Genomic DNA, 72,089 nt, shown 5'->3' on the forward strand with positions numbered 1-72,089 from the left:
TGCGTATGTCTCACTCTGCATTGTTGGTGCTTTCAAAGAGTTGCTTGAATCTGGGAGCTGAGCTGCTTTCAGGAAATAGCAGCTCAGTGGACTTGCCAGTTGAACTAGTTTGATGGCTCACCCCAGCTGCTACATACCTCAAACAAAAACAACTTGTTCAGTTCAACCAGCACAACAGCTGAATCAGTTTCATTCCGGGGTTGGGTACATTGGTGGCAAATCCAGCAGTTATCGCCCGTTCCCTGCTTCTCTTTGGGAGGTGATAGTCGCTCCTCTTCAACCCCTGGTTTTAATCAACCGAGTGGCTCACTAGGTCACCTCAGAGGGCAGTTAAAAGTCAACCATGTCATTTTGGGCTTGGAGTCGCATATGGGCCCAGACCAGGTAACGGCAACAGATTTCCTTCTGGAAGGCATATTAGTGAATCAGTTTGGGTTTTCTAAATGATCCAACAGCTTCATGGTGGCATTTGAACTCATATGTATCTAGATTATTGGACCAGCCCTTTGGTTTACTACTCCCGCAGGATCACAGTATTTTAACAGCAGAGGCCATTTGGCCCATTGTGTCTGCACTGGCTCTCCAGATGGCCTAGTGCCATTGCCCTGCCTTTTCCCTGTACCCTTGCACATTGTTTCTATTCAAATCATCATCTAATGACCTCTTGAGTGCTTCAATTGAACCTGCCTCCACCAAACTCCCAGACAGTGCATTCCAGACCCAAACCACTCGTTGTGTGTAAAAGATTTTTCTCGCATCATATTTGCTTCTTTTGCAAATCACTTTAAATCTGTGCCCTCTCATTCTTGATCCTTTTATGAGCAGGAAGTTTCTCCCTATTTACTCTGTCCAGTCCCCTCATGATTTTGAACATCTCTATTAAATCTCCTCTTAGCCACCTTCTCTCCAAGGAGAACAGTCCCAACCTCTCCAATCTATCCTCATAGCTGAAGTTTCTCATCCATGGAACCATTATTGTAAACCTCTTCTGCACTCTCTCCAATGTGTTCCTATAATGTGGCGCCCAGAACTGTACACAATACTCCAGCTGAGGTCTAACAAGCGTCTTATATAAATTCAGCATAACCTCCCTGCTCTTGTACTCTATGCCGCTAAAAACAAAGCCCAGGATACTAGATGCTTTATTAACTGCTCTCTCCACCTGTCCTGCCATCTTAATGATCTAAGCACATATACACCCAGGTCCCTCTGCTCCTGCACCCCCTTCAAAATTTCACCCCTTATTTTATATTGTCTGTCCATGTTCTTCCTACCAAGATGCATCACCTCACACTTCTCTGCATTGAACTTCATCTGCTACCTATCTGCCCACTCCACCAACTTGTCCATGTCCTCTTGAATTTCCACACTGTCCTCCTCACAGTTCACAACACTCCCAAGCTTCATAACATCCACAAACTTTGAAATTGTCCCCTGCACGCCAAGATCTAGATCATTAATACTTATCAGGAAAAGCAAAGGTCCCAATACCGATCCCCAGGGAACTCCACTACAAACCTTCCTCCAGCCCGAAAAATATCCATTGACCTTTACTCTCTGCTTCCTACTTTTCAGCCAATTTTGTATCCACATTGCTACTGTCCCTTTTATTCCATGAGCAATAACTTTCCTCACAAGTCTGTTGTGTCAAATGCCTTTTGAGATTCCACGCACACCACATCAACAGCAATACCCTCATCGACCTTTTCTGTTACCTCTTCAAAAAACTCCAGTAAGTTAGCTAAACACGAGTTCCCCTTCAGAAATCCATGCTGGCTCTTTCTTATCAACCCATATTTTTCCACGTGACTATGAATTCTATCCAAAATAATTGTTTCCAGAATCCTGCCCACAACTGGTTTGTAATTGCTGGGCTTATCCTTACAAGCTTTTTTGAACAAGGGCGTAATGTTTGCAATTCTCTAGTCCTCTGGCACCTCCCCTGAGTCTAGGGAAGACTGAAAGAAGACTGAAAGTCCCATAACAACCACCAAGCTACCTTCATTAACAAGTCAAATATAGTGACTGCGTTGGGTGAAATAGCAAACATTAGCCACAAAAAGGAACAAAACAGTGTAGTCTTCCAAAGAGGGCGCTTATTACAAATCCATTGTCACTCTTTGGAATGGGGAGCAATGCAATCAGAGCTAAGATTCATACAGCTTCTTTAATGTAGTCAATACCGCAGGTGCTTTTTATATAGAAGAAACACTGAGCAGTAACGAGAGAGCTGGGGAAAAAAGACAGGCTTTGAAGGCCAAGAGCGAAATAAGAAGGTCTGAAGTGCCTTTGGTTAGAGAGCTGAAGATGAAACATTCTCTTTCTGCAAATGATGATATAAAGTCGCAAGGACTGAGAGACTGGCTGGAGACTAGAGGATGATGCAGTTTGCATGTTAGGACTAAGGATTTTGCAAGACATTTTTTTCCCCTCAACAACCTCTTGTTAAACTGGAATCTGTGGAGAGAGTTCTGGAGATCACAAAGGCTTAAAGCAACACACTGGAAAAGACCTACTAAAGGACAGATGAAATAAATTTATAGAGTGTTTTTCAGCTTCACAGCCACTGAATGACTATTCAAGTACAGTCAAGCAGTCACAGTTGTTATGCAGGCAAATAAAGATTCCAATTAATAATGGGCAATAAATGCCAGCCTGGCCAGGGATGCTCACATCCTATGAATGAATAAATAAAAAGCATTCTGTCATTTGTTATAAACAGCTTTTAATGCAAAAAGGTGTAATTTTCCTTCTCGAAAGCTTAACTCAACTACATTAAAGACTTGCATTTATATAACGTCTTTCACAACTTCAAGGTATTCCAAAGCACTTTGCAACCAATGAAGTAATTCTGAAGTGTAGTCACCCTTACAATGTAGGAAAAAGCAGTAGCCAATTTGTGCACAGCAAACTCCCACAAACAGCGATGTGATGATGATTTCGATGTAATTAAAGTGACAATGGTTGAGGGATGTTAGTCAGGACATCAGGGGGAAATTCCCATTAATCATTGAGATAGTGCCATGGGATATTTTTTACCTCCACCTGAGAGCAGATGGAGCTTTGGTTGAATGTGTCATCTGAAAGATGGCACCTCTGACAGCACAGTGCTGCACTGAGAGCATCAACCTTGATTATGTACCCAAGTCTCTGCAGTGGGTACCACAGCCTTCAACCTCCAAGACAAGAGCAGAGTCATGGCTGACACCGAATTTCTCCTTTTCCTCAACATATTAGTCTCCTCTTCAGCAGAATCTGTAAAGAAGCCTTGGTCTAGTGAGAGATGTCAGGTGTTACTACACGTTAGGAAGGGCTTCCTACAGCTAATTGATATTCAAAGTAGACTGTAAAACTGCAGTTGGAAGGTATGGTTGCTTTACTTCAGATTCTAGTGTACCTGACTCTATGGTGTTTGGTACCAAGAACAGGTACCGAAAGCACATTATCTTCACTTTGTTTTGTACAAAAGTCTAACATTTATTTTGAACACGTACAAATAAAATTTTGTGCATCCCCCCCCTAAATGAAACAATTGGTAATTAGTAAGGTCCTTTGAAGTATGTGTTTACTCAGTTTTATTCTGGTTATATTTGTGCTAAAAACATAGGAAGAAAATCATTGGGAAAGACAGGTTTCAAAATCCAGGAAAATTCAAAGAAAAATAGTAAATCTGCTTTTATTATGAACATTGCTAAAACCAAAGGAAACAACTAAGGGTTTTTTTTTAAACAAGGTACAGACAGGCTAAGTCAACCCACAATTATTTACATAGCTCACAGACAACATATTTATGGGTCTCACTACCAGACTCTCAAATAGTTTGGGCATCTGCAAAGAAAGAGGTTCTGCATAGTCAGTATGAGGAGCTTGGCACCAAATGAAGAAGCAGAATCTCAAAAGATTATCTCTGGATTATTACCTGAGCCACATGCAAATTGGCATAGGACAAATCAGATTAGAGAGATGAATGTGCAGCTCAAAGACTGGTGTAGGGGAAATGGGTTTCCAGTTCGTGAGGCACTGGCGCCAGTACTGGTGAAAGTAGCATCTGTACTGTTGGGATGGTCTACACCTGAACCGTGCTGGGACCGGTGTTCTTGCGAGCTGTGAAACTAGAGAAGTAGAGAGGGTTTTAAACTAAGTAGTGGGGGCAAGGGTACAAACTTAGGAAGATGAAGTAAATCAAACAGTGGAGACCAGGCAAAAGAGAAAGGTATTATTACGGGAAATGAAAATCAGACTGTGACAGGAAGGGATAGAGATTACAAATCTAGCAGTAAATCAACAGATGAGACTAGAGATTATAAAAATAATAAAAGAGCACTACTAAAGACTCTGTATCTGAATGCATGAAGCATTCGAAACAAAACAGATGAATTGATAACCATTACAGAGACATGGCTGCAGGAGGGCTTGGACTGGCACCTGAATATTAAAGGGTATAGGACATTTAGGAAGGACAGGAAGCGAGGAAAAGGTGGAGGGGTGGTGCTGTTAGTTAATGATGGCATTAGCACAATAGAGAGGGATGATCGAAGTGCAGGAAACCAGGATATAGAAACGGCTTGGGTAGAGAGGAGAAATAGTAAAGGCAAGAAGTCACTTGTGGTAGTCAAGTACAGGCCCTCTAATAGTAACCATGTGGTAGGGTTGAGCATAAAGGAAGAAATAATTGGAACTTGTCAGGAAGGCACAGCAATAATCATGGGAGATTTTAATCTACATATATAGACTGGAAAAGTCAGATGGGCAAAAGTAGCCTCGATGAGGAGTTCATGGAGTGTTTCCAGGATAGCTTCTTAGAACAGCATGTTCTGAAGTCAACCAGAGAGCAGGCTATACTAATCTTGGTATTGTGTAATGAGATGGGATTAATTCATGATCTCTTAGTGAAAGCGCCCCTAGGTAGCAGTGACCATAATGATTGAATTTTATATTCAGTTTGAAAGAGAGAGGATCGTGTCTGAGACTATGCTTTTAAACTGAAATAAGGGCAATTATGAGGGTATGAAAGCAAAGTTGGCTAATGCGAATTGGCAAATTAGGTTAAGGGATAGGTCAATACAGATGCAGTGGCAAACATTTAAGGGGATATTTCAGAATGCACAGAATAGGTACATTCCAAGGAGTAGGAAAAAGCCCAAGGGACGGACGCACCATCTGTGGTTAACTAGAAGGATTAAAGCTAGTATCAAACTTAAAAAAAAGGATATAATTGTGCAAAGATAGGTGGAAGGCCAGGAGATCGGACAGAATATACAGAACAGCAAAGGTTGACTAAAAGATTAATAAGGAGGGAAAAATTAGAGTACAAGAGAAAGTTAGCCAGAAATATGAAAATAGACGGTAAGAGTTTCTATAAATATTTTAAAAAGAAACGAGTTAACAAAGTGAGCGCTGGTCCTATAGAAAGTGAGTCTGGGGAATGGATAATGGAAAACAAGGAAATGACAGATGAATTGAACAGGTTTTTGCATCAGTTTTCACTATAGAGGATAAAGTAACATCCCAGAAGCAGCTATAAATGAGGAAATGGAAGGGAGGGAGGAACTCAGAAAAATTACAATCACTAGAGAAGTGGTACTGAGTAAATTGTTGGAGTTGTGGGCTGACAAGTGCCCAGGTCCTGATGGACTTCATTCAAGTATCTTAAAAGAAGTGGTTAGTGACATAGTTGACGCGTTGTTTTCCATTATCCATTCCCCATTGGTTTTAATTTTCCAAAAATTCCCTAGATTCAGGGAAGGACCCATTAGATTGGAAGATAGCAAATGTAACTCCACTATATAAAAAGAGAGAGACAGAAAGCAGGAAACTACAGGCCAGTTAGCTTAACATCTGTCATAGATAAAATATTAGAAGCTATTATTAAAGAAGCTATAGCAGTGCACTTGGATAAATTCAAGGTAATCAGGCAGAATCAACATGGTTTTGTGAAAGTGAAATCATGTTTAATCATCTTATTGGAGTTCTTTGAGGAAGTAACATGTGCTGTAGATAAAGGGGAACTGGTAGATGTACTGTACTCAGATTTCCAGAAGGCATTTGATAAAGTGCCACATCAAAGGTTATTTCAGCCATGATCTTATTAAAAAGTAGAGCAGGCTCGAGGGGCCGAATGGCCTACTCCTGCTCCCTGCTCATGGGGAGAATTTTCTCTCTGTTGTGCGGGCTTGGCAGGAGCGGGCATGTAGCGCCACCATCTTACATGGGTGGGCTAATTAATGCCCGCCCAGCGTGACACGCACCCGGAAGCGCTTAGCACTGCTTGTGCAGGCTGAGGGGTGGGGGGGAGGGGGGAGAGTCAGGGCCTGTGCACTTTTGCGCATGTGTGCGAAAGAGCGCAGAAATCTCCATGGCATGGAGCTGCATCAGGAAGATTAATTTCATTATGAAAAATGGAAAAGAATAAAATAAATTACTCAGACGTGTCCCCTCATGTGACAGTGTCACATGAGCTGGCACAGGTTTATGTATTTCAATAAAACATTGTTAAATTTAATTTATAAAGCCTTCATGAAACCTCATCCCGCCCGTGGATAAGGTTTCATGAGAAATGCAAAGGCCGCCTGGAGTCTTCGCCTGCCCATCCGCCAACCTGTCAATTGTTTCAATTGGTTTTTAAATGGCCTTAACAGGCCTTTGACAGTTCAGCAGGCGCGCAGTTGACTCTGGTGCGTACCCACCAAACTGAAGATCGGAATAACGCGCTGTGACGTTGGGACGCACGCCTGATGTGTAATTTTACGTGGCAAGGAGCGGGGCCCACCTCCACACGCCGATCAGAAGATTCAGGCTTATATGTTCGTATAGCTTTAAAATGAATTAAACGTAAAATTGGAGAATCGTCTCCAGGTACAACAATGATGGAATAAAAATTGTTGGGATATTGTGATCTTGCTCTTAGGTGTGGTACCTTTGATTGATGACCTCAACAATTTGCTTTAATATAACTTCTCGAATGGAGTAAAATGTCCCAAGGTGCTTCATTAAAGTATATGGGACTGAGCCTCAAATGGAGATATTTGGACAGGGTACCAAAAGGGTAGATTTTAAGGAGTGTCTTAAAGGAGAAAAGTAGAGAGGCAGAGAGATTTAGGGAAGGAAATCCAAAGGTCAGGGCCCAGGCAGCTGAAGGCACAGCCAAATGGGTGGAGAGATGAAAATGGGGAATGTACAAGGGGGAGGGAGGAGTGCAGAGATCTCAGAAGGTTGTAGGGCTTGGGGAAGTGGTGGGGGGGGGAGCCGGTGTGGATTAGAGAAAAATTATGCTGAGATTTGAAAACGAGGATGAGAATTTTAAAACTGAGGCATTGTCGGACCATGAGCCAACTTAGGTCAGTGGGCACAGGAGGCGATGGATTTCCTCAGTCAGTTTGGGATTATCGATGTGGCAACTGTCAGGGCTCTACCATCCTTGTTCCAAACACAGGAACAAGACTAACATGGCTGTAAATAAAGCCTCCTCACAGCAGGATCTGAAGGTGATCTCTGTCCTTCCAATTAAGGTCTTCACTTTTTTTAAGTTGCAACCAAAAACGAGTGCAATGATGTCAGCATGGTATATATATATAGCAGGTGCCAAACAAGTGCCGAAAAGTATTTCATCTCCAGGGCTTGTTTATTTTTGGTAACCAAATAACAAGGTATTTTAGTGGTGGTGGTTGTGGGCAGGGATGGGGTGGAATATTCAGCACACAAAAAAACAAATCCAGGAATTAACTGATGGAAATCTGCAAAATCTTACTTTAACAATCACTACTAATTTAGGCAAGAAAGGTTAATCATTTTTAAACTGGACATCAAGTCAAATGAACGGTTCTGACTATATCAGTTCCAACTACCTTGCACAGTCACAGAGATAAAAAATTAAGATTATAGGCTAAAGAATATGAGGTGAGGAGAGATGAGAGACACCCTTTTCTTGACATAGGGAGTTACCGTGGCCTGATAGGCTGTGGAAGCAGGTTCATTGGTAATTTTCAAAAGGAAGTTGAATAAATGCTTTAAAAAGGAGAATTTTAAGGGCCAGGGAGAAAGAGAGTAGGTGGGGAGGGGGTGGGGGAGTTAGACTAATTGGAAAGTTCTTTCAAACAGCCAACACAGGCACATTGGGCTGAATGGCTCCCTTCTGTGGTAGTAGCATTTCATATCATCTTCCATCCACCCGCTATTTCATGCTGCCTCCAAGAATTGAAGTCACTGAACAGAATGACTAGCAAATCAGTGGTTTATAAGATGACAAAACACTTACAGAATAAATTCTGAAACCACTTTGATTTTCAGAAAATATTTAAAAATTTCTTGTCCCATGTTAAATTAAACTTTAAAGAATCTCACACCTTCACTTTTATAGTGAAGTCAAAAGCTAGATTAAGTAAATTAAGCTCAGGCCTTGAAGGCTTTCCTCAGCCAAAGCATAAACTCATGTCCAAGAACATACCTCCACTGGAAGAAAGGAATGTTTTATTAGTGTTTACGTAATCACAAAGTTAATGGAACTAAAAGACAACTTCCCCTTCCTGATGCAGTAAACCTTAACCCTTTCTTTTAAGAGACTAATTAAACAGTTAAGTTAATCTATTGTCAAAAAAACCCCACATAAATACAAATGAACGCAAAAAAAAAATAGGAGTAAATGGAGGACACAATGGAATAAGTGGCTCTTGTACAATATATATTAGACCTCTGAGGTGGTGGGAATCTTAGCTGTCGCATCAGTCTCTTGCATTAGATATAAAAAATACAATCCAATCAACTGTTTTCACTGTCTACACTTCAAGGCTTCAACCAACCTGAAAGAGAAAAAGCAATGCCAATTCAATTTATTGGAAATGTTAGATCTGCACACATTTCCTGCAATCATTTCTCACTTATAAATTCCCATGTCCACACTTATAATGAAAACTGCATATGTGAATTTGCCAACTCTGGTAACTCTGGCTGGGGAGGGGTGTGGCTGTGGGGGAACACTGGTGACAGATTTTCCATCATAAATATAGACATTGGAATGTTATGATACAAATCTAAAAAAAAGGACAGAACATGGAAGACTTTAAATGAGGACCAAATCTTACCTGCACGTTCTGCCCACATTATACATCTCCACCCTCTGACCCTATTTCACCTGAGGACTAGACCAGAAGAGATGACTCCTCGAGTCTGCCTCAGCATTCTCTAAGATCATGGGTGAACTTCTCCCTCAACTCCACTGTCCCGCCCTGTGCCTAGATTCCCATAGCATCCAAAAATCCACTGATCTCAGCCTTAAATATGCTCAATGACTGAGCATCCACAGGTCTCTGGGCTAGAGAAATCCAAAGATTCACAACCTGTTGCTAACTCTACAATGTCTTCAGACCTGAGTCAACACCAGGACAGAATCAATAATGAAAAAATTCAATTGTGTGTTCATACAATGCACCAAACCTCTGTAAGCCATTAGCTGGTGGAGGAGACAGACAACTATATAACTACATTAAAATCATATTCAGTATTAAAAAACATATTCTGTACACAGGCTTTTCTAGCAAAGCCAGCATTTATTGTCCATTCCTAATGGCCCTTGAGGTGTGGTATTGGGGCACCTTCCTGAACCATTGCAGTCCATGTGGTGGAGGTGCTCCACAGTGCTGTTTTGAAGGGATTTTGACTCAACTGAACTGAAGGCAGCATTCTAAAAGTGTCTAACCTGATATTTATACATTGTTCATTAAAACATAATAGGATTATGCCATTTGGCCCATCGAAGCTGCTTCACCATTTGATAAGATCATGGCTGAGCTACTGATGGCCTTAACTCCGCCTTCCTTCTCCCCCCTGTAACCCTTGACGCACTTAATAGATCAAAAGCCTGTCTGTCTCAGCCGTGAATATATTCAATGACTCGGCCTCTGCTGCTCTCTGTGGAGGAGAATTCCCAAACCTAAACAGCCCTCAGAGTGAAGAAATTCCTCACCTCTGTCATAAATGGGAGACCCCTTTTCCTTAAACCGTGCCCCCTAGTTCTAGATTCCATCATAGGGGGATCCTCTCAGCATCCACCCTGTTAAGTCACCTAAAGATCATATATATTTCAATAAGATCATCTCTCATTCCTCTAAACTCCAATGAGTACAGGCCCAGCCTCCTCAACCTTTCCTTATAAGGTAGCCCCTTCATCCCAGGAATCAGCTGAGTGAATCTTCTCTGAACTGCTTCCAATGCAAGTATAAACTTCTTTAATGAATGAGCCCAAAACAGTACATAGTGCTCCAGGTGTGGTTTCACCAACATTGTAGCAAGGCTTTCCTGCTTTCATATTCCATCCCCACAGCGGTAAAGGCCAACATTCAATTTACCATCCTAATTACTTGCTATGTCTGCATCCTAATTTTTTGTGATTCATGTAGAAGGACATTCAGATCCCTCTGTACCTCAGCATTCTGCAGTCTCTCTCAATTTAAATAATATTCTGTTTTTCTATTCTTCCTGCCAAAGTGGATAAGCTCCCATTTTTTCCCCACATTAAACTCGATCTGCCAAATTTTTATCCACTCACAAAACCTATCCATATCCCTTTGAAGACTCTGTATCTTCCTCATAACTTGTTTTCCTACCCATCTTTGAGTCGTCAGCAAGTTGGCTACAGTACAGTCTGCCCCTTCAGCCAAGTCATTAATACATATCGTAAATAGTTGAGGGACCAGTCTTTCTTTCTCAATGGAACACATTTGTTGAGAGTTGTGAAATATCTCCTTAAATGTCTGCCACTGCTTCTCTAACATCTTACCTTTTAACCTATTTTCCCAGTCCACTTCAGCCAACTCGGTCTTCATACCCTTGTAATTGCCTTTAAGTTTAAGACTCTAGTTTCAGACAGAATTTCACATTCAGATGAGAAATGTGTATCGTGTTATGATCACTCTCACTAAGAGGGTCCTTTATAATAAGGTCATGAATTAATCCTGTCCCATTGCACATTAGGTCTAAAGTAGCCTGTTTCCTAGTTCATTCCAGAACATATTTTTCTAAGAACCTGTCTTGAATACCCTGTATGAACTCATCCTTCAGGCTACTTTTGCCAATCTGATTCATCCAATCTATATGAAGACTAAAATCTCCCATGATTATTGCAGGACCTTTCTTAAAAGCCATTATTTCTTGATTTATACTCTGTCCTACAGTGTAGCTACTGTCAGGGGGCCTATAAAATACTCTCACCAGTGACTTCTTCCCTTTGTTATTTCTGAATCAGATCAGCCAAAATCTTATTGAATGGTGGAGCAAGTTCAAGGACCTGAGTGGCCTACTCCTGCTCCTAAGTCGTATGTTTCTTGTCTCCACCCAAACTGATTCTACATCTGATCATCTGAACATGGATCATTTCTTACTGCTGTACTGATCTCATCCTTTATTAACGCCCTTTTACTTGCTTCCTGTCCTTCCCAAATGCCCTTGAATATTCAGATGCCAGCCATGGTCGCTTTGCAACCATGTCTCTGTAATGGCTATGATATCATAGTTATTTATTTCTATTTGTGTTATCAATTCATCCATCTTTTAATGAATGCTGCATGCATTTAGATAGAGTTTAACTGAACAGGAAGATGAAGCCAAAAGCAAAAAACTGCAGATGCTGGAAATCCAAAACAAAAATAAAAATATCTGGAAAAACTCAGCAGGTCTGGCAGCATCTGCGGAGAGGAACACAGTTAACATTTCGAGTCCGCATGACTCTCCAACAGAACAAAGTAAAAATAGAAAAGAGGTGAAATATAAGGTGGTTTAAGGGGGGGGGTGGGACAAGTAGAGCTGGATAAAGGGCCATGATAGGTGGAGATAACCAAAAGATGTCATAGACAAAAGGACAAAGAGGTGTTGAAGGTGGTGATATTATCTAAGGAATGTGCTAATTAAGGGTAGAAGGCAGGACACCCAAGGTACAGATAGCCCTAGTGGGGGTGGGGTGGGGTGAAGGGAAGGGATCAAAATAGGCTAAAAGGTAGAGATAAAACAATGGATGGAAATATGTCTAAAAATAATGGAAATAGGTGAGAAAAGAAAAATCTATACCTCCCTGTTGCTTGCCATTTCAACACTCCAACCTGCTCTCATGCCCACATGTCCATCCTTGGCTTGCTGCATTGTTCCAGTGAAGCTCAACGCAAACTGGAGGAACAGCACCTCATCTTCTGACTAGGCACTTTACAGCCTTCCTGACTAAATATTGAGTTCAACAATTTTAGATCATGAACTCTCTCCTCTATCCCCACCCCCTTTCCGATCCCCCCCTTATTTTTCCAATAATTTATATAGACTTTACTTTTCCCACCTATTTCCATTATTTTTAAATGTATTTCCATCCATTGTTTTATCTCTACCTTTTAGCTTTTTTCGATCACTTCCCTTCACCCCACCCCCATTAGGGCTATCTGTACCTTGCTTGTCCTGCTTTCTACCCTTAATTAGCACATTCCTTAGATAATATCACCACTTCAACACCTCTTTGTCCTTTTGTCTGTGACATCTTTTGGTTATCTCCACCTATAACTGGCCCTCTATCCAGCTCTACCTGTCCCACCCCCCCTTAAACCAGCTTATATTTCCCCTCTTTTCTATTTTTACTTAGTTCTGTTGAAGAGTCATACAGACTCGAAACGTTAACTGTGTTCCACTCCGCAGATGCTGCCAGACCTGCTGAGTTTTTCCAGGTATTTTTATTTTTGTTTAGGAAGATGAAGCCTTTGGGTTAACACCTCATCCAAAAGAGGGCAACTCTCAACAGTGCAGCAGTCCCGTAGCACTGACTGACGCTCCCAGTGCCAGTACTATGAACACAAATTCTGCAGTGCAGTTTGAACACGTGACCTTCTGACTCAAAAGGCAAGAGTGCTACCCACTGAGCCAGCAAGACTGAAAGGTTTCCCTGTGTATTACTGTATTAATTCAATTACCAATCCATAGCCTCGTCCAGTCCAACGCCTTTGGTTGCAGAGGTCCTGAATATTTGCCACTTCCGATCCTTCATAGCTGGCAAACCAAGTGCATTGGCCACCTCTGTGGGAGTCATAGCCTGTTCCATATCCTGCTTATTTGCAAAAACAACTAGAACGGCCTTCTTCAGCTCCTCCTCCTGCAAGCAAACAGACTGACTGTGACTACCCTCTGCTTATTAGGGGCATGGGTAGAAACATAAATATGAGTCAGAGTTCAAGCGGAGTGGGGAAAGGTGATTAAATATAGCAGAATAAAACAATACGTTTTCCAGTTCTGAGATACTGAAACAAGGCCAACTCATCCTGAACATCTTCAGGGAATACAGGCTCTTCTCACTGCTGTGAATCACAGCGACTTTTTATTATTCATTTGGGGGATGGGGGCTTCGGTGTCTGGGCCAGCATTTATTGCCCATCACCAGTTGCCCTTCAGAAGGTGGTGGTGAGCTGCCTTCTTGTACCGCTTCAGTCCATCTGCCATGGTGGGATTTGAACCTGGGTCCCCAGAGCATTACCCTGGGTCTCTGGATTACTAGGCTAGTGACAATACCACTATGCCAATGCCTGCCCTGACGTCACAGAGTCTGACTTGTGCACCCAATGCTGTAGATTGATTGAAGAGAACAAGGAATTTCAAAAAGTTCAAGTGGCCAAACAAGGTTTCTAACAAAGAACCAAGACGTTAGTGAGGTTTGGGGGGAGGGGGGGGGTGGTTGGAAAAGAGAGACAGCCGGTGGGGGGGGGGGGGGGATGACAGACTACTAGAGGGTGCGGTGGGGGTAGAAAAGAGAGATAGCCAGAGAACGGGGGAAGAGACAGCCATAGAGAGGAGGGAAAAAAAAGACGGCGCGAGGGGGCATCAGAGAGCAAGAAGCTAAGTGTTGAATCACGCGGACAGGTCACCGAGGTGTTGGTCACACTTTCTGTTTCTTTTGGAAATCAGTTGAACTCTGTCAGGCCAGTGTATTGTCCAAGATTCGGATTGTAACAGTTGTGCTGCCAGATTCAGGCAGACAGATCGTTTGACAAGCTCCACAATCATACCCAATCTCCGGAGGATTGCATTTAGTTGACTAGATTAGCTCACAACAGTAGGTTGGCAGAACACAGAATGAAAACAAGACAGTAATTATCCAGAGTAAGTTTAGCATTCTGCAGGTGAGAAAGACCTTAAATTCAAAGAATTACTGAAGATAACTTTTAAAGCCAGGCTGAAACATATAAAGATTAACAATAAATTGGCACAAATTCTTAAGCATTAAGTAAGGATAGGAATGTCTTAAAAAGTGGGCCAGTTTCCAAAAAAAAAAATCTGCATTTGTTCAGCCCTTTGAAGAATCAGGTCATCCCAAAGCATTTTAAGGTCAGTGAAGTGCTTTGTTCTGGTGTGTAGTTACTGTTGTGATGGAGGAAATATGAAAGCCAATTTGTACACAGCCAACTTCCACAATGTGATGATGACCAGATAATTTGTTTTTGTGATGTTGGGTGAGGAATAAATATTAGCCAGGGCACTGGGGATAACTCCCCTGCTCTTCTGCAAAATACTACCATTGGATAGTTTACCTTCACCCAAGGGGGCAGATGGTTTAACTCTCAGCTCAAAGACAGCTCTTCAGACAGCATAGACAGCCCCTCCGTACTGGCACTTGGCATCAACTTGGATCAAATGCTTAATTCTCTGGAGTAGGTTTTGAAACTCAAACCCACGACCTTCTGACTCTCAGGCAAGAGCACTTCCCGCTGAATTCCCTCATCCTTGGTACCATTCTGGTAAATGTCCTCTCCAAGGCCTTGGCATCCTTTCCCAAAGGAGAACAGGAATAGTTCTCAGTGAGCAGAAAGTTGGATTGCTCCACCAACGAGCCAGCAAATGAACATATTCCGGCCCATTGAACTTCTGAATGTTAATTTGCCATCACTATTTAATATTCAACAGGTAAAATCATTTCTATAGTTTTTACAGTGGATTTGGTATTAACAATCTCACTTGGAGGGTGGGAGGGCTTTTCACCACAGGCTGTGAACATTTTAATACATGTAGTGATTTATGTTATGCAAAACCTACATTGGTTTATTTGAAGGGCAGGAATGTTCAATAAATGTTTAAATAAATTTTGCAGGAGTTAAATACCACTTTAAAAAATACACTATTTAAAGGGTAGCTGAACATATAATGGATAGGAGGAAAACCACTAGCAGAATCATTCAAAGAAGCCAAAGCTTCTGTATAAACCCATCATGGGAAGCATATAATGTTTGCATTTATATAGTATATCATGCTAGAATATCTCAAAATGCTTTAAGTGAAAAATTACTCTCCACTCCCACCAGAGTAATGACGGCAATTATACCAAAATCACAAAAGACGAGCCTGATGTCAACAATCTTTTGCCACCACACCGAAAATAGATAAGCACCTGCAATAGTCTGAGCATAACCCATTATTAGTAACATCAGACTGTCTTTTCCCATTATAGTTGATGGCCTTGCTGTGCAAGTTCTGCATTTAAAATTTCTTTATTGATGACTTTGTCCTCTAGTAGCACATGTTCATCAGTTACTCTTATAGATTCACTAGCCATGAAATAATTTAGATATTTCAGTAAGTCTCCAGAGCATTTCTCCTTACCTCCAACATGGCAACAAGCTCTGACTTTGAGATTCCCATTCTGTCCCTGTCACAGCTGTCCACTACATAGATGACTGCATCTGTGTTGGAGTAATAACAACGCCAGTAAGGCCTGAAAGAGAATTTACAAACACACTGAAGTGAAATAATGATGTCTGTTTTCTAATAAAAAGTAGTTCTATTGCAGTAAGTCCCCATTTTAAGTCGTTCTGCTATAATGCTTAGATAATGGGGCCCGTATTTGTATTTAGCATTGGGACTTTAGTTTTAAAGTCATTTCGTCCCACTTCTGACATAGGGTTGTGTGACCCAATCGGTGTCAGTTTGGAGCGGCCTCTCCTGCTTGTCGACCCTCCCTTTCGTCGACCCTCCAGCTCGCTGTATCTCTTGCTCCCCAATCCTAGTCACCACTGGTCTTACTCACTGACACTCTGGCTTGGGGCCTCTCTCGCTCCCCGACCCTCCAGGTCGCTGACAACCCTCCCCCTCACTGCCTCTCTGGCTTGTAGCTTACTACCTGCAAAGTTGCTCTTTTTGCCTTTCGCTGTTTATAACTCGAGAGCAAGGGCTTGGAAGGGGGAAGCAACAAGCGGGAGAGGCAGTAGTGAGCGGGAGAGGCAGTAGTGAGCGGGGGAGGCAGTAGCGAGCGGGGGAGGCAGCAGCGAGCGGGGGAGGCAGCAGCGAGCGGGGGAGGCAGCAGCGAGCGGGGGAGGCAGCAGCGAGCGGGGGAGGCAGCAGCGAGCGGGGGAGGCAGCAGCGAGCGGGGGAGGCAGCAGCGAGCGGGGGAGGCAGCAGCGAGCGGGGGAGGCAGCAGCGAGCGGGGGAGGCAGCAGCGAGCGGGGGAGGCAGCAGCGAGCGGGGGAGGCAGCAGCGAGCGGGGGAGGCAGCAGCGAGCGGGGGAGGCAGCAGCGAGCGGGGGAGGCAGCAGCGAGCGGGGGAGGCAGCAGCGAGCGGGGGAGGCAGCAGCGAGCGGGGAGGCAGCAGCGAGCGGGGGAGGCAGCAGCGAGCGGGGGAGGCAGCAGCGAGCGGGGGAGGCAGCAGCGAGCGGGGGAGGCAGCAGCGAGCGGGGGAGGCAGTAGCGAGCGGGGGAGGCAGTAGTGAGCGGGGGAGGCAGTAGTGAGCGGGGGAGGCAGTAGTGAGCGGGGGAGGCAGTAGTGAGCGGGAGAGGCAGTAGTGAGCGGGAGAGGCAGTGTGCAAGTGGTAAGTAGAAAGAGTTAGCATATTTCTTTTAAAATAAAATAAATATAAAAGTTATTTCAAGCACCAACATAGGAATTTAGCAAAGTGTTTCAAATTACAAGGTATAAATGTTTTTTTTTAAATATGAGGTCCTACGGAACCTAACTACAAGCTCTTAGATTGGTTGCAATGCAAAAATCTGATACCCTTAAAATTGCTTTACTTAAAATTGGACTTTTCCGGAATGAAACAACTTTTAAGCAAGGAATCACTGTATTGTGCAGGGCCAAAAAATATTTAAATTAATTGACTGCATTAATGGAATATGCAAATATAATGAATTCTGTGCCAGAGAGGGTGGACAGACAGATTGTGATGGAAAGGAGAAAGAGTGAAAAAGAACACGACTGAAAATCAGAAGATAAAAGAACTTGCATTTATATAGCACCTTTCAAAATTTCACGACATCCCAAAGTGTTCAGTCTTCTCTTTTCTAGCAATAAGGATCCCAGCCTGTTCAATGTTTCCTGATGGTTATAAGCTCTCAGTTCTGGTATCACTAGTAAATCTTGTTTGCATCTCCTCCAGTGCCTCTATATCATTTATACAATATGGAGACCAGAACTGCTCGTTTACAAAACTATAACTGCGATCCAATCAAGATTCTATACAAGTTTAAGTTTTCTTCTTTTCAATTTTATTCATCTAGAAATGAACCCAAATGTTTTGTTTAATTTTTAAAAATGGTCTGTTTAACACCAATCACTACTTTTAGCGATAAAAGCAAAAATACTGCGAATACTGGAAATCTGAAACAAAAAACAGAAAATGCTGGAAAAACTCAGCAGGTCTAACAGCATCAGTGGAGAGAAAAACAGAGTTAACGTTTTGAGTCCGTATGACTCTGAAGAAGAGTTATATGGGCTCAAAACATTAACACTACTTTTAGTGAATTGTGCATCTTTACTCCTAGAATTCCATTATTCTACCCTACCTATTTAGACACTTATTTTCCAAGGTGTGTGTGGCCTTCACATTCTTTCTACTGTTATGACTGGGATGGGAGGAGTGCACTGTCTGTCTCTAGTTCCACTTTTCCACAGGTCACAGCATATATTTAAATGATTTCTCCAGCTAGCTATACGGCCAAATATGTGCTTTAGCCATGAATCTCAGAATGCCCAGGTTTCTTCAATAAACAACATAAGTATTAGTTTATTATAAAACTAGGCTTAGCAAACTTTGCCTTCGATTTGACAACATACAGTTTGAAATATGAAAGTATAATAATTACTCTAAATACCCTAACTTTCGCACACCAAAAATTAAAATAAAGTCGAGGAATTCTACCAAAAGGTTAAAAATCAATGGTTCGAGAGAAAAGGATAGATGGGGTGGAGTCCACGAAATGGTGTCCGGGTTATATGGTTGGGGTCACAGTGCTGGTCTGTGAAACAATTGATGACTCTTGCACCACTTTTCAGGCGGACTTCACGTAAAACTTGCAGCCAGCCGAATTCAAAACATAGAGCGACTTCAGAGCATCTTCCATTCACTTTTTGCTTTCAGTTGGGTCTGGAGCTTCACTAGCTGTTGGGCCATAACTTCCGATGGAGTGGCAATCGGTTCTGAATGCCACTCCGCTTGGAAATCCAGGTGATCCTACCTTGCTCAACCTTCTGACTCAGCCGGGCGAGATCTGTGTATTACAGCATGTCTCTGGGGCCTAGTGTTGAGTACTGTAGGTTAGCAGGTAAGTCATGCCTCCTTTTTTTTTTAAACAGTACTAGCTACTGTAAACCAGGCAAGTTTAAAGGTCTTTGACAAGCTAAGTGGGTAGCATTTGGCAGGGATGCGGGTCAGATCGGGCCCCACCTTGGGAGCAGTGGGGGTGAGAGTTGGACCTGGTTTTTTTTTTTGGGGGGGGGGGGGGGGGTGGGGGGAGAGAAGAGAGGGTGTGCAGGGAGAAAAAAAAAGTGCCCGTGGGGGTGGGGGGAATTTTGTGGGCTGGGGAGTTCCTGTCCAGAAGTGGGGGGTGGGGGGGTTGAACTCCATGGGGATTGATGTGGGTGTGTGCAATTGTTACCACGAAGCTAGAAGAGGTTTTAATTCTTCTTGGTAACTATTGATGTAACACAGAAGGAACCATCGGAAGTTTGCGATTTAAATCGCATATTCGGATGGTTCCCAGTGCAGGGTAACTGCTCATGCTGTGCAAACCTTATCTGGCAACTTCTGGGGCTGAGTTGGGGAGGAGGGGTGGAAGGAGGAGTTCCCAACTGCATTGTTGGAGTAGCGCCCACCCCCCCCAATACAACACCCTGAAGCTCGGAGGTTACGGCCCATTGTCTTCTTTACCCAAGCAGCTGATCCTACTTTTTTTTTCATCCAAAGCGAAACCAGCCTACCAGCTCTTAGACACTTTCTCAGGAATTTTTTTCTTCTCCAAAATTATAAAACACCCTGTGACCCTTTTGTAAACAGTCCACCGGGGGTCAAGAGGTTTCCAGCCTCTTTAAAACTGCTTAATTACCTTTTCTTGTAAATGCTGTCTTTTCCAGGAGCAGCAATAACCAGAGTCCTTGCATTAACCTCTTAAGGGATAGCGTCTTTTAAAAACACAAATGCTTCCAGAATGTTCTTAGTCCTTGAAAATGAACCATTTTCCCTGATCGTTTATGACACTACCGAAATATATCATCTCCCAATTATCTACACTGAAGTTCTGGGAGTCCATTATTGCCTTTGTGTATTATCAGAGTCCTCCTCTGCGTTAACTTCACCCTCCAAATTTGGTGTTGTCCACTGATTCTGAAAGTTGTACTCTCAACTGCAAAGTCCAAATTGTTTATGTGAATGGTGAATAGTGGTCTCAGCACCAATCCAGATGGGACACCAATTCCCACCATCCACCAGTTGGAGTAACTACCTTGAACCTCAACACACCATTTTCAGCTCTGTCCCAGCATTTTCAAAAATTCATTCTTGGGATGCAAGTGTCGCTGACAAGGCCAGCATTTATTGCCCATTCCAATTACCCTCCAGTAAGTGGTGATTGGCCACCTTGAACTGTGAACACTTCATCCTTCTTGAACTACCGCAGTCCATGTAAGTGCAGGCACGCCCACTTACTCTCCATGCTGCTACTGTTCCCCTGACTCAACATGCTTAGTCATGAGTCTATGATGTGGTGCCTTATTGAATGCATTTACTGACGAATAAATCATTTGTCACGTCAGGCCAAAGCTCTCATTTTTGATCAGGTTTAATTTATAGGTAACGCAGTTGCTAATACAAAAAGTGAGTAGTTTCATACCGTATACTGGTCTGTCCACCTAAATCCCACACTTGAAACTTAAGGTTCTTGTAGGTCACTGTTTCAACATTGAAGCCAATTGCTGCAAAACAAAAATGATCACTCAATTCACAGTCACTTTTTTGCATTCTCGTGTCTGTTTACGCATAGACAGAAGTTACAGAACTTCTGTCCCATTAAAATTGACTTTCTTTAATCTGATATATATTAGCAGATTACAAACAAGGAAAACAATTGTCAGACAGGCACACAAAGAGCAAATTACTGCAGGTGCTAGAAATCCAAAATATAGACAGACAATTCTAGAAATACACAGCAGGTCAGGCCGTTAACTTTCAGGTCAATGACCTTTCATCAGAACTGTTTTTCAGCTAGAAATGTTAACTGTTTCTCTCTCCACATATGCTGCCAGACCTGCTGTGCATCACCAGCATTTTCTGCTGAATGTTGGTTTGTGACTTGTCAAATCGCCGTGCTTCCATTTGTAGCATTAGCATTTAACAATCAACAACTTGCATTTATATAGCACCTTAAACATAGTAAAGTGTCTCAGGGTGCTTCATGGAGCGATTATCAAACCAAGTCTGATAGATATCAAGTCAGCTAAGGAGATTATTAGGGCAGGTGACCAAAAGCTTGGACTAACAGGTGGGATTTAAAGGAGCAGTTTAAAAAGGCGCAAGGTAGAAAGTCAGAGGCTTAGGAAGAGAAATCCAGGTCTTAGGGTTCTAGGCACCTGGAGGTACAGTTGCGAATAGTATAACAAGGAAAATCAAGAAAGCATAGACGTCAGAACTACAGAGTGCAGAGATCGGAGGGTTGTATAACGCATAATAGACAAAATACTCCTTAAAAATTGCTTTGCCTGCCTGTTATCTAGCTTGTGATATTGTTTTAATGACCTGCACAGACATCACCCTTGGTGAAAAGTGTTTTACTGTCAAATTAAACAGAGGGGGTTTGTACTTACTGTACAGCAAGTGCACATTGATTAAGTAGTTACTTTCAAAACCATACTCGGTAATTCACTGTAGGGATTTGAGAGAAACTAATTCCTCTTGTGGGGCATCCGGAACAAGGAGGCATTAAAATTAGAGCTAGGCTGTTCAGGGGTGAAATCAGGGAGCATTTTCTTCCCACGCAAAGGACAGTGGAAATGTGGGATTCTTTCCCTCAAAAGGCTGTGGATGTTGGGGGCTAAATGACATTGTCGAGACTGGGACTGACAGTTTTTTAATAGGCAACAAGGGTATCAAGGATTACAGAGCAAAAATGGGTTTCAGGTACACAATCAGCCACCAAATAAGTGAATAACAGAATGAGCTTGAGCAGCTGAATGGCCTCCTGCTGTTCCCAAGTTCGACTCATACAGTTTATGGGATATTCATCTGCATCCTGACTGTGCCTTTGTTTGAGGTCAACAAATGGTTTCTATTTTTTGAAAGGGTAGTCAAAAGCCTGATTAAGTTTATAAGAACTGAGGGGGAAAAGTACTCTTTGTAAACAAGAACTCAGCCCTTTTTAAGTGATGAAAAGCGTAAAGATATTTACAACAGCAGCTTGCAGCTTATACAATACTTTTACTTTAGAAAAACACACCCAGTGGTTCACAAAAATGCAATCAAGACAAAAATAGGAGACCAAGCTGAAGGATTCCTATTGCAGAATCCATTAGGTGACAAGTGGAGCTAAACATTGCTCACAGAGACTCGCATAGAATTATATCAAGTTAATTTTGAACACTAGCAAGTTAACGTAGTGATTTGGTGAGGGAAGGAAACGTACAATTATCGAGAGAATAAACATTTAAGTGCTGAATTTATTTTCAGAAGAGGGTTACACTTGTGCAGCAAATGAAAGATTGAGATGATAAATTTAATGCATTATTGCACGATGGATTTAGGAGTTATAACCATTTTTCACGTAATTTACCAATGAATCATTGTATATTCCAGAACCCTTCAGATGTTAATTCATCACCAGCAGTTTTTGTCACCCTACATGCACATCTGGTATGTGATAAAGTCCCATCAAACAATCAAATTCGATCAATACAGCACAGCAAGCAATTTTATATTTTAGACGGGGGGGGGGGGGGGCGGTGGTTCAAACTACAGCCTGGGAGCAATGTGAATCGAGCCGTCAAAGACCAGGCAATTCTGCCCTATGTCCGGGTTTGTCTTGTTTGAGTTTTGCGGCCTCCCAGGTTTAAAGGGGTCTTTTTAAGCACTGCTGTCTTAATGGTGGATAAATTCTAAATTAGAAAGCCAAGATTTGATGGCAGCAACAACTTGTTGCAGGCAAATTATTCCCCTCCCTCTTTCATCCCCTTCCTCCCAATACTTGATTTGCCCCCTACCACTGGCAAATCTGCTGAGTGCTTATTGAAGTTATAATGATGCTGGTGAGCAAAGGCTGCATTTTTCATTCACTTTTAATTGGCAAGCCAGTTGTTTGCTTTTCTTTTTAAGAGGACTAGTAGGGATATACAAATGTAAAGAAAATGCAGGTTCGCTTCAGTCAAAAGCTACATGAGAGCGTGCCTCAGGACATCATACTCACTGGGTATGGTGGTGACGACTTCACCCACTTGTAGTTTGTACAGTATTGTGGTCTTGCCTGCTCCATCCAGACCCAGGATCAATATTCTCATTTCTCGAGTCCCGAACAAGCCGGAAACCAATGTGGACAACCAGCCACCTGCAGTAATCAGGAGGTAGCATCAGCACGAGGTGGCACACTTAATACTTACAGTGTGTACATATTTAAATTAAATACTAACTTCCGTGAGTTTAACGGATTATAACCACTGCTCCCAGTTATACTGGGCAGCTGTTGGTAATGATTCTACTGTCGTTACTTACAGTTGTTCCAGTTACATCTTTTATTCCTTTACCTGTCCTATCTGACATTTCCTTTTATCTTTCACTATCACCCCTTTTGTCACTTAATCATTCTTGCTCTTCCATGATATCACAGATCAACCGCTTTGTTTTTTTCTGCCCCCCCTACCCCTCCCTTTCCTGCGCCTCTGTTCTTGCATAAAACTGTTCCTTCCAATTCTGATGAAAGGTCATTGATTGGAAACATTAACTCTTGAAAGAGAAAGTGATGTTACCTGACCTGCTGAGCATTTCCAGTACTTTCTGCTTATATTTCCGTAATCAAATTCAGTTAAGTTTTCTAACAGCATTAATTTTAATCTTGCTTTAACCATTCATAGGATGAGTATCGATGGCAAAGCCAGCATTTATTGCCCATCCCTAATTGCCCTTGAGAAGATGATGGTGAGCCATCATTTTGAACAGCTGCAGTCCATGTGATGTAGATACACCAACAGTGCTGTAAACCACTTCCAATATAAAATGCTGAACATTAACAAATGATTAGCTGGAAGCAGTTGGAACACTACATGCAGCTCCGAGTATCCTAATTTAGGAAGGATGTCAATGCATTATGATCAAACCAAGCTCTTTACAGGCCTGAAAGTGTCTGTCTATTTGAAGCCTAAGGTGTTCCCTGTATGATCTGCTGGTGTGGCAACTGTCTTCACACTTTTGTCTCGGATCTCAGGAGGGTAAAGCTGAACAGCTTTCCGTCAGTTCTGGCTGTAGATGAACTGAACGCATATGACATCAGCAAAGAGAAGAATATGTTAGAGTGTCAGTGCCAGAACGCAACACTGTTTGACCCTACAGCGGATCTCAAAGGGCTCTGATGTTGCTCTATCATAGCTGACCTTACCCATCATGTTGTTATGGAAAGGGGAGATCACATTCAGCAGCTTCAGCGGGCAGCCAATTTTCTCCAGCAGCTTAAATAGACTGCCCCAGATCACATGGTCAAATGCCTTGGAGAGATTAGCGAAGGCAATATATAGGGTTCTCTTTTGCTCAGGGCATTTCTCTTGCAGATGCTGGACTGAGAAGATTGAGTCAATTATAGATCTTCCAGTTCTGAAACCACACTGGGATTCTGGGTAGATGTGTTCAGCCAGGATCTGCAGTGAGGCAAATATTTTTCCCAAGCTGCTCAGCAGGGAGATGCCTCGATAACTGTTGCTGGAGTTGCCCTTGTTCTTGTACAGAATCATAATCTTTGAATCATGCATATCCCGGGGCATTGCCCCCTCCCTCCAGCAGAGACAGGGAAGTGTGCACAGATGCTGCTGGAGTGCTGGCTTCCTGTGCTTGATGAGCTCAGGCGATATAGCATCAGCACCTGGTGCTTTGCCAATGGTAAGCAAGTCAATACGTTTGCTGAGCTTCTCCACTTTGAGTTCAATAGCCAGCTCTTCCATGACAGACAGGCTTTCTATGGTGTCTAGAGCTTCCTCAGTGACAGTGTTCTCCCTGGTAGTGTTCCACAAATCTCCCCAACTGTTTATTGCAGTCGGTGATGACCTCCTCTGTTTTTGTTCTCAATGGAGGTGATGCACCTGTTTGAGCTATATAATGTCCTAGCATTTCCTGTGTCATCACTGGGGCAGCGCTGAGCAGTCTCTTCGAATTTACTTCGAGCGGCTCTTAGTGTATTCAGCCTTCGGTATTACCACAAAAATAAAGGAGTTACATTGTTAAAATTCATTCACGGATGTGGGCTTCGCTGGTTGGGCCGGCATTTATTGCCCATCCCTAGCTGCCCTTGAGAAGGTGGTGGTGAGCTGCTTCCTTGAACTGCTGCAGTCCATGTGATGGAGGTACACCCACAGTGCTGTTAGGAAGGGTGTTCCAGGATTTTGACCCAGCGACAGTGAAGGAATGGCGATATATTTCCAAGTCAGAATGGTGAGTAACTAGGAGGGGAACTTCCAGCTGGTGATGTTCCCATCTATCTGTTGCCCTTGTCCTTCTAGTTGGTAATGGTCCTGAGTTTGGAAGGTGCTGTCGAAGGAGCCTTCTTGAATTCCTGCAGTGCATCTTGTAGATGGTACACACTGCTGCTACTGTGTGTCAGTGGTGGAGGGAGTGAATGTTTGTGGATGGGGTGCTAATCAAGCGGTCTGCTTTGTCCTGGATGGTGTCAGGTTTCTTGAGTGTTATTGGAGCTGCATTCATCCAGGCAAGTGGGGAGTATTCCATCACACTCCTGACTTGTGCCTTGTAGATGGTGACAGGCTTTAGTGAGTCAGGAGGTGGGTTACTCGTTGCAGGATTCTGAGCCTCTGACCTGCTCTTGTAGCCACAGTATTCATATGGCTAGCCCAGTTCAGTTTCTGGTCAATGGTAACCCCAGGATGTTGATAGTGGGGGATTCAGTGATGGTAATGCCATTGAACATCAAGGGGCAATGGTTGGATTCTCTCTTGTTGGAGATGATCATTGCCTGACACGTGTGGTGCAAATGTTACTTGCCACTTGTCAGCCCAAGCCTGGATATTGTCCAGGTATTGCTGCATTTGGACATAGACTGCTTCAGCATCTGAGAGTTGCGAATGGTGCTGAACATTGTGCAATCATCAGTGAACATCCCCACTTCTGACCTTATGATGCAATGAAAGCATTGATGAAGCAGCCGAAGATGGCTGGGCTGAGGACACTACCCTCAGGAACTCCTGCAGTGATGTTCTGGAGCTGAGATGACAGACCTCCAACAACCACAACCATCTTCCATTGTGCTAAGTATGACTCCAACCAGCGGAGAGTTTTTCCCGATTCCCACTGGCTCCAGTTTTGCTAGGGCTCCTTGATACCACACTTAGTCAAATGCTGCCTTGATGTCAAGGGCAATCAGTCTCACCTCACCTTGGGAGTTCAGCTCTTTTGTCCATGTTTGAACCAGGGTTGTAATGAGGTCAGGAGCTGAGTAGCCCTGGCAGAACCCAAACTGGGCATCAGTGAGCAGGTTATTGCTAAGGAAGTGCTGGAATATTGTCAGGTCCTATAGTCTTTGCAGTATCCCATGCCTTCAGCCATTTCTTGATATCATGTGGAGTGAATCAAATTGGCTGAAGACTGGCATCTAAGATGCTGGCGACCTCCGGAGGAGGCAGAGGTGGATTATCCACTCGGCACTCCTGGCTGAAGATTGTAGCAAATGCCATAATACAAATGCTAAATCCTTATCTTTTGCACTGATGTGCTGGGCTCCCCCATCATTGAGAATGGGGATATTTGTGCAGCCTCCTCCTTCATTGAATTGTTTAATTGCCCACCACCATTCACAATTGGATGTGGCAGGCCAGCAAGCTTAGATCTGATCCAAAAACAGAATTACCTGGAAAAACTCAGCAGGTCTGGCAGCATCGGCGGAGAAGAAAAGAGTTGATGTTTCGAGTCCTCATGACCCTTAAACGTCAACTCTTTTCTTCTCCGCCGATGCTGCCAGACCTGCTGAGTTTTTCCAGGTAATTCTGTTTTTGTTTTGGATTTCCAGCATCCGCAGTTTTTTGTTTTTATTTTAGATCTGATCCGTTGCTTGTGGGGTCGCTCAGCCCTGTCTATCACTTGCTGTATGTGTTTGGCATGCGAATAGTCCTGTGTTATAGCTTCACCAGGTTGACACCTCACTTTTAGGTATGCCTGGTGCTGCTCCTGGTATGCCCTCCTGCACTTTTCATTGAACCAGGGTTGATCCCCTGTCTTGATAGTAATGGTAGAGTGGGAGATATGCTGGGTCATGAGGTTACAGATTGTGTTTCAGTACAATTTTGCTGCTGCTGATGGCCCACAGTGCCTCACAGATGCCCAGTCTTGAGTTGCTAGATCTGTTTGAAATCTATCCCATTTAGCATGGTGGTAGTCCCACACAACACGATGGAGGGTATCCTCAATGTGAAGGCGGGACTTCATCTCCACAATGACTGTGCAGTGGCCACTCCTACCGATACTGTCATGGACAGATGCATCTGCGGCAGGCAGGTTAGTGAGGATGAGATCAAGTATGAGGGGCATAGATAGGGTAGACAGGAAGGAATTTTTCCCCTTGGTGGAGGGATCAATAACCAGGGGGCATAGATTTAAGGTAAGAGGCAGGAGGTTTAGAGGGGATGTGAGGAAGGATATTTTCACCCAGTGGGTGGTGGGAATCTGGAACTCGCTGCCTGAAAGGGTGGTAGAGGCAGAAACAATATAACATTTAAGAAGTATTTGGATGTGCACTTGCGATGCCATGGCGTACAAGCCTAATGCTGGAAAGTGGGATTAGAATAGTTAGGTACTTGCTTGACCAGTGCAGACTCGATGGGCCAAAGGGCCTTTTTCTGTGCTGTAGATCTCTACGGCTCTATGTTTTTCCCTCTTGTTGGTTCCCTCGCCACCTGCCACAGACCCAGTCTAGTAGCTATGTCCTTTAGGACTTATCCAGCTTGGTCAGTAGTGGTACTACCATGGCACTCTTGGGTCCCCCACCCAGAGTATATTCTGCACCCTTGCCACCCTCAGTACTTCCTCTGAAGTAGTGTTCAACATGGAGGAGCACTGATTCATCAGTTGAGGGAGGGTAGTACATGGTAATCAGCAGGAGGTTTCCTTGCCCATGTTTGACCTGATGCCATGAAACTTCATGGGATCCGGAGTCAATGTTGAGGACTCCCAGAGCAATTCCCTCCCCACTGTATACCACTGTGCCGCCATCTCTGCTGGGTCTGTTGGTGGAACAGGACATACCCAGGGATGGTGATGGTGGTGTCTGGGACATTATCTGTAAGGTATGAATCCGTGAGGACCATGAGGGTGACTATGTCAGGCTGTTGCTTGACTAGACTGTGAGACAGCTCTCCCAATTTTGGCACAAGCCCCCAGAGGTAAGTAAGCAGGACTTTGCAGAGTCGACTAGGCTGAGATTGCCTTTGTCGTTTCAGATGCCTGGGTCGTTGCCGGGTAATCCATCCAGTTTCATTCCTTTTTTGTGACTTTGTAGCGGTTTGTTCTGAGTGGCTTGCTCGGCCATTTCAGAGTCAACCATATTGCTGTGGATCTGGAGTCACGTGTAGGCCAGGTAAGGATGGCAGATTTCCTTCCCTAAAGGACATTAGTGAACCAGAAGAGTTTTTACAACAATCGACAATGATTTCATGGTCATCATTAGACTTTCAATTCCAGGCTTGTATTTAATTCAAATTCCGTGGCAGGATTCGAACCCAGGTCCCCAGAGCATTAACTTGGGTCTCTGGATCACTAGTCCAGTGACAATGCCATTACGCCACCACCTCCCCTATAGTGAGATTTTGTTCTTTACAAGAAGGTTATTAGAACATACTTGAGTACAAGTGGCTATTAAAATAGAAATTCTACAAGATCTGCTATTTATTTGAAAAGAAACAATACAAAAAGAAACAGGGACACAGTGGCAACAATTAAAAAGAGTTAACACCAGGCGATGAGCTCCATCTGAACTGTATTTTCTATAATCACTCCAGAGCTCTTCATATTAAAGGACGTTACATGGGTAAATGCAGGGGCTAAAAATTGTGCCCAGCAAAATCCCACAATAAGCAACAAAAGTGCACAGTTAGTTTCTGGGAATTTTGGTGCAGAGAGAAATATTGATCAGAACAGAGAGAAGAATTACTGCCCTTAGCCCAACTGTGTCATAGGGTCAGTTTAACATATCCTGTTGAAATTCAGCACTGCAGTGGGTGATAGCAGGAAAATGATAATAAAATCATCTCAGTTACCATCATTCACTCTCCTGATCCACTCTAAGCCATTTATCCCATTATATCCCACTCCACCATTCTCCTCATCCCACCCCTCACACACCACGGCCCCCAGTCCACACTATCCCTCCAACCATTCTTCCCCCATCCCAGTGCCTGCTCCCCTCATTCCCCATACCACACTCCCTCCCCGCCCCCTCCTCCCTTCCACTCCCTACCCTTCCCCCTCTTTCTACCACTATAGAGGATGCACGTAACATCCCAGAAATAGCTGTAAATCAGGAAATGGATGGGAAGAAAGAACTCGATAAAATTACAATCACCAGGGAAGTGGTACTGAGTAAATTGTTGGAGCTGCGGGCTGACAAGTCCACGGTTTCTGATGGGCTTCATCCTAGGGTCTTAAAAGAAGTGGCTAGGGAGATAGTAGGTGTGTTGGTTTTAATTTTCCAAAATTCCCTTGATTCGGGGAAGGTTCCATTAGACAGGAAAATAGCAAATGTAACCCCATTATTCAAAAAGGGAGGAAGACAGAGAGCAGGAAACTACAGGGAAGTTAGCCTAACATCTGTCATGGGGAAAATGTTAAAGCTATTATTAAAGATGTTATAGCAGGGCACAAGGGAAAATTCAGGGTAATCAGGCAGAATCAACATGGTTTTGTGAAAGGGAAATCATGTTTAACCAATTTATTGGAGTTCTTTGAAGAAGTCACATGTGCTGTGGATAAAAGGAGAACCGGTAGATGTACTGTGCTTAGATTTCCAGAAGGTATCTGATATCAAAGGTAACTGCAAAAAAATAAAAGCTCATGGTGCAGGGGGTAACATATAGGCATGGATAGAAGATTGGCTGGCTAACAAGGAAAAAAAGTGGGCATGAATAAGTCTTTTTCCAATTGGCAAAATGTAACGAGTGGTGTGCTGTGGCCTCAACTTTTTACAATTTATGTAAACGACTTGCATGAAAGGACCAAAGATATGGTTGCTAAATTTGCTGATGCCACAGAGATAGGTAAGATAGTAAGATGTAAAGAGGACACAAAAAAGCTACAAAGGGCCATAGGTTGGTTAAGTGAATGGGCAAAGACCTGGCAAATGCACTATAATGTGGGAAAGTGTGAAATTGTCCATTTTGGCAGGAAGAATAAAAAAGAAGCATATTATCTAATGGTGAGATTGCAGAGCTCGGAGATGCAGAGGGATCTAGGTGCCCTAGTGCATGAATCGCAAATGGTCAATATGGAAGTACATCAAATAATTAGGAAAGCTAATAGAATGTTATCATTTATTGCGGGGGGAATTGAGTAGAAAAGTAGGGAGGTTATACCTCAGTTATACAGGTCAGGTCGTTAGTGACAACACATCTGGAGTAATCTGTACAGTATTGGTCTGCTTATTTAAGGATGTGAATGCATCAGAAGCAGTTCAGAGAAGGTTTACTAGACTAATACTTGGATCAGGCAAGTGCTCTTATGAGGAAAGGTTGGACAGGTTAGGCTTGTATCCACTGGAGTTTAGAAGAGTAAGAGGTGACTTGATTGAAACACAAAATCCTGAGGGGTATTGACAGGGTGGATGTGGAGAAGATATTTCCTCTTGTGAAAGAATCTAGTATTAGGGGTCACTATTTAAAAATAAGGGGTCACCAATTTAAGGCAAAGATGAGGAGAAATTTATTCTCTCAAGAGTGTTGAGACTTCAGAATTCTCTTCCTTGAATATCTTTAAGACAGAGGAAGGTGTATTTTTGATAAGCAAGGGGTGAAAGATTATCAGGGGTAGGTGGGATTGTGGAATTGGGGTTACAATCAGATCAGCCATGATCTTATTGAATGGCTGAGCAGGCCCAAGGGGCTGAGTGGCCTACTCCTGCTCCTAATTCATATGTTCATATTTTCACCCTATCTCCTCCAATCTCCACTCCACTACACTCTCCCCAAACCCCACCACTCCCTACCAACTCCCTCACCTGCCACTCCATACATTACACCCTCTTCCCCCACTCCCTAACCCCCATTCCCTACCCCCTCACCCCACTCCCTAACCCCTCCCTCACCCCTACTCGCTAACCTCTCCCTCACCCCCACTCCCTACACCCCTCACCCCCACTCCCTAACCCCTCCCTCACCCCTACTCGCTAACCTCTCCCTCACCCCCACTCCCTACCCCCTCACCCCCACTCCCTACCCCCTCCCTCACCCCCACTCCCTACCCCCTCCCTCACACCCACTCCCTCACCCCCACTCCCTACCAACTCCCTCACCCCCACTCCCTACCCCCTCCCTCCCTCACCCCCACTCCCAAACCCCTCCCTCCCCCACTCCCTACCCCCTCCCTCCCTCCCTACCCCCTCCCTCCCTCCCTCACCCCCACTCCCTACCCCCTCCCTCCCTCCCTCACCCCCACTCCCTACCCCCTCCCTCCCTCCCTCACCCCCACTCCCTACCCCCCTCCCTCCCTCACCCCCACTCCCTACCCCCTCCCTCCCTACCCCCTCCCTCCCTCCCTCACCCCTCCCTCCCTCCCTCACCCCCACTCCCTACCCCCTCCCTCCCTCACCCCCACTCCCTACCCCCTCACTCCCTCCCTCACCCCCACTCCCTACCCCCTCCCTCCCTCCCTCACCCCCACTCCCTACCCCCTCCCTCCCTCCCTCCCTACCCCCTCCCTCCCTACCCCCTCCCTCCCTCACCCCTCCCTCCCTCCCTCACCCCCACTCCCTACCCCCTCCCTCCCTCCCTCACCCCCACTCCCTACCCCCTCCCTCCCTCCCTCACCCCCACTCCCTACCCCCTCCCTCCCTCCCTCACCCCCACTCCCTACCCCCTCCCTCCCTCCCTCACCCCCACTCCCTACCCCCTCCCTCCCTCCCTCACCCCCCACTCCCTACCCCCTCCCTCCCCTCCCTCACCCCCACTCCCTCCCTCCCTCACCCCCACTCCCTCCCTCCCTCACCCCCACTCCCTCCCTCCCTCACCCCCACTCCCTACCCCCTCCCTCCCTCACCCCCACTCCCTACCCCCTCCCTCCCTCCCTCACCCCCACTCCCTCCCTCCCTCACCCCCACTCCCTCCCTCCCTCACCCCCACTCCCTACCCCCTCCCTCCCTCCCTCACCCCCACTCCCTACCCCCTCCCTCCCTCCCTCACCCCCACTCCCTACCCCCTCCCTCCCTCCCTCACCCCCACTCCCTACCCCCTCCCTCCCTCCCTCACCCCCCACTCCCTCCCTCCCTCACCCCCACTCCCTCCCTCCCTCACCCCCACTCCCTCCCTCCCTCACCCCCACTCCCTACCCCCTCCCTCCCTCACCCCCACTCCCTACCCCCTCCCTCCCTCCCTCACCCCCACTCCCTCCCTCCCTCACCCCCACTCCCACTCACCGCCCTCTCACTACCAACTCCGTCACCTCCTCCTCCCTCCTTCCCCCAGTTGTTTTACCGGCTGCAATTTTGCGCGGGGTCCCGCTGCCGGGTGTGTAGGCCCGGGACTTCCTCACTCACCCATCCTGATCCCGGTCCTGGTCCTGGTCCTGGTCCCGGTCCTGATCCCGATCCAGATTCCGGTCCCGATCCGACGTGGCCCTCGACTCCAGGCTGCGCGCGCACCTTCTCATAAACCAGCCCCTGACCCCGGGCCGCAGATTCGCGCCTCGAAAACACCAGAAAATAAACAACCCGGTTCTCTTTAATCTCTATGTAAATATCCGGCATTTTCTACAGCCCCCCATTAACCGCGGTTCAGTTGTTGCGCGTCTTTTTTTGTTATTTTAAAGTCAACCATCAGCCGATTCGTCAGCGTTGATTGTCACGTGATCCAGCTCGGTTTCATCCTATGTCCAGAATTACAAAGACAAGACGAAAGCATTCCCGAAGAAACCGTATTCAACTTGCAACGTTAATAATGTTAAAAGCAAAATACTGCAGATGCTGGAAATCTGAAACAAAAACAGAAAATGCTGCAACAACTCAGCAGGTCTGACAGTCTCTGTGGAGAGAGAAACAAGAGTTGATGTTTCCAGTCCATATGACTCTCCTTCAGAGTTCTTCAAACATTAGTTATGTTTCTCTCTCCACAGATCTGCTGAGTATTTCCCGCACTTCCTGTTTTCTTTCAGATTTCCAATATCAACAGTATTTTGATATTATTTGAAAAGTATTTTGCGTTTGTATAGCACCATGCACAACCACAGAATGCCAAAATTTCTTTTCCATCAAAATGGAAACTGCCTATCTTGTGTTGCAAGTACACCATCCATGCAACGTCAATTGTGGCAAGAGTTAAGTTGTGAGTGTGACAAGTTTGCCCCTCAGGATCTTATATATTTCAATCAAGTCTCCTCTTATTCTTCTAAACTCCAGCACATACAAGCCTAACTTGTCCAACCTTTCTTTATAAGACAACCTGCCTATTCAAGGTGTTAGTCTGGTTAACCTTCTCTGAACTGCTTCCAACACATTTACATCCTTCCTTAAATAAGGCGACCAATACTGTACACAGTACTCCAGATGTGGTCTCAATAGTTCTGATGAAGAGTCATTCGGACGTGAAACATTAACTCTCTCTTCTTCTCCACAGATGCTGTCAGACCTGCTGAGTTTTTCCAGCAATTTTTGTTTTTTCAGATTTCCAGCACCCACAGTATCTTGCTTTTAGCTTTGGTCTCAATAGTGCTCTGTATAATGGAAGCATAATGCCATGAAGCTATTAGTATGTATGATGTTATTGGAAATTATTTTTTTAAATATAGGTTTAGTCTGTGGGTGTGTCTATGTGTGTTTAATTGGATTAAATCCAGCTAGTCTGGGTGCTTTGATTTATTGTAGTTTTGAGATGTAAACAGTAAAGTAGAGTGCATTTGCATTTTGTTGACCAGAGCATCCAAGAAGGGGAGTGAAGTTTTGCACCTAGCTAGGAGACACCAAGCAATATGTTTATATTACTAATAAAATTGGTACTGTGAAAGGCGTTTTATTGTCAGAAGAGATGGAGTTCAAAGGGCCTGGTGATACAATGATAATTTACATTCAAAGAGAAGTGCTGGGTATAACCTGAGGGGAGTTTGTGTGTGCAGAGCAGAGGCATGTAACGTCAAAGCAGCTGTAAGCCTACAACTGTCTGCAAAGGAATCAAATTGAAAGGAACCTCATTTTGAATTTGTAAGGTGTCTGCTTAAAGTAGGGTTAATTAATTAAAATAAATAAAAAATAATTAAAACTTTAAAATAAAATAATTAAAATAAATACCTAAAACAGATGCCTGTGTAATTAAGTAATATATACATTTTAGCTGTAGGTGGTACTAGCTTTTGTTAAACAGTAAATTGTAGTATACATTAGGAAATATTCTAAGTTAATTAAGAAAGTAATTAAATTAAATTAACTAAATAGCATTTAAAAAATGGCAAGACAGGTGTTATGTTGCAGCTGTGGAATGGGGGTACTTTTGGATGCCAAGGCAATCCAGGCCAAATGCATCTGCAGGAAGTGTAAGCAGCTAGAGGAATTCCAGATCAGGATTATTGATCTGGAAACCAAACTGCAGGCACTGCACAACATAAGGAGGGGGAGAAATACCTGGACACACTGTTCCAGCAGACAGTCACACTTCTTGGAGTAGGGTTATCTGTTTTGGACAGCAATGTGAGACAACAGGATGTGACCAATCAGGTAGTTGTGAAGGAGCTTCAGACTTTGCAATTGTCAAACAGGTACAAGGTGCTTGCTACTTGTGTGGATGAAAGCATGGCCTGCAGGGTGGGTGAGCCGGCTGGCCAGGGCACCATGGTACAGGAAGCTGTTCAAATGGGGGCAGCAAACAGGAATGTAATGGTAGTAGACGACAGTATAGTGACGGGGATTGACACTGTTCTCTGCAGCAACGTGCGATAGTCCAGACAGCTGTGCTGCCTGCCCAGTGCCAGAGCTCGGGACATTGGCTCAGGGCTCGAGAGCAACTTTCAATAGGAGGGAGAGGATCCATTTGTCTTGGTCCATGTGTGTACCAACGGCATAGGTAGAACTAGGAAAGAGGTTCTGCACAGAGTATATGAGGAGCTAGGCACTAAATTAAAGAGCAGAATTTCAAAGGTAATTATCTCTGGATTAATACCTGAGCCACATGCAAATTGGCATAGGGTACATAAAATCAGAGAGATGAATATGTGGCTCAAAGACTGATGTGGGAGAAGTGCGTTCCAGTTCTTGGGCACTGGCACTAGTACTGGGGAAAATGGGGGCCATACTTTTGGACACATGAATAATGCTGTGATGAGCGTTCTTGCGAATCGCAAAACTAGGGAAGCAGAAAGGGTTTTAAACTAAACCGTGGGGGCAAGGGATCAATTGTGGGAAGATGTGGTACATTAAAGAATAGAGACAAGGTAAGAGAGGAAAGTATTAAATTGGGAAATGATAAACAGACCATGACAAGAAAGGACAGTGAGTACAAACTAAGAGTAAACCAACAGACAAGGCTAGCGATTACAAAAATAATAAAAGGGGAAAACTTAAAGCTCTGTATCTGAATGTGCGTAGCATTCATAACAAAGTAAATTAATTGATAGAGCACACTGAAGTAAATAAATATGACTTGATAGCCATTACAGAAACATAGCTGCAGAATGATAGGAATTGAGTTCTGCGTATTGAGGGGTATATGACATTCAAGAAGAATAGGAAGGTTGGTAAAGGTATCACTGTTAATCAAAGATGGCATTGATGCAATAGTTAGAGATGACCTTGGTTTAGGAGATTAGGATGTAGAATCAGTTTGGGTGGAGATGAGGAATAGTAGGGGAAAGATGTCACTAGTGGGAGTGGTCTATAGGCCCCCTAACATTAACCACAATGTAAGACAAAGTATACAAGAAGAAATATTGGGTGCTTGGGAAGCAGTACTGAGTAAACTGATGGAGCTACGTGTGGACAAGCAGGCTCATAGACATTTACAGCACAGAGGGAGGCCATTCGGCCCATCGTGTCCACGCCAGTCATCAAAGACCTAACTACACTGATCCCATTTTCCAGCGCTTGGCCCATAGCCCTAGAGGCTATGGCAACACAAGTGAATATCTAAATATTTCTTAAATGTTACGAGGGTTTCTGACTCAACCACCCTTTCAGGCAGTGAGTTCCAGATTCCCAGCACTTCACCTCTGGGTGAAAACATTTCTCCTCTTGGTCTCCTGCCTTTTATCTTATTATACATCTCTATCAGGCCCCCTCTCAACCTTCGCTGCTCCAAGGAAAACAACCCCAACCTATCCAATCTTTCCTCATAGCTCAGACCCTCCAGTCTAGGCAGCATCCTGGTAAATCTCGTCTGCACCCTCTCCAGCGCAATCACATGCTTCCTATAATGTGGTGACCAGAACAGCATGCAGTACTCCAGCTGTGGCCTAACCAGCAGTTTATACAGTTCCAGCATAACCTCCCTGCTCTTGCATTCTATCCTGCGGCTAATAATGGCAAGTGTCCCATATGCCTTCTTAACCACCTTATCTACCTGCCCTGCTACCTTCATGGATCTGTGGATATGCACACCAAGGTCCCTCTGATCTTCAGTACTTTCCAGGGTCCTACCATTCATAGAGTAATCCCTTGCCTTGTTAGCCCTCCCCAAGCACATTACCTCCCACTTTTCCGGGTTAAATTCCATTTGCCACTGCTCTGCCCACCTGACCAGTCCATTGATGTCCTCCTGCAGTTTACGGCTATCCTCCTCACTATTTACCACCTTACCAATTTTTGGGTCATCTGCGAACTTCTTGATCATACCCCCTATATTTAAGTCCAAATCATTTATATACACCACAAACAGCAAGGGCCCCAGCACCGAGCCTTGCAGAACCCCACTGGAAACAGACTTCCAGTCACAGAAACATCCCTCATCCCTCTGCTTCCTGCCTCTCAGCCAATTTTAGATCCAATGTGCCACTTTGCCTTGAATCCCATGGGCTCTTACTTTCTTGACCAGTCTGCCATGAGGGACCTTATCAAAAGCCTTGCTAAGGTTTATGTAGATGACATCAAATGCATTACCCTCACCAACAATCCTGGTTACCTCCTCAAAAAATTCGATCAAATTTCTCAAACACGACCTTCCCTTGACAAATCCATGCTGACTATCCCTGATTAAACTGTGTCTCACCAAGTGCAGGTATATTCTGTCACTCAGAATTATTTCTAGTAACTTCCTCACCACCGAGGTTAGATTGACTGGCCTGTAATTTCCTGATCTATCCATTCCTCCCTTTTTTAATAATGGGATAATGTTAGCAGTCCTCCAGTCCTCTGGCGCCTCACTTGTGGCCAGGGGGAGGATTTCAAAATCACTGCCAGGGCCCCTGATATCTCTTCCCTTGCCACCCTCAACAGCCTGGGAAACATCTCATCCGGGCCTGCGGATTTATCCACTTTTAAGGCCGCTAAACCCATTAGTACCCTCCCTATCTCCATATTAATTTCCTCTAATATTTCACAGTCCTCCACCCTGATGTCTATATCTGCGTCTTCCTTTTCCATTGTGAAACTGCACCCACGTCTTCCGGATCCACACACAAATTACCTCTATGGACCCTAATTGGCCCTACTCTTTCCCGAGTTATTCTCTTACACTTTATATATATTTTTAAAAAACCCTTTGGGTTTTCCTTTATTCTACCCACCAATGCTTTCTCATGCACTCTCTTAGCTTTCCTAGTTTCCTTTCTAAGCTCCCTCCTGCACTTTTTATACTCGTCTAGTGACTCTGCTGGATTGAGCCTTTGGCATCCGTCATAAGCTTCTTTCTTTTTTCTTAATCCTAACCTTTACGTCCCTTGACATCCAGGGTTCTCTGGATTGGTTCCCCACCACCCCCTCTTGTCTTTACGGGAACATATTTGCCTTGCACTCTTGCTATTTCCTCCTTGAATACCTCCCACTGCTCTGACACAGTTTTATCTGCAAGTAACTGCTCCCAGTCCACTTGGGCCAAATTGTGTCTCATCTTAGTAAAATTAGCCTTTCCCCAGTTTAGAACATTTATTTCTGGCCCAACCTTATCCTTTTCCATAACTATCTTAAATCCAACTGAGTTATGGTCACTATCTCCAAAATGCTCCCCCACTGATATGTCTTCCACCTGCCTGGGCTCATTTCCGAATATTAGGTCCAGAACTGCCCCCTCCCTTGTTGTGCTTTCTATGTACTGGCTAAAAACGTTCTCTTGGATGCAACAGAACAATTTTGCTCCCTCTTCACCTTGCACACTAAAATTATCCCAGTTAATATTTGGATAGTTAAAATCCCCAACTATTACTGCCCTATTATTCTTACACTTCTCTGAAATTCGATAACATATTTGATCCTCTATCTCTCGCTGACTGTTTGGGGGCCTATAGTACACACCCAACAGCATGTTTTCCCCTTTTGTGTTTTTTACTTCTACCCATATGGCTTCATTTGATGATCCATCCAAGATATCATCCCTACTCACTGCTATAATTGATTTCCTGAGCAAGATTGCAACCCCCCCCCCCCTCTTCTATCCCCCTCTCTATCTCATCTGAATACCATATAACCAGGAATGTTGATTCCAACATTCTGCCAATCCTGCTCTTCTTTAGCCAAGTCTCAGTCACAGCTCTGATATCACACTCCCAAGTGCCTATCTGTGCCCCCAGCTCATCTGTCTTATTCCTCAGGTTCCTTGCATTAAAATACATTCCATTTAGCCTCACTAAACTCACTTCTTTCTTAACCAGCCTATGTTTCCTCTGCCTTCCAGGCTCACTTACTAGCATTTTAACTTCTAATTCCATCTCCGCTTCTCTCCCCTCTGAACTACTTTTCAGGATCCCATCCCCCTGCCTGTTTAGTTTAATCTGCCCCAGCAGCATTAACAAACCTCCCCATGAGGATGTTGGTCCCATTCCTGCTCAGATGTAACCCGTCTAACTTGTAGAGGTCCCACCTCCCTCAGAAACAGTCCCAATGCCCCAGGAATCTAAAGAACCTCCCTCCTGCACCATCTCTCCAGCCACGCGTTAATCCGCTTTATCCTTCTGTTCCCATTCTCACTACTGCTTGGCACCGGGAGTAATCCGGATTTTACAACCTTTGAAGTCCTGCTTTTCACTTCCCTAACCAACTCTCCAAAGTCTGCTTGCAGGACCTCATTTCTCTTTCTTCCTATGTCATTGGTCCCAAAATGGACCATGAGCTCTGGCTGTTCACCCTCCCCCTTCAGAATGTCCTGCAGCCATTCCATGACATCCCTGACCCTGGCACTCGGGAGGCAACATAGACTCATAGAATCAGACATTTACAGCTCAGAAAGAGACCATTCAGCCCATCGTGTCCATGCCAGCCAACAAAGATCTGACTACACTAATCCTGTTTTCCAGTGCTTGGCCCATAGCCCTGGAGGCCATGGCAACGTAAGTTACACAACATACACTTCCGGAAGCACATCTACGGCTGCAGATGTGCCTGTCTACCCCCCTCACTAATGAATCCACTACCACTATTGCCTTTCCACAATTCTTCCTCCACCTCACACCCCCCCTCCCCTTGGGCAGCTGGACCACCCACAGTGCCAAGGCCTTGGCTCTGTTTGGCCTCCACAGAGGAACAGTCACTTTCACCATTTTCCAAGGCTGAAAAACGGTTTGCGAGCGAGATGCACTCGGGGGATTCCTTCACTACCTGCCTGGTCTCCTTTTTCTATCTGGCGGTCACCCATTCCCTCTCTGCCTGCACCTCCTTCAGTTGCAGGGTGACCACATTCTGAAACATGCTATGCATGAACCTCTCAGCCTCATGAATGCACCGAAGTGCCCCACCCCCTCCCCCCCCACCCCCGAGCTGCCACTCAATCTCCAAAACCCAGAGCTCAAGTTGCTCCAGTCAGAGGCACCTCCTGCACTCATGGTCATCCAGACCGCCAGGAGTGTCTAGGATTTCCCACGTAGCACAGGATGTGCTAGTGTCCGGGTCTAGATGGACTTCTTCCTAGGATCTTAAAAGAGTTGGCTTATGAGGTAGTAGATGTGTTGGTGTTAATATTCCAAAATTCGAGAGATTCTGGAAAGGTTCTATCAGACTGGAAAGTAGCAAATAATCAAGAAAGGAGGGAGGCAGAAAACAGAAAAGTATAGGCTAGTTAGCTTGAAGTCTGTTGTGGAGAAGGTGCTGGAATCAATCATTAGAGAATTTATAGCTGGACACTTAAAAAAACTCAAGGTAATCAGGAAGAGTCAGTATGGCTTTGCAAAATGAAAATCATGTTTAACCAACATGTTGGAGTTCTTTGAGGAAGTAACATGTGCTGCGGATAAAGGGGAACCAGTGGATGTACTGCACTCAGATTTCCAGAAGGGATTTCAAAAGTTAGTGCCACATCAAAAGTTATTGCAGAAAATGAAAGCTCATGGTGTAGAGGTTAACATATTATCATGGATAGAAGATTGGCTGGCTGGCAGAAAACAGAGAGTATGCATAAATGGGTCTTTTTCTGATTGGCAGGATATGACGAGTGGAGTCCCACAGGGGCCTCAACTTTATACAATTTATATCAATGATATAGATGAGGGGGATGAAGACGTGGTAGCTAAATTTGCAGATGATACAAAGATTGGTAAGAAATAATGTTGTGAAGAGGAAATGAGGAGGTTGCATACGGATATAAATAGGTTGAGTGTGTGCAAAAATCTGGCAGATGGAGTATAATGTGGGAAAATGTGAAGTTATTCACAAGAAGTGTGGAAGGGCAATAGTGAATCACAGGAAGAATAAAATAGCAGAGAATTACTTAAATGGAGAAAAGCAGCAGAATTCCGAGGTGCAGAGGGATCTAGGTGTTTTAGTGCATGAGTCACAAAAAGTTAGTATGCAGGTACAGCAAGTAGTTAAGAAGGCTAATGGAATGCTATCCTTTACTTTGAGGGGAACTGAACATAAAAGTAAGGATGTTATGCCTCAATTAAATAGGGCATTGGTGAGACTACATCTCAAATGCTGTGTGCAGTTTTAATCTCATTATTTAAGGAAGGACGTAACTGCATTGGAGGTGGTTCAGAGGAGGTTTACTAGATTGGTACTTGGAACGAATGGATTGTTTTAAGAGGAAAAGTTGGACAGATTGGACTTGTTTCCACTGGAGTTTAGAAGAGTGAGCGGTGATTTGATTGAAGTATACAAGATCCTGAACGGCCTTGACAAGGTGGATGTGGAAAGGATGTTTCCCCTTGTGTCCAGAACTACAGGGCATTGTTTTAAAATTAGGGGTCACCCTTTTAGGACAGATGAGGAGAATTTTTCTCTTCTAGAGGGTTGTGTGACTTTGGAACTCTCTGCCTCAGAAGGTGGTGGAGTCGGGGGTCACTGAATATTTTTAAGGCGGAGGTAGATAGATTCTTGTTAGGCAAGGGAATCAAAGGTTTTCAGGGGTAGATGGGAATGTGGAACTCGAAGCACAAACAGATCAGCCATGATCTTAATGAATGGTGGAGCAGGCTCAAGGGGCCGAATGGCCTGCGTCTGTTCCTGTCTTGTACATTCGTATACTCTTGTAGGAAGTGCAGGGAAATTTATCAGAAACTTGGTCTCCTTGGTTTGAATTATGAAATTGAACAAACTAGTGTTGTATTCCCCGGAATACAGAGGTTTAGTGGATGATTTGATCACAGTGTACAAGATATTTAGGGGAATTGCTCGGGTAGATAGAGAGAAACTGTTTCTGCTGATCAGGGAGTCTAGGTGTAGGGGACAGAGCCTAAAGCTTAGAGACGGGGCTTTCAGCAGTGAAATTAGGGAACATTCTTCAAACTAAGGGTGGTAGAATGTTTGGAACTCTCCCCTGCAAACAGCTGTTGATGTCAGATCAATTGTTGATTTTAAATCCGAGATTGATTTATAATGGTACTAGGGCATAGGCTGCAGAGGGGGTAGGGTGATAGGGGATAGAGTATTAGGGGATAGGGGAAAAGGTGAGTATATGCACTTAGGCCACGGGTCACCCACGATCTCACTGAATGGCATAACAGGCTCAAGGGACAAAATGGCCTCTTCCTCTTCCTATGTTCTTCAGAAATAAGCAAACCTCACCTTCATTTGAAATCAATCATGAGGGAGCTGGAGGACTTCGCTGTCTAATCCACTCCAACCCTCTCTCCTCCTTTAAGATGCTCCTCGAAACCTATCTCTTTGGCCAAGCTTGTGGTCAACTCTCCGAGAATGGTGTCAAATCCTAGTCTGAAAACCTCTTGTGAGCAATCTATAATGTTAAAGGTAAGCAAAGAGGTAAGAAATTTGGAAGGCATCAACCTAAGCACCATAAACAACAACGGCAAACTCAGCCCTGTCAACCCTGCAAAGTCCTCCTTACTAACACCTGGGAGCTAGTGCCAAAACTGGGAAAGCTGTCTCACAGATTAGTCGGGCAACAGCCTGACATAGTCATCATCATGGAATCATACCTTACAGAAAATATCCCAGGCAACACCATACCTATCATCATCCCTGGATATGTCCTGTCCCACCAGCAGGACAGAATCAGCAGAGGTGGCAGCACAGTGGTATACAGTCAGGAGGGAGTTGCCCTGGGAGTCCTCAACATTGACTCTGGACCCCATGAAATTTTCACTTATTTGTTCATGGGATGTGGGCATCAATAGCTAGGCCAGCATCGATTGCCAATCCTAGTTGCCCTTGAAGTATCATGGCATAAGGTCAAACATGGGCAAGGAAACTTCTTGCTGATTACCACGTACCCACACTCGCCCACCCTTCCCTCAGCTGAATCAATACACCTCCATGTTGAACATCACTTGGAGGAAGAACTTAGGGTGGAAAGGTTGGAGAGTGTACTCTGGGTGGAAGACTTCAATGTTCATCACCAAGGGTAGTTCGATAGCACCACTACTGATCGAGCTGGCTGAGTCCTAAAGGACATAACTGTTAGACTAGGTCTGCAGCAGGTGGTGAGGGAACCAACAAGAGGGAAAAACATGCTTGAGCTCATCCTCACTAACCTGCCTGCCGCAGATGCATCTGTCCATGACAGTATCGGTAGGAGTGACCACAGTACAGTCGTTGTGGAGACAGAGTCCTGTCTTCACATTGAGGATACCCTCCATCGTGTTGTGTGGCACTACCACTGTGCTAAATGGGATAGATTTCCAACAGATCTAGCAACTCAAGACTGGGCATCCATGAGGTGCTGTGGGCCATCAGCAGCAGCAGAATTGTATTCGAACACAATCTGTAACCTCCTGACCCAGCACATCCCCCACTCTACCATTGCCACCAAGCCAGGGGGTCAACCCTGGTTTAATGAAATGTGCAGAAGGGCATGCCAGGAACCGCACCAGGCCCACCTGGTACTGGGTTGGTGGTGGCATAGTGGTATTGTCATTGAACTAGTAATCTGGAGACCCAGGATAATATTTTGGGGACCAGGGTTCAAATCCCACCACAGCAGATGGTGGAATTTGAATAAATAAGAAATCTGGAATTAAAGAGTCTGATGGTGGCCACAAACCATTGCTAATTGTTGTAAAAGCCCATATGCTTCACTGATGCCCTTTAGGGAAGGAAATCTATCGTCCTTAGCTGGTCTGGCCTACATGTGACCTAAAAGCCCTCTGAACAAGGGCAATTAGGGATGGGCAATAAATGCAGCCTGGCCAGCAATGCCCACATCCCATGAACGAATAAATTTTTAAAAAGGCGCCAACCTGGTGAAGCTACAACACGGTACTACTGGTGTGCTGATTTGGAAATATATCACTGTTTCTTCATTGTTGCTGGGACAAAATCCTGGAACTCACTCCCTAACAGCACTGTGGGTGTACCTACACCACATGGACTGCAGCGGTTCAAGAAGGCAGCTCATCACCACCTTCTCAAGGGCAATTAGGGATGGGCAACAAATGCTGGCCCAGCCAGTGACACCCACATCCCATTAATGAATTTTTAAAAATAAAAAAAATTAGCCTTTACTGCAAGGGGACTGAAGTACAAGAGCATGGAAGTCTTGTTATAATTGTACAGGGCTTCATTGAAATCACACCTGGACTACTGTGCACAGTTTTGGCCACCATATCTAAAGAAGGATATACTTGCGGTATAATGAAGGTTCACTAAATTGGTTTGTGGGATGAGAGGGTTGTCCTGTGATGAGTGGCTGAATAAATTGGGTCTATATTCCTTGGAGTTTAGAGGAATGGGGGCTGATCACAGTGAAACAAACAAGATTTTGAAAGAGCGTGATAGGGTAGTCACTGATAGGTTGTTTCCCCTGGCTGGAGAATCCAAAACAGGGCGTCACAGACTCATGATAAGGGGTGAAGCATTTAGGACTGAGATGAGGAGCAATTTCTTCACTGAAAGGGCTGTGAATCTTTGGAATTTTCTACTTGTGGTGCTCCATTGTTGAGTAGATTCAAGTCTGTAGTAGAGAGATTTTAGATCCCTCAGGAAATCAAAGGAAATGGGGAGCGGGAAGGAAAGTGGAGTTGAGGTAGATGTTCAGCCATGACCATATTGAATGGCAGAGGAAGTTAGGAGGGCTGATTGGTTTACTCCTGCTGCTATTTCTAATGTTCTCCAAATAGAAGTTGCCGTTGCATGTTTCTTGTGACAACAATGCTTAGAGTCACAGAGTCACAGAATCACACAGTGTAGGAGAGGCCCTTCAGCCCATCGAGTCTGCACCGACACGTGAGAAACACCTGACCTACCTACCTAATCCCATTTACCAGCACTTGGCCCATAGCCTTGAATGTTATGTTGTGCCAAGTGCTTATCCAGGTACTTTTTAAAGGATGTGAGGCAACCTGCCTCCATCACCCTCCCAGGCAGTGCATTCCAGACCGTCACCACCCTCTGGGTAAAAAAATGTTTCCTCACATCCCCACTAAACCTCCTGCCCCTCACCTTGAACTTGTGCCCCCTCCAACTAAGGGGAACAGCTGCTCCCTATCCGCCCTGTCCATGCCCCTCAGGCAGCACCAAATCTGTATGTTTGAGTGCACTTTCCTCCAGGGAGTGGTCACTAGTTATTCGTGAATTACTCCACCCTTCTGTACAAGGCTAACGTCTGCTTTATTTTTGCTTGGTCCGCTTGTGATGTGAAATATTTCACAGCTCATGAACGCACGCACCAGCGATCGCGCTTTCTCCCTCAAGTGAGCTTCCCTGTAACAAACTGACGGAGGCTTTGACCTTTGGGGGATTTACTTAATGAAATCAGCACATGTTAGTGTTCCTGAGGAAGAGCAAAGTACCCCTTTACTATAAAACAACTTCCCCACCTAAGAGTTACTTGTGTATGCATTTTCCCCTTTCTACTACGGTAGAAATAAATTTTGCTAAAACAATTGAGTTCAGTTTTTGCAACTTCGGCCAGCAGTGAACTGGGTCACAATTCAGACTCTTCACAGCCAGATCTGGGAGACTGTAATTGCCTTTCATTTCTTAAATTCATCTTTGCTACACCAAGATGCAATTATCCTTACAGACGAGTGAATATTTTGAAAGCCAATCATTAGGTAAGGAAATATTTTGCATAAATAATGCATTGTGGCAGGAAGAATGAAGAGAGGCAACACAAACTAAATGATGAAGGGGGTACAGGGGAGAGACAGAGCTGTGGGTTCACTTACACAAGCCATTAAAGGCTGCACAGTTTGGGAAGGTTATTAAAAAAATATAGGATCCCCAACTTTGTAAATAGAGAGATAGAGTACAAAAGCAGGGCGGTTATGGTGAAGCTTTCTAAAACGCAGTCTATGCCCCAGCTGAGTATCATGTCCTATTCTGGTCACCATACTTTAGGAAGGATGCAGAGGGTGCTGAGGAGGTTTACCAGTGGATTTCAGCGGTATAGAGAGACTGGAGAAGCTGGGACTGTTCTCCTTAGAGCAGGGAAAGTTAGGATGAGATTTAATAGAGGTCTTCAAAATCATGATGGGTTTTGATGGAGTAAATAAGGAGAACCTTTCCATTGGCTGAAGGGTAGATGACTAGAGGGACGCAGACTTAAGGTGATTGGCAAAAGAAGCAGAGGTGAAATAAGGAAAATAAAGTTACACAGTGAGCTGTTTTGATCTGGAATGTGCTGCCTGATCAGGTGGGGCAAGCAGATTCACTAGTAATTTTCAAAAGGGAATTGGATAAATACTTAAAGGAGAAAGATTTACATGGTTATGGGAAAGAACAGGGGACTGGGATTAATTGGATAGGTCTTTCAAAGAGCCAGCCTAGGCAGGATGGACGGAATGGCCTCCTTCTGTGTTACATGATTCTATTGAGTGACACTGTGGGACAGATTAACGGGACTTTGCCCAAATATGGGGCCTCCAATTTCTTCACTCAAAGGGTTGTGAATCGTTGGAATTCTCACACCATTATGCAGAAGAACTGATTATAACCACTGGAATAGTTTAATTTAAGTGAATTATGTTGTGACATGAGCTGCTTTATCATTAATTGAGCATGTGAAAATGTTACTGGCTGATTTCCTAATGTATTTTATTACATGTTTTATTTATAGCTGATGAGTTAGTGAGGAGGGTCCCGGGATGGCCAGGTTTCTTAAATGGGCTCCGAAAAACAGTGGGGGTGAAATCGCCCTTGGGAGGGAGCGATAGCCAACAGCCTTGACGCATCCGTGCAATTTCCACGGAAAGACAGTGATCTGCTGTCGCTACTATCACGTTGCCAGCTCCCCTCAATCCCCGCACCCTCAATCCCAGAAAGACCGACTCCATTCCCTGTCATTTACCTCACAATATTTTTAGTCTCACTGATATCATTACCATGAAATGCTTTTGCCTCTTCGTCTGAAAGGCAAGCCTTAGATCCAACCGCTGAAAGCAGATTTGGACAGCAATTGGACTAGTAATATGTTACCTTCAGCCCTATAAAACATTAAGCTAATAACCAGTGATTAATAGACCCCCCCCCACCAGCGCTCCACCCCTCCCAACTCCCACCCCTAGTCTAAGAAGATGATGTTGCCACTAATCGATGCTCAGTGTTCCTGTAGAGAATGCCTCTTAGCTGCTTTTATGAGCAGGATGGTTTAACTTGTCCTCTGTTAAAATCGTGAACCAGCGCTGAAACATTTCTGGAAGAATCGGAAATTCTTAGAGGGTTTGGATGGGTGGGTGCTCAGAGGGTCTTTCCCTGGGCTGGAATGTCTAGAACTTGGGGTTATAAGGGATCAGTCATTTGGGACTGAGATGAGGAGAAATTGCTTCACGAAGAGGATGGTGAATATTTGGAATTTTCTACCCCAGAGAGCTGTGGATGCTCAGTTGTTTAGCATATTGAAGACTGGGATCGATGGGCTTTTGGACAGGTAGGAGTTTAAGGGATAAGGGAATAGGGCAGGAAGATGGAGTTGAGGTATAGGATCTTATTGAAAGGCAGAGCAGGCTCAAGGTTGAGATGGCCGACTCCTGCTCCTAATTCCTATGTTATATAATTTGGGGAAAATTAAATTCTGGTCGGACACAACAAGTAGGGAGGCAGGTCTACCTGTCTGCAGTGACTATCCATTTAACTTTCCAACAGATTATGTCACGCCTGTTTGTAGCTTAAACCTCAAGGATCCGGTCTAAAACTTGACCTCAGAATTTTGACATCTAGGAGCCCTTATTAATTTATACTTTCGATAAATCTCATACAGTACAGATCCGACATACACAAATTATCACAGGAGCTGGGGACCCCTGTTGCTGCCTCATTGTAACTGCAGCCTTACTAAATGGTGTCAGTAATAAATATCTCTGTCCTGCTGATTCAGGTAGCATTGTTGAATCTGTGGCGTGATTCGAAGACGGTGCAGCGATGCTCCCAGCGCCCTGGCCAGCATTTCTCAAACACTACTGGAGCTGGGTCAGAGGGTAGTGGGAATCAGACCCGGGTCAGAGGGCAGTGGCATTTAATGTCCATTCCTTGTTGTTGGAAAGTGTTGGGGTCACCTTAACGTCATTGCATGAGCGTTTGCTGAGCCCTTTCAGAGGGCAGTTAAGCATCAGCCACATTGCTTTGGGACTGATATTGGAACATACAAGATTCTGAAGGGGTTTCACAGGGTAGACACTGAGAGATTGTTTCACTTGCTGGGGTATCTAGAACACTGGGATACCGTCTCAGGATAGAGCAACAATCACTTAGAACTGAGGTGAGGAGGGAATTTCTTCACTCAAAGGGTTGCGAATCTTTGGAATTTCCACCTCACTCATTGAGCATATTCATAACTGAGATGGATAGATTTTTGATCTCTCAGGGAATCAAGAAATATGAGGAGCGAGCAGGAGGGTGGAACTGGAGGTCAAAGACCAGCTAAGTTTGTATTGAACTGTGGAGCTGCCTGAGGGACTGAGTGGTTCACTCCTGCTCATATTACTTATGTTTTTATGTTCTTATGTCTTATTTAGTCATATAGGTCCAGAGTGGCAGAGAGGGTAGCTTTTTCTCCCTACAGGAACATTAGTGAACCTGTTGGTTTTTATGTCAATCCGGCTGCTTTCAAAGTCACAAGAGGGTGAGGATAAATGGGTCATTTTCAAGTTGACAAACTGGAACTATTGAGGTGCTGGTAAATTTATTGGTATGGGTAATGGTGATCATGTTATAATCAGATTGTTGTAAAAACCCATCTGGTTCATTAATGTCCTTTAGGGAAGGAAACCTGCCATCCTTACCGGGTCTGGTCTATGTGCTTCAGTTCACAGCAAACATTCTCGATCCTTTACTGCCCTCTGAAATATCCAGGCAAGCCACTCAGTGGCATTCAGGGGGGCGGCTCACCACCACCTTCTCAAGGGCAATTAGGGATGGGCAATAAATGTTGGCCCAGCCAGCGATGCCCGTCATTCAGTGAATGAGTAGAATGAAACCTCGATGTAACTCATTGGATGCAAAGTGCTTTGAAGAATGGGACTAAGGCATCATATGAAGAAGTGTCCTTTCCTTCACATCAGTTCCATTCACAATATGGCAACGTGGGCTGTGAAAATGTGTAGGCTATTTTTTTACAATTCTTGGTGACGGAACTGAAAGAGCAATTTAAATATGCTGACTCATGCCTGTTGTTAGCAGTTTACTTTCGAAAAGCAAGAAGAAATGAAGACTATATTTACTTTCATGACCTCAGAATGCATGCACATGCTCTCCAGATAACAAAGTACTTCTCAGGCATAGTCGCTGTCATAAAGTAGGAAATATGGCAGCTAATTTGCACACAGCAAGCTCCCTCAAACAGCAACGTGTTAATGACCAGATAATCTGTTTCAAATCTTGTTGGGTTGAGGGATAAATATTGTCCAGAACACCATTTCACTAATATCCTCATCACTCTCTCTAAAGCCTTCACGTTCTTTGTAAAGTGCGGTGCTTAGAATTGGCCAAAGTACTCCAACTGTTTTGTGGCACCCTCTGGGGACTGTATTGCAGTTCTCCACCAGACCTGGTGAGGCATCAGAGCCTCATTTTCAAAATGCCTATAGTTTACTCCACCAAAGTCCAGGTTGCAGCATGAGCCTTGTTATACTGTCGCTCTGCTGCAGTCTGAGGCCACCACATGGTCATCATCAGCCACGTCCTTTGTGGGTCGCCCTTGTCCCCGAGGAGCCATCCCTGCAGCCTCTGTGGACCCTGAAAGATGTCAGGATGTAGGAGTTGTGGATGATCCCTGGGAATCGTGCACTGACCTGCAGGATGCGTTTGTGGTGGTCGCACACCAGCTGAAAATTCAGCAAGTGGAAGCCCTTGTGATTGATACTGTTGACCCCTTGTTGCCATGGAGATCTAAGCCCCATATGAGTGCGTTCAATGGCACCTGGGAAAACAGAGATCTGCACAAATTCCAGTGCTTTTTCTTCCTAAGAACCTCCCTTGGTTAAGTCTGAAGGCCCTTTCACACATGCAGGAGAGTGCTAGTCACCACTTGGGTGGCCAGTGTGTAGTGCACTCATTGACTGTCCGAAACCCCACCCACCTCCGCCCCACTCCACTTGACCGATTGGGGGCAGCTTCAGCCACTGGACTACATGCTGTGCTCTCAGCTCAGGCACAGGCATTCTCCTAACCTGCACTGCAAGGCTGCACTGTTAGCTTGAACCATGGGGGAGACTGGTCCAAACCTGAATAAAGACATTGCAAGGGGCTGTGAGCACCTCCACCAGTGACTGTGCCATGCCCAACTTGCCAGTTGGCCAATTGCTTTGCTCCCCCCTAAAACGCACATTAACCTGCAGTCTCTGCCTGAGGGGTGAGAGGTTCTGGATCATTTGGTGGCGCATTCATGCTTTTGAGTTGCACGAATGGACAGAAAAGCTTCAGGCACTCGACTCCCATGGAACTGCAGCTGAACAGTCTCAGCTGTGGAAGAACGTTCACCTTAGACAAGATTTTCCAAGTGCCTGGCCGCTTCCCTCACCCCATCCTCCCCACCAACCCCCCCACCACCCCCCCACCCCATCATCCCCCGCCCCCTACCCCCCATGGCAGGTGCTTGTGAACTTCCTTCAGTCTGTGCTGCCTTGACCCTCCGCACCTCCGGTCTGACCCGCATTGGAGCCCTTGCCCCGGCACCGCACTGAACACCAGCCGGGAATAGCGACTTGCCTGTGCTCCCCGTGAAAGCGCGGTGCCTCTTCCTTCATGTCCTACGGGCGATGCTCTTGAGCGTTGCGCAAGTTTGTGTGCACTCACCTCAAAGTTCCTCTTGAAGTTTAGGTCACCAGGCGCATGCCTTTCAAAGGTCTTCGTGAAGCAATGCTGTTCTGAAGTCAGAGCTGATGTGGGTAGTAAATTTGATGTGGGGGGATGATTCCGGTGACCTGGGTGTATAACTCCATTGCTAAAGTATTGAAATGAAGTTCCCAACATGCAGCGGTAGCAGATGCAGCCCACCGTTGACAAGGGGAGTGGACCATCGCAAACTTGTTTCACCATGGTGTAAAACCAACTTTTGGCCTTCTCACCATATTGTTCCCCCTCCACCCGCCATGACACCCGATGCCAATGGGACCGGATAATTCCGCCCCATGGTGTGGGATTCGAGTCGCCTGTAGGCCAGACCAGCAAAGGGGAGGCAGAGTCCCTTCCTCCTCAGGGTGAGGCAGTGACCATTTAGGACTGAGATGAGGAATTTGTTCAGCATGATAGCTGGGAATGTTTGGAATTATCTATCCCAGAGGGCTGTGGATGTTCAGTTAATGGGCACGTTCAAGACTGAGATTGATAGATCCTTCAGCTCTAAGAGAATCGAGGGAGATAGGGTGGGAAAGTGGGCTTGAGGTAAATGTTCAACTACGACCTTATTGAATCGAGGAGCAGGCTAGAGGGGCTGTATGGCCTAGTCAAGTTCCTATTCCTAATGTGTCCTAAAGGGCATTTATACATATGTTTAGCAAATGCAAATCCCCAAAGCCAAGCGATAGCCTCCTCATTTGCTGAGTTTAAAGTGATTAGTCCGTCACTTTGTCTGTAGAGGGGTCACTCCTTGGTGATGTGCAGTGGTGTTTGTGCCTCCCCACAAGTACATAAGGTGTTTGTATTGAGGCCCCAGTGGTGGAGGTTGGCTGCACAGGGGCCCCGGCCTGTCCTGAACCTGTTTATCAAGGACCATTGTCACTGTGGTAGTTCAAAGCCTCCCATTCGACAGATGGGGTTTGACAAAGGAAACTTGTTAGTGACTTCCCGTGTTTCCCATTCCTTGATCTAAAGGGCGTTTGTTGGCGGATCTTGCTCAGGAAGGGGCTCCATACGGGGCACTGAGATGGAAGGTGGGCAGTAGGTGGGTTGAACAGGTCATCATGAACGGTAAGTGAGGGTACAGCATGGGGCATGAATGAACTTGGAACTCTCTGCTCTAGGAAAGAGAAGGCTGAGTTGGGGCTTTAATAAAGCTCTGTCAATTCATGAAGGTGTTCAATAGGGCAGATGGAGAGAAGGTGTCTCCATTTGGGGGACTAAAACTTGGGGTCATCTATATGAGAGTCACTAATAAATCCAATAAGGAATTAAGGAGAAATCTCTTTACCCAGGCAGTGGTTAGAACGTGGAACTCGCTACCACAGAGAGTAGTTGCAGTGAATAGCTTGGATGCATTTTAGGGGAAGCTAAATAAAAACAGGAGGTGAAGGGAATAGGAGAATATGTTAATGGAGTCAGATGAAGTACAGTGGGGGGAGGGTCATGTGGAGCATAAACAGCAATGCAGAACAGTTAGGCCAAATGGTTTGCATCTCTGCTGTAAATTCTATGTATTTCTCGGTACCTGGTTGAGTCTGTGAGATCTAGGTCCAATCCAGGCTGACTCCAAACAGTTGAAAACATGTGAGCGAATTTTAGAACAGTGCAGCACCTAGAGAGGAGAATGGTCAGAAAATTTGGGTGTCCAGAAAAAGACAGACGTGTCCACGCACTGACCAAGCAAACATTTTCATTTGGGAGAGAGCCTTTGTCAGAAATAGTTAAATATATATTCAGTCATGTGGAGAGATTGAGGGCCAAGATTGTTCTCCATAGAGCAGAGAAGTTTAAAAGGAAGTTCAGTGGAATCAAAGGATCATATAATGGCTACAGCACAGAAGGAGGCCATTCAGCCCTTCATGCCTGTGCTAGCTCTCTAAAGGAGCAATTTACCTCCCTGGCCTTTTCCCCATAGCAATGTACATTCTTCCCTTTCAGATAATAATCCAATTTCCTCTTAAATGTCTTGATTGAACCTGCCTCCACCACACACTCGGGCAGTGCAATCCAGATCCTAACCACTCGCTGTGTGAAAAAATTTTTCCTCATGTACCATTGCTTCTTTTACCAATTACCTTAAATCTATGCCAAATCGTCTCATTCTCGATCTCTCCACCAATCGGAACGGTTTTTCCCCACATATTTTCCCTGTTATATTCTTGCCTATTTTTGGGTGCAGGCAAGAAAGTGGGGTTGAGGTTACAATCAGGTCAGCCAGGACCTTATTGAATGGCAGAGCAGTCTCGAAGGGCCAAGTGGTCTGCTCCTGCTCCTAATTCATATATTCATATCTACTTTATACATACCCCGGATGATTTTGAATATCCCTATCAAATCCCCTCTCAACCTTGTCTTTACCAGGAACAGTCCCAGCTTCTCTAATCTATCCATGTAACTGAAGTACCTCATCCCTGGAGACATTCTCGTGAATCTTTTCCACACCCTCTCTAATGCCTTCACATCTTTCCTAAAGTCTGGTGCCAGAACTGAACACAATGCACCAGTTAAAACAAAACAGCGTTTTCTACAGCTTTAACATAACTTCCTTGCTTTTGTACTCTATGTCCGTATTGATAAAGCCCAGGATATTGTATGTTTTATTAACTGTTCTGTCAACCTGTCCTGCCACCTTCAATGATTCATGCATATATACACCCAGGTCCCTCTGATCCTGCACCCCCTTTAGAATGCTAGCCTTTATATTGTCTCCCTGCATCCTTTCTACCAGAAAGAATCACTTCACAATTCACTCAATGTCATCTGCCACTCGTCCACCCATTCCGCCAACCTGTCTAACTACTTTGGAAGTTCTGCACTATCCTCCTCACAGTTCGCAATATTTTCAAGTTTTGAATTATCTGCAAATTTTGAAATTGCGCCGTGCGCATCAAGGTCTGTGTCATTAACATATCTCAGGAAGAGCAGGCAAATTAACACTGAACCCTGGGGAACTCCACTACAAACCTTCCTCCAATCTGAAAAAGAACCATTAGCCACTACTCTGTTTCCTGCCACTCAGCCAATTTTGTATCCATGTTGCTACTGACCCTTTTATTCCATGAGCTATAACTTTGCTCACAAGTTGGGGTTGTGCGACAGTTTATCAAAAGCCTTTTGGAAGTCTGTGTACACCACACCAACAGCAATACCCTCATCGACCCTCTCTGTTACCTCATCAAAAATCTCATGTTCATTAAACACAATTTGCCCTGAACAAATCTTTCTTTAATGGACCTGCGTTTGTGCAAGTGACTATTAATTTTGTCCCTAATTATTGTTTCTGGAAACTTCCCCACCGCTGAAGTTAAAGTGACTGGCCTGGAGGTGCTGGGCTTTTCATTACACATTTTTTTAAAACAAGGGTGTAGCATTTGCAATTCTCCAGTCCTCTTGCACCACCCCTGAGTCTAAGGTAGACTGGAAAATTAAGGTTGGGTGGGCAGCAAAATATTTCTTCCAATTACTTTTTTAATGGCCTCAGTAGGCCTTTTAATTGGTGGTGGGCACGCTGCCAACTCTGGCACATGCCTACTGATCGAAATATCGCACGAGTGCGCCATTCCGTGTTATTTTATGCTCGGTCGATTTGGGTGTGTGTCCGCCCGATGAGCTAAAAATTCTCCCCATGAGAGATTTTATATGTGGAAGGTTTTGAGTTTCAAAGAGATGTGAGAACAATGGAACATGAGAGGAAAGGGGGTTAAAGGTTTTTAGAGTTACTATAGGTAGAGGTGGCAGCTGAGCTGTTGAGCTGTTAGCTGCTGGCTATGTGAGGAAGATCTCCATGATACAGCTCTAGGCTGGGAGAAGACTTAGTTTGAATCAGCCATCCAGTCAAGCCAGAAAAGTCTTGGGCTGCGACAAGCAGTCTTGTTCTAAAGCCTTGGATTTCCACAGCAGAATGGAAGAGAGTTAGAGATCATGTGGTATGCCTTTATTAAGGCTACAGCAGTTTTGCCTTGGGTAATATTATTGGATTTTTATAGTTAAACATCTATAAGGGAGTGTTGTCTAGAAGGTTTTTACTTGTGGGTCTGACCAAGTAGGGAGTTTTTGGGGGAATGCTTTGTAAGACTAATTTTTAACTGTGTAGCTGTAATCTTGCATGCTTAAGTTTTCTTTTATTCTTGTGAATAAAACTTTTACTTTTAATTTTTAAAATCCCAGAAGTGTTACCGGACTTCTTGCTCCTGAGATCAGTATGTCTTCTTCCCGTTTTCAGGATACAAAAAATAGGGTAAGGCCCTAAGCCAAGTTTCCCTCTGGGATTTGGTTTGTGCAGCAATTAATACTGGCTGTGGTCATAACATCCTCTGTACCCTATACACTACCACTACTTAAAATCCCCCATTAAAAATACACTGCAATTCTCGTACTTCTCTCTAATTTCCTTGCATATTTGTTCCTCTACATCTTTCCCACTAGTTGGTGGCCTATAGGCTATACTTAGCAATGTAATTGCATCATTTTTGTTCCTTAGCTTTAGGCAAATAGATTGTGTCCTCGACCCCTCTGGGATATCTTCTCTCTCCAGCATTGTAATGCTCTCCTTATACTGCCACCTCTCGTCCTTTCTTTCCTTTCCTGTCCTTCCTGAACACTTTGTAACCTGGAGTATTTAATACCCAGTCCTGCTATTCTTGGAATGAAATGATGACCCTGGAATTAAGACTCTCATTATCTGCCAATTGAGCTACCTGTGCTGTAGAGGAGTTCAAAATCAAGAAGATTTTTGACAGAGTAAATAAGGGGAAATTGTTTCTATTGGTCAGGAGGTCACCAGGAGACACAGATTTAAGGGAATTGACAAAAGGACCAGAGTTGGAAATGAGGAGATTGTTTTTCACAGCACATTGTTATGGTCTGGAATGCGCTGCCTGAAAGGGTGGTGGAAATGGATTCAATAGTAACTTTCGAAAGGGAATTGGATAAATAATTGAAGGGGACAAAATTGCAGGGCTATGGGGAAAGAGTAAGGGGAGTGCGGCTAATTGGATAGCTCTTTCAAAGAGCTGGTACAGGCATGATGGTACAGGCTGAATGGCCTCCTTCTGTGCTGTGTGATTCAATGCTGATTTTCTACCATAAGCTTCAACTGCTCAGAATATTGTCATACATTACTTGTAGCAGCATTGGAGAACACAAAATAGTTTCCCTTTTTCTTTGTGGGGATTTGACATTATGCTTTGAAATTACTTCTTTATTGAGGCTATTTATGGAGAAGTTGCCTGTGTCACGTGCAGTTACTGGAGTCATATGTTAGCTCCAAGCAGTGAATGGCCTGAGTTCTCTTTCTCTCATTCACTAGCCCAGGTGTTATACATAATGGGGAAGAAAAATTTGGCAATTTACCGGCAATTTAATATCATTGATCTCTCATTTATGGTAATACTACAGAAAGTGAAGGAATTGATCTGCAAGTCTTCTGTCGTTGCTTTTATTTTGCAACAATAGTTTTACCCAACTGCAACATACATTTAGATAACAGCTATAACATTATAAACATTGCGAGGCCCGTTATCCATTCTTAAGATGCAGGAGTTGTTGGCAAGGCCAGCATTTTATTGCCCACCCTTAACTGCCGTTGAGAGTGGTGAGCTTCCTTCTTGAACCACTGCAGCCCAAGTGGTGTAGGTACACCCACTGTGCTGTTAGGAAGGGAGTTCCAGGATTTTGACCCAACGACAGTGGAGGAATGGCGATATATTTCCAAATCAGGATGGTGAGTGACTTGGACGGGAACTTGCAGGTGGTGGTGTTCCTATGCATCTGCTACCCATGTACTTCTTGATGGTAGAGGTCGTGGGTTTGGAAGGTGCTGTCGAAGGAGCCTTGGTGAATTCCTGCAGTGCATCTTGTAGATGGTACGCACTGCTGCTACTGTGCATCAGTAGTGGAGTGAGTGAATGTTTGTGGATGTGGTGCCAATCAAGTGGGCTGCTTTGTCCTGGATGATGTTGAGCTTCTTGAGTGTTGTTGGAACTGCACTCATCCAGGCAAGTGGAGAGTAATCCATCACTGGATGTGATACCCATCCCTGAATCCCCCACTGTCAACATCCTGGGGTTAATATTGACCAGAAAGTTAACTAGACCTATCACACAAATACTATGGCTACAAGAGCAGGTCAGAGGCAATCCTGTGGCAAGTAACTCACCTCCTGACTCCCCAAAGCCTACCTGCCATCTACAAGGCACAAGTCAGGGGTGTGATGGAATACTCTCCACTTGCCTCGGTCAGTGCTGTTCCAACAAACTTCAAGAAGCTCGACATCATCTAGGACAAAGCAGCCCACTTGATTGGCACCATATCCACAAACATTCACTCCCTCCACCACCGATGCACAGTGGAACAATGTGTACCATCTATTGCAGCAACTCACCAGAGCTCCTTTGACAGCACCTTCCAAATCTGTGACTTCTACAGCCTAGAAGAACAAGGGCAGCAAGATGATAGAACACCTCTCTCTCTCTCTCTCTTCAGCTACCATACCCTAAGAGGGCATTGGGTCCATGGACCCCCATGTTAATCCTGTCCTGGAGGCGTAGTTCATCTTTGTTGATGGTACATTCACCCAGTTTATGAGGCTCTTTAGAAAGGTCATTCTACATCTATTTTGATCTCTTTTACCATTGATCTTTCCCATCAGCATCAGATTTTCTAAATCATGATTTATTACACACCCAAGAAATTCCACTGTTGTCTCCTGATCTTGGTCAGCAGAGTTCTTTTGGTCTTAGATTTGACTAGCACCTCTTCATTGGTAGTGTAACTTGATGGAACACCACTACCTGCAATTTATACACCATCCTGAATTGGACATATATCATCATTCCTTCATTGTTGGGAAGAACATTTAAAAAATAAAATCAAACACCTGCACATGGTGCTTTCCCATAGCAACATAGCTAAGATTGGGAACTCAAAAGAATGGACAAATAAACCTGTATCCAATGAGAGTTGTGTGGGGAAGCTGTCTATAAACAGGACTTTATTAATGCTGCTGGTTCATTCTAATAGTTATTTTTTATACACAATTATACGAAAACAAACTCATTGTCTAACTTGGAAGTTTTGGGGGAGGAGTACAGGGAGAGAAATTTATAGATCAATTCAATTAAACTCGCTACTTCTGTGTGAAGATGCCATAAATCTATCCTCTATAATAGGGAATGCCCTGGTCGTATGGCATTCCCACCAAGGCAATAAGGATTCTAAAGGGGTTGTCAAAGGTTTTGAGACTATAAACAGGGAAAGTTGCCTTCGACCGATTCAGACTGAGGAATTCTCACCAGAATAACAAATCTTTGAATCATTACTTTCACACTGAGGGTTATCAGTGCCAGCAGTGACTCAGCGAGTATTCCACTCACCTCTGAAGAAACAACAGCTTGCATTTTTATGTAGCGCCATTAGTGTAGTTAAAAACTCCATCTCAAACCACTCTATCCTGCGTTCCTTCTTTAAGTTGCTCCTTAAAATCTACCTCTTTGACCAAGTTTTTGGGCACCCACCCTATTATGTGTTTCGATGTAAATTTTTATTTGATAACACCCCTCTGAAGCACCTTAAGGTGTTTTTCTACTTTTTAGGTGCTATATCGGGGAGATGGTGGTGATATCACTGGACTAGTAACCCAAAAGCTGAGGTTCATTCTCTGCAGACATGGGTTCAAATCCCAACATGGCAGCTGGTGGAATTTAAATTCAATTAATAAATCTGAAATGTGGACATCACTGGCCAGGCCAGGTTTTATTGCCCTTGTTCAGAGGGCATTTAAGAGTCAACCACATTACTGTGGGTCTGGAGTCACTAATAGGCCAGACCAGGTAAGGACAGCAAACTTCCTTCCCTAAGGGCATTAGTGAACCAGATGGGTTTTTATAACAATCAGCAATGGTTTCATGGTCATCATTAGGCTTTTAATTGCAGATTTTTATTGAATTCAAATTCCACCATCTGCCATGGCAAGATTCAAACCCCAGTCCCCAGAGCATTACCCTGGGTTTCTGGGTTGCTAGCCCAGTGACAATACCATTGCATCATCACCTCCCCGCAAAAGCTAGTCTCAGTAATGATGACTGTGAAAAAAAACCCATCTGGTTCACTAATGTCCTTTAGGGAAGGAAATCTGCCATCCTTACCAGGTCTGGCCTACATGTGACTCCAGACCCCACAGCAATGTGGTTGACTATTAACTGTCCTCTGAGATGGCCTAGCAAGCAACTCAGTTCAAGGGCAATTAGGGATGGGCAATAAATGCCCACTTCCGATGAAATAACAAAATAATATAAACGCAAGTTGTTGTTGATTAGGTGATTTTTAGTAGCACCATAAAATAGGCTCCAACCCTAATATCTGCTATAACCCCCAAAGGGCGGTGTCATTCAAATGTAGCTGTGGTTAACCCTAGAACCACCTCATCAGAGGAACAGAAACTATCCTAAGTAAATAATCAAACAGGAAGTGCTGCAATAATCTGGTACAACTCTGAGTGGATCCCAGTCAAATAGGCAAGGAAACAGAAACCAAGGTTGCTCAGTGAGTAATAAAGGAATGCTTGTGTTTGCTGACACTTCTCCAAAAATATCAACTGTTCAAATTTCTTTGGGGGACTGGTGGGGTTAATCGTTCATTACGTTCTCTTTGCAAACTTCATTAGCATCACAGATCACTTGAGTTCAATATACTTCAGTGAGGATGGGAACAGATCAATAGGTCTCTCTCTTCCATTCTCCTCATACCTACCTGTGAAGTACCAAGGAGCAACATAAGCAACCTTTGTCTTCTCTATAGGGATGCAGGCATCGCTGGCAAGGGCAGCATTTGTTACTCATCCCCAATTGGCTTGTGCGGCCATTTCGGAGGGTGGTTAAGAGTTAACCACATTGCCGTGGATCTGAAATCACATATAGGCCAAACAAGGTAAGGATGGCAGATTCGAAACAAAAACAGAAAACGCTGGAAAAACTCGGCAGGTCTAACAGCATCTGTGCAGAGAAAAAAAAGCACAGAATTAACCTTTCAAGTCCTTCTGACTCTTCTTCAGAGCCTTCTTCAAGTCATATGGACCCGAAATGTTAATTCTGTTTTTTTTTCTCTCCACAGATGCTGTTAGACCTGCTGAGTTTTTCCAGTATTTTCTGTTTTTGTTTCAGATTTTCAGCATCTGCAGTATTTTGCTTTTATATAAGATTGGCAGATCTCCTTGCCTAAAGGACATTAGCGAACCAGATGGGTTTTTATCAGCAATTGGAGGCAGATTCAAGGTCACCATTACTGTGACCAACTTTTAATTCCAGACGTTATTAATTGAATTTAAAGTCCTCCAGCTGCCATGGCGGGATTTGAACCTGTGTTTACAGAGAATTAACCTGAGCTTCTGAATTACTAGGCTGGTGATATTACCACTACGTCACTGTCTCCCCAACCTTCACTACATCAGGGTAACGTTGTTGGAAACTTAAAGCTAGTCTCAATAAAAGTGACAATGAAGCTGTCAGATTGTCATTAACAATCCAACCAGCTCACCACTGCCCTTTAGGGAAGGTATCGGGCAGTCCTTACTCACTCTGGCCTATATGAGACTCCAGTCCCCACATCAGCCCTGATATCTTTCATCTTTGTACAGTGCTTTACAGCAAATGAAATCATTTTGAAGTACAGTCACTGTTCTAATGCAGGAATCACGGTAGCCAATTTCCACATAGCAAGATCCCACAAATAGCCAGATGATAATGACAAATTAATATATTTTTCATGATTTTGATTCAAATATGCCATCAACACTCCTCCGCTCATAAAACCAACCCTTGAACCCTGTGCCCTTGAAAACTACTGGCCCACCTCTAACCTCCCCTTCCTCTCCAAAGCCCTCCCAAATCTATACCCATCTTTCCCAGGATTCCATGTTTGAATTCCTCCAATCAGGTTTCCGGACTGAAACAGCTCTAATCAAAGTCAAAAATAACATCCTATGTGACTGTGACAAAGTAAAACTTTCCCTCCTCGCCCTTGACCTGTCAGCAGTCTTTGACATGGTTGACCACACCATCCTCCTCCAAAGACTCTTCACTGACATCCAGCTGGGTGGGTCTGCTCTCACCTGGCTCCATTCTTATCTATCTAATCATATCTAAAGAATTACCCGCAATGGCTTCTCTTCCCACTCCTACACTCTTTCCTCTGATGTCCTCCAAGGATTGGCCCCCTCTTATTTCTCATTGATTGGGTTCATGGGTTCAAATCCCACCATGGCTGCTGATGGAATTTAAATTCAATTAATAAAACCTGGAATTAATTGATGATGACATCATCTGAAAATGCACTGTCAGTTTGCACACGTACAGTGATGAACCCTACCTCACCACCACCTCTGTCGGCTCCTCCACTCTCTCTACATTATCAGACTGCTTGTCCAACATCCTGTCCAACAGGATGAGCAGAAATCTCTGCCAATTAAATATTAGGAAGACTGAAGCCATTGTTTTCAGTTCCCTCCATTGACTTTATCCCTCCCCCTGGGAATTGTGTGAGGCTGAACCAGACTGTTGGAAGTCTTGGTGTCATATTGACCCTGATATGTGCTTCCACCGACATAACTACTAAGACCATCCATTTTCACCTCTTTAATATTGCCCAACAACCCCCTCCCTTAGCTCACCTGCTGCTGAAACCTTCAGGCATGAGTGTGTTACCTCCAGACTCAACAATTCCAATGCTCTTCTAGCTGGTCTCTCACATTCTGCCTCCCTAAATGAGGTCAATGGGTATCCATGTCCTAACTCCCACCTGTTCTCGCTGTGCTCTCTGACCTACAGTGTTTTCTGCTTAAGCAATGCCTTGATTTCAATATTCTCATCCTTGTTATCAAGTTCCTGCATGACTGAGATCTCTCAGCTCATCTAAACATCTTGTTCTCTTGAACATCCCCAATTTTAATTGCTCCATAATTGGTGGCTACCTAGGTCCTAAGCTCTGGAATTCTCTCCCTAACCCTCTCCGCCTCTCTATCTCTTTTCTCCTTCAAGACACTGCTTAAAACTTACCTCTTTGACCAAGCTTTTGGTTACTTGTCCTCGTGTCCCTTTATGTGGATTGGTGTCAAATTTTGTTGGACAATATTTCTATGATGTACCTTGGATGTTTTACTACATTAAAAGTGCTCTAAACATACAAGTTGTTGTTGGTTGAGGCATAAATATTGGCCTGGTCATTGCAGTGAATTTCCCTGCTCGTCTTCAAATTGTGTCTGAGTAATTTTTAAAAATTCTTTCATGGGAATAGGGCATCGCTGGCTAGGCCAGTGTTTATTGCCCATCCCTAATTGCCCTTGAGAAGGTGGTGGGGAGCTGCCTTCTTGAACCACTGCAGTCCATGTGGTGTAGGTACACCCACAGTGCTGTTAGGGAGGGAATTCCAGGATTTTTCACCCAGTGATAGTGAAGGAACGGCGATATGTTTCCAAGTCAGGATGGTAAGTGAGTTGGAGGGGAACTTCCAGGTGATGCTGTTCCCATTTATATGCTGACCTTGTCCTTCTAGATGGTAGCGGTTGTGGGTTTGGAAGGTGCTGTCTAAGGAGCCTTGGTGAGTTCCTGCAGTGCATCTTATAGATGGTATACACTGCTGCCATTGCGTGTTGGTGGTGAAGGGAGTGAATGTTTGTGGAAGGGGTGCCGATCAAGCAGCCTGCTTTGCCCTGGATGGTGTCAAGTTTCTTGATTGTTGTGGGAGCTGCACTTATCCAGGCAAGAGGAGAGTATTCCATCACACTCCTGACTCATGCTTGGTAAATGGTAGTCAGGTTTTGGGGAGTCAGGAGGTGGGTTACTTGCACCAGGATTCCTATCCTCTGACCTCCTCTTGTAGCCACAGTAGTTAAATGATTAGTCCAGTTCAGTTTCTGGTTAATGGTAATCCCCAGGATGTTGATAGTGGGTGATATAGCAATGGTGAGACCATTAAATGTCATATGAACATACGAGCATATGAATTAGGAGCAGGAGTAGGCCACTCAGCCCCTCGAGCCTGCTCTGCCATCCAATAAGATCATGGCTGATCTGAATGTAAACTCAACCGCACATTCCTGCCTACCCCCGATAACCCATCACCCCCTTGTTAATAAAACATTTATCTCGCTCTACCTTAAAAATATTCATAGACTCTGCTTCCACCGCCTTTTGAGGAAGAGAGTTCCAAAGGCTCATGACCCTCTGAGTGAAAAAAAATTTATCCTCATCTCTGTCTAAAATGAGCGACCCCTTATTTTATTGACCCCTAGTTCTAGATTCTCCCACAAGAGGAAACATCCTCTCCATATCCATCCTATCAAGACCCCTTAAATGTTTCAATTAAGTCACCTCTTACCCTTCTAAATTGCAGTGGATACAAGCCTAACCTGTCCAACCTTTCCTTATAAGACAACCCACCCATTCCTGGTATTAGTCCAGTAAACCTTCTCTGAACTGCTTCTAACATATTTACATCTTTCTTTAAATAAGGAGACCAGGATTATACACAATACTTCAGATATGGTCTCACCAATGCCCTGTACAAATGAAGCATAACCTCCCTACTTTTGCAATCAATTCCCTCACGATAAATGATAACATTCTATTAGTTTTCCTAGTTACCTGCTGTAACTGCATACTAACCTGTCAAGGAGCAATAGTCAGATTCTCTCTTGTTGGAGATGGTCATTGCCTGATACTTGTGTGGCACGAATGTTACTTGCCACTTGTCAGCCCAAGCCTGGATATTGTCCAGGTCTTGCTGCATTTGGACATGGACTGTTTCAGTATCTGAGGAGTTGCGAATGGTGTTGAACATTGTGCAATCATCAGTGAACATCCCCACTTCTGACTTTATGATGGAAGGAAGGTCATTGATGAAGCAGTTGAAGATGGTTGGGCTGAGGACACTAATCTGAAGATCTCCTGTCCTAGAACTGAGATGATTGACCTCCAAAAACCACAACCTGTGCTAGGTATGACTCCAACCAACGGAGAGTTTTCTCCCTGATTCCCATTGACTCCAGTTTTGCCTGGGCTCCTTGATGCCACACTCGGTCAAATGCTGCCTTGATGTCAAGGGCAGTCACTCTCACCTCACCTCTGGAGTTCAGCTCTTTTGTCCATGTTTGAACCAAGGCTGTAATGAGGTCAGGAACTGAGTGGCCCTGAAGGGACCCAAACTGAGTGTCAGTGAACAGGTTATTGCTAAATAAGTGCCGCTTGATAGCATTGTTGACAACACCTGCCATCACTTTACTAATGATTAAGTGTAGACTGATGGGGTGGTAATTGATCGGATAGGTTTCTGCATTTTGTGCATAGGACACACCTGAGCAATTTTCCACACTGCCAGGTAGATGTTTGTGTTCTAGCTGTACTGGACCAGCTTGACTAGGTGCACAATTTATTGTCAAGACCCATATAGCCTTTTCAGTATCCAGTGCCTTCAGTCATTTCTTGATATCACGTGGATTGAATCGAATTGCCTGAAGACTGGCACTCGAGATGCTGGGGACCTCCGGAGGAGGCCAAGATGGATCATCCACTTGGCACTTCTGGCTGAAGATTGTAGCAAATGCTTCAGCCTTATCTTTTACATCCACCTGATTGATTAGCATCCAAAAGGTGGCACCACCAAAAGTGAAGCATTCCCTCCGCATTGCACTGGGAGCCTCAGCCTCGATTATGTGCTCAAATTTCTGTGCTCAAGTTGAACCCATGGTGTTCAAATATACTCGATTGGTTGCACTGTACTTTGGGACTCCCTGAACTTGTGAATGATACTATTTTTTTTATTCATTCATTCAGGGGATGTGGGCTTCGCTGGCTGGGCCAACATTTATTGCCCATCCCTAGTTGCCCTTGATAAGGTGGTGGTGAGCTGCCTTCTTGAACCGCTGCAGCCCATGATGTAAGTGCAAGTTCTTTCTTTGTAGCCTTGAGATTGCAAGACTGTCCTGATGTTTAGGGAACACCAATTGGAAACCAAAGTATCTCACCCACACTCTCGTCAAGAGAGGCTGTACACTGGGAGTGAAACCTTTCAAATAGAGATTGATTGATTATTTTATAATTAACATTTCGAGTTTCCTGTATTTTTCACATAGCTTTGTAAACTTCCACATTTGACATTCTCCAGTGATATGGTTGGACAGTAACAAAGCAGAAGTACTTCCCACTACTTCCACAGCTCATCAAGAATCCTTTTGTTTGTAAAATATAAAGCCTGTGCTATCTGTTCCCGAAACTTCATGCTTCAGCTATTCAGCCATGGTTAGACCACACCTGGAGTTACCATGAGCAGCTCTGAGCACTGCACCTTCAGAAAGATATACTGACCCTTGGAGGGAGTGCAGCAGAGATTTACCAGAATGGTGGACACTAAGGGATAAGATATGAGGAGACATTACACAACCAGGGTTGTTTTAACTGGAATGTTGAAGGTTAAGGGTTAATTTGGTCAAAGTTTTCAAGATATAAAGGGGAACAGATAGCGAGAAACTATTTCCACTGCTTGGGTGGGTGGGGGCCAATGAGTCTAAGGGCAGGATAATCCTATGGGCTTCAGGACCCTGCCACCTGGCTCAAATGTGGCCAGATGTCTGCACTCTCTATCTCCCTTTCCTCCTTTAGACTTAGGAGGAGAAGGTTTCTAGTGTCTAGAGTCACACGAGGCAGACAAAACACATGCTTACATCTGTTTTCTGTGGTTTGTTTGTCCTGCAACAGGTCTCCAGCCTGTGGTCAGAGGCTGTAGCTTGAGGGCTGCCACTCTGCATCAAGTATGGCTGACCAGGAGACTTTCCTGCTGTTACCACCTGTCATCGGCATGTTGGGAGGATTTACAAGTTGACAAACAACCCGTTTGGCCACATCATGAATGCACCCTCCTTGACCATCAAGTCCTGGGCCGGAACCATCCCAGGTTTGCACTAAATTTGGGTTTGCGAAGGTGGATTTTCACGCCATTTTGCCCCAAACCCACTGCACTAACTATGCATTCCCAGGAAACACACTGTTTCCATGGTGGCCAAGCTCTTATTCACCCGCCACGCCATCACCTCACAGCTTCATCACGCCGGGTGCTATCTTTAAAGTGCAGCTGGGCACACGCCTCTCAGAGCTTCCAGCTCATGACTGCTGCACAGAAGACATGGCCCAAAAAGGCAAAAAGACTGCAGCTCTGCCCCCAGCCCCGGTTCAATGACGCGACCTTCAAACGCCTTTTGGATGCAGCAGGGGCTTGGTGCGATGTATTCTACCCCCCTCTCTGACCGTAGGATGGTCAGCAGCATCACTAATCTGCCTTGGCAGCGGTGGTCCTGGGTGAAATGCACCATGTTGTGTACCCTCGTGAAGATGGTATCTGTGATCTCACAGATGCATTTGTGGGTGGAGGCTTGTGACATTGCACAGAGGTCATCTGTGGTGCCCTGAAAGGAGCCAATGGTGTAGAAATTGAGCATCGCTGTCACTTTCAGAGTCACTGGCAGTGGATCCCCTCCATGTCTACATAGTGCCAAATACTGCAGCAGGTGGCAGATGCGATATGCAGATTATAATGATATGCAGATGTATTACAATGAGGTCCCCAACATCTGATGACAGGAAACATGGCCCACCATCAACAGGCTGAACTGACATTCACAAACTGTTTTCACCTCACCATGAACCCGATTTTTGGTCTTTTTGCCATATTACCCGCTCACACCTTTGAACATGCCCAACGTCAGCAGGCACAGGCGATTCCACCCCTGGAGTGGGGCTTGAACCCAGAGCATCTGGCTCTAATGCAGCGATGCTACCCTCTGCACAATAAGACCCTCACCTCTCCTCCTTGAAGCCACTTCTTAAGGCCTAACTTTTTGACCAAGCCTTTGGTCATCTGAGCTAATATCCCTTTGATGCTCAGTGTCCTACATTGTTTTAAAATGCTCCTGTGAAGCACAATATAGATGTAAATTTTTCTTTCTTGATCTCTTGTCATTTCCTCTGGTGTAGTTCCCTGTTCAATTCACTGTTATTTACTTTTGTTTAAAAATAAGTCAGGTATCATTATCACTGACTGTTCCCCCTCCTTTTCAGTTAATGTTCTGATTCATTGCCCCTACCTCACCTACACAACCCACTTCAGTTTTTGGAACTCGATCCAGCACTGCCTCCAATCTTTTTGGATTTGAAGCAGGCACATCTAGAGAATATTCCTGGATTTGAACCTACAACCTTCTGACTCAGCAGCAAGAGAGATGTCACTTAATCATGGGTTCAGTCTTTTGCATTTATATTCCTACGTTCACCTGTACGTAGCGACCCTGCTTCCGGAAGTTTCCGCTCACTTACTTTGTGCAGGTGTGATGGTGGTTTAGAAAGGTACAGTTGCAGGAATATCATTCCCCTCCCCCCATTCCTCCCACTCCCACATCCCCTCTCCTTCGACACACCATCCCCTCCCCATCCAATCACCATCCCTTCCACTTCCAGCAACAGAGCAAACAGCAGCACCCCCCCGCCTCTGTCAAGTAAAAGGTTAACTCGAATGATAGCTACTGAGCGTGTGCGTAAGGAGCTATGTCACAGTGAAATCACTCACTCAGAGGAGTTGAGTGTGAAGCATCTCGGAGAGCAGCTCCAGCTATGTCTTGGTCTTATTTAACTTTTGTGAATAGTTAGCATGTAAACAAAAGGCCATTGCCTCCAGCAAGATCTCTTCCAGTGTAAGAAGTCAACGAGTCCCAAGATAAACTCACAATAATAGATCCACACCCGCCAACCCCAACACTGGCACTAAAGGGTCAGAGTCCAGAAACACACACAGACACACACACACACACACACAGACACACACACAGACACACACACACACACAGACACACACGCACACACACACAAACACACAGACAGACACGCACACACACACACACACACACACACACACACACACACACACAGGCACAAACACAAACACACACACACGCACACACACACACACGCACAAACACAAACACACACACACACACACACACGCACGCACACACACACACACACACACACACACACACAGGCACATACACACACACGAACACACATGCACGTGCACACACAAACACACGCACATGCACACACACACACAAACACATACACACACACGCACAAACACACACGCACATGCACACACAAACACATACATGCACACGCACACACAAAAACACACACACACATACATATGCACACGAACATACGCACACACACAAACACATCACAAACACGCAAACACAAACACATGCACATGCACACACACAAACACACACACATGCATACACACACACAGAAACACACACACATAGAAACACATGCACACAAACACACACACAAACGCATACATGCCCACACACAGAAACACACACACACAAACACACACACACAAACACACACACACACAAACACATGCACACACACACAAACATACGTACACACACAAACACACACGCACCCACACGAACACAAACGTACACACAAACACACACACACACACACACATATATACACACACACACATACACACACACACACATACACACACACACACACACACGCACCTCTGCCTGTAACATCTCAGACTTGAAAGGAATGTGCAACACAATTAAGGAGTTTAAGCTGAATGTTCAGAGCACTGCTTTATTATAAAGGAATGGATAGTCAGTGTTTCCAGCTCAGGAATGCTGAGTTGCTCTGTCCTCTGTTCTGCTTCTGACTTGGATTGAGGCCAAAGCAGCTGAGAAATATGCAGATTGGCAACTTATTCCTGCACTTGTAATGCACTAAATATATTAATCTTTTATTAAACTATTTGTTAAATTATTAAAAATAATTTGAGTGCAATGTGATGCCATCATGGTCCCCTTGGACGTGGATAATATCATGCAGTGCCTGCAATATTAGTAGTGGCAGGAAAGAATGTACATTGGATTGGCACAGCTCCCGTACCACTGGCAAATGCATGTCGCTAATTTGCTGGGAATCCTGCGCTGAATAACCCACCTCCTGACTCCCAAAAGCCTGTCCACCAGGCAGAAGTCAAGAGTGTGATAGAACACTCTACACTTGCCTGGATGAGTGTAACTCCCAACAACACTCAAGAAGCTTGACACTATCTAGGATAAAGCAGTTGGCTAAATCAACACCCCATTCACTACCTTCAACATTCGCTCCCTCCATCACCGACGAACAGTATCAGCAGTGTGTACCATTTACAAGATGCACTGCAGCAGCTCCTTAGACAGCACCTCCCAAACCCATGACCACTACCACCTCAAAGGAGAAGGACAGCAGATAGATGGGAACACCACCACCTAGAAGTTCCCCTCCAAGTCACTCACCACCCTAACTTGGAAATATATCGCCGTTCCTTCACTATCACTGGGTCAAGATCCTGGAACTCCCTTCCTAACAGCACTGTGGGTGTACCTACACCACATGGACTGCAGCGGTTCAAGAAGGCAGCTCAGCACCACCTTCTCAAGGGCAGTTAGAGATGGGCAATAAATGCTGGCCCAGCCAGTTTCACATAGGAACATAGGAGCAGGAGTAGGCCATTGGACCATCAAGCCTGCTTCACCGTTCAATGAAACCATGGTTGATCATTGACCTCAACGCCATTTTCCCACGCTGTCTTCACACCCCTTGATGTCATTAGCATCCAGCAATCCATCGACTTCTGTCTTGACCATACTCAATGATTGAGTTTCCACAGCCCTCTGGGATTCACAACCCTCTGAGTGAGGAAATTCCTCCTCATCTCAGTCCTAAATGACCTGCCCCTTATTCTGAGACTGTGCAGCCTGGTTCTAGACCGCCCCAGCCAGAGGAAACGTCCTTCCTGCATCTACCCGGTCACATCCCGGAAGAATTTTGTTAGTTTCTATGAGATCACCTCTCAAAATTCAAAACTCTAGAGAATTACAGGCCCCAGTTTCCTCAATCTCACCTCATAGAACAATCCCACCACCCCAGGGATTAGTCTTGAGAACGGATAAAGAAAGGGCTTCACAATGTTACAGCTGCTACATAAGTGCAATTTGCTGTTGTACATCCTGTGAACAAATGAAAAGAACGACATTGGGCAGAGTCTTCCTGTGCCGCCAGCAATGGGGAGCTTGGCGGGTGGGGGAGCTTCATTTGGTGGGAGGTTGAACATCAGTTTCCCGATGGTGGGATGAGCGTTTACCAATTTAGATCTTGGGGCTTTAAAAGGGGTTAAAGGTGTCTCGAGATTCCCGATGAACAATGTCAGGAAGCCCCTTTGCATATATTAGCATGTCATGCATGCTCATTAAAAGGTCACCTCACCAGAATTCTCCCTCCAAATTAGGTTCCTCACCAGCAAGAAAGGATAACGTTCGCTTTTACGACTGTATATAAGGGGTATGCGCCTGGTGAGCTTCACTTCCTCCACAACTTTGATGTGAGTAGACGCTGACTTGGCCTTCTTGGGGGACCACTCATAAATCTTAGCCTCTTGACTCAGATTGGATGCCAGTCAGCCAAGCTGCACACAGGCAGCAGACTAAGAGGGGCAAGTGAGGGAGGCTACTCTGGGAAGGAGGGCAGACTGATGTTTCTGGCTTGGAGTGACTGACCACAGGGATTGCGGCGGTTCAGGAAGGGAGCTCACCATCTTCTCAAGGGCAATTAGGGATGGGCAATAAATGCTGGCCTAGCCAGCGACGCCCACATGTCTGGACCTTCGGCTCCATGAGGTAATTGGGGGAGGGGGTGGAGAATGGCGACCTTCATTCCCACCCCTGCTGCGAGATTCAGCAAGATCCTCACGGGGACATGTATAATGAGCTGACTGGCGTGAGAGTACGTGTGGTCAATCATCCCCTCACAGCGGGAACCGGTCCCACTTCTGTGCCCGCCACCGAATCAAAGCTGGAATTTTCCAGCCCCTCATGCCAGCAGAACCTTCTGGTTCTGGTGATGTGAATGGAGATTTCAATGGATCGCTGGCCATACCGTGGGGAAACCTGTCACAGGGTTTGGTGGGGGGTGTGTGGGAGGGCTGGAAAATTCCAGCCTTAGACTCCAGAATGGAAGATTCCGTCCATTGACACCAGCTTTAACCTGACAGGAACAGAGAATGTTGGGATAGGGAGTCTGATTTACTCCCAATGAAAATTAACACAAACTTAAATTAAAGGAGGTGGGGACTGGGTGTACAGTCCAGGCCATGAGTGTTTGGTTGGAATCAAGGTCAACTATAAAACAAAGTGGATGGGAGCAGGCGGTGGCCTAGTGATATTGACACTGGACTAGTACTCCAGAGGCTCTGGTGACCTGGGTTCAAGTCCGACCATGCCAGAATTCAATTTAAAAATCTGGCATTAACAAGCCTAATGATGACCATGAAGCCATTGTTGATTGTTGTCCTTTAGGGAGGGATATTTTCCATCCTTACCAGGCCTCCATGTGACTTCAGACCCACAGCAATGTCAATGACTCTGAAATGGCCTAGCAAGCCATTCTGTTCTCGAGGGCAATTAGGGTTGGGCAATAAACGCTGGTCCAGTCAGCCACACCCACACCTTGTGATTGAGTCAAAAAATGTCCTGACCCATTATACCCCTTAACTTGTGTTCCAAATCCCTCACTCTTGCTTTTTTAATAGTGACGCTGATGTATTTAAAATAATCCCTTGTGTCAAAATAGTGCAGAGTGGAATTTAGGATAAACACTCATCTTCTCCGCAACCTCACCACACCCACCTCCCTCACACCCACCACCACCAAAACTGGGTGAAATCCTGGTGGAGAATGCCAGGTTTCTGGTACTGCCCTCTCTACGTCTTGCCAGGATTTTGTTCATATCAAGCTCCATGCACGTGGTATATGAACGGCAGGAGGGGGGAATGGAGTGCGGGGCCAGTGCTCCCAGTTAGTTTTTCTTGCTCTCTGCCACTCTTGCCTTTATTTCCTGGGCCACCACTGGTAGCTGCTGTTTCACCCGATACCCAAGCGAAGGGAGAGGGCGCGTAGCAATTGACATTCCCCACAGGCAGCCTCTCGATCTCAGTGAAAGCCTTCAGTGGGAGGAGGCCTAACTCTGTCCTCTGGGTGATTCTGCCACTTTAATTCCCTCACTGGGTGTCCACCTCCTGCATGCTGCCCCCACCAGATTTTCATGGAGCCCCACCATCAATATAGAACCACTGCCGACCCGGGGAAGGGGGCAGAGTTGGGTGAGGAGAAATCAGAAGCCCCTCCCTCCAGAAACTCCACCTTCAAGGAGGAAAATCTAGCCCAATAATTGTTCATGGAGGAAAAGGAAGAACTTAGATCTATCCGGCACCTCAGGATGTTACGAGACACTCTGCAGCTAATTATGTACTTTTGAAGTGTAGTCACAGTTGAATTGTAGGAAATGTAACAGCCAGTTTGTGCATAGCAAGATCCCAGAAACAGCAATGTGAGAATGACCAGGTAATCACGGTTTTCCATATTCTTGGTTGAGGGATAAATATTGCCCAGCAGACTGGGGAGGACTTCTCTGCTCTTCTTCCAAGAGAAAGAATTTTTAGGCCCACCTAAGAGGACAGGCTGACATCTTAACTGTAA

General features: G+C 44.8%; 1 protein-coding gene across 1 annotated transcript; it reads right to left on the reverse strand.

Moving 5' to 3' along the window:
* Positions 1-8,444: 8,444 nt before the first annotated feature.
* Positions 8,445-32,334, reverse strand: arl1 (ADP-ribosylation factor-like 1). Its single transcript, XM_041216156.1, has 6 exons — positions 32,207-32,334; positions 22,667-22,804; positions 20,105-20,186; positions 15,610-15,721; positions 12,936-13,114; positions 8,445-8,795 (listed from the first exon to the last, which is right to left on the reverse strand). Exons 1-6 carry the CDS (start codon positions 32,208-32,210, stop codon positions 8,765-8,767), a joined length of 546 nt encoding a protein of 181 aa, XP_041072090.1. The 5' UTR covers positions 32,211-32,334; the 3' UTR covers positions 8,445-8,764.
* Positions 32,335-72,089: the final 39,755 nt, after the last annotated feature.

The sequence above is a fragment of the Carcharodon carcharias genome, chromosome 21, assembly GCF_017639515.1.
Source record: "Carcharodon carcharias isolate sCarCar2 chromosome 21, sCarCar2.pri, whole genome shotgun sequence".
Classification (NCBI taxonomy): Eukaryota; Metazoa; Chordata; class Chondrichthyes; order Lamniformes; family Lamnidae; genus Carcharodon; species Carcharodon carcharias.

Coding starts and splice junctions, on each gene's coding strand:
- arl1 (XM_041216156.1), bottom strand. Junction 13,115..15,609: donor AGCTTGTTGCCATGTTGGAG/GTAAGGAGAAAT, acceptor GTTTGCTTGCAG/GAGGAGGAGCTGAAGAAGGC. Junction 8,796..12,935: donor CTGGACGAGGCTATGGATTG/GTAATTGAATTA, acceptor TTTCTCTTTCAG/GTTGGTTGAAGCCTTGAAGT.